Source organism: Thalia democratica, chromosome 5 (genome assembly GCF_965202585.1).
Source record: "Thalia democratica chromosome 5, ktThaDemo2.hap1.1, whole genome shotgun sequence".
In the NCBI taxonomy this organism is placed as follows: domain Eukaryota; kingdom Metazoa; phylum Chordata; class Thaliacea; order Salpida; family Salpidae; genus Thalia; species Thalia democratica.
In genome coordinates this window covers 57,890,517-57,962,605 of record NC_139169.1, presented here as the reverse complement: position 1 = coordinate 57,962,605, position 72,089 = coordinate 57,890,517, and the positions used below count along the sequence as shown (strand labels likewise).

The window sequence follows — 72,089 nt, the reverse complement described above, 5'->3', positions numbered from 1 at the left end:
ATTGTTACATTTTTAATTTTATTCCCCTATATTTAATTTTTAGTAATTTTAAAAATATTTTTAATGCTTTTAATTGTTTTTGATTATTTTTTATTTTTTATATTTGAATATTTTCTGAAATGTATGCGACTTTTTTCAACAGTATTAACTCCTAAGTGGTATTTTGTTGATATTGCGAAAGAATTACTAAAACTGGAACCATACAGAGAAGATTAGCATGGCCACTGCGGAAGGATGACACGCAAAATCGTGAAGCGCTCCTACTTTTTTGCTACAGTAGTTTAGTATATGTTAGTCTAATTAATACCTACAAACACTTTTCTTTAACTAATTTTTTTTTAATATATGGCTAAAATAAGTTTTCAAACATAGAAATTCAAGAAACTTTTTAAAATCTTTTATAAAAAACACTATTTTTCAAACACAAAATAAGTGTTTGGAGGCATTAGTGAGACCTACATACGCAATAAATTTTTTTCTCCAATGCATAAAAATTTTTCAGTAGTGGCCCTTTGAACATTTATTTAAGAATTTGAATTGTCGGAACTTTAACTGCCCGAAATTTAATTTTAAACTGTTGTTTTAATATATATTTTTTATAATACAAAAATCCTGGCAGGTTTGAGTTTTCTTTATAAGTGTTTTTATGCTAAACGATGATAAATAAAGAAGTCGTTTAAGTTTTGTGATATAGATAGTAAAGTTCAAGCAGAAAAATAAGTGATATTAAAAATTATAATTATTTGTTTTTTTGTTCATTAACAAAACTAAAATAAATATGTATTTGCAAAAAAAAGTTAATAAACGGTCATTAGTTTTATTTCAAATTTTAGCTTTTAAAAAGTTTACTAGATAATGAAAAGTAAACAATATGTACTAAACTTTTTTGAAAGAACTACTTGCTTTTAAAAAATTCTGATGTATTTACCTAATAGATTTTCTAACTAAAAGTATAAACATCGAAACATTTGTTTACTTTTGACTTTAATGTTTTTAAGAGATATTAAGTTTCAAGTTGTGGAAAATAAGTATTAGAAGTTGAAAATAAGCAATTTGATATTCTTTATTTAGATTTCAAAAAATCTTTAAAAATAAACATCAAAAATATTTTATTTATATAAAAGTTTTTATGTAAATAGAAATATTTACTTAAAATTAAAGATTTTTAATTAAACTTTGTTGATACATGGTTTAATAAATTCGATTAAAAAAGCTTACCTAATTAAACAGCAAAAAAAAAACTTCAATTTGGCCCAGGCACCAAAACTAGTTGAAGAAATTCACAACAAAGACAACCAGTAAGCTAAGAGAAGCGCCCAATTTGCTTGCAGCCCTGTAATGACAGTGCAAAATTCCTTGCATTGTCATTGTGTTAGAGAGTCAGATACGCTTCAATGCACGAGCCAATGAGAGTCATCTGATGTAATGTTGAAACTAAATACTGATGCAACGGGGCGTCAAGGCGTGACAGGCAGTTTATGTGTAAGCAGTCAGTTAGTTTTGGTGTGCAGCTGGAAGCAACAACACATATTGAACTATTTTGTAATTGTTTATTTTAAGTATTGTTTTGTTTTAAAAGTGAATATTTCAACTGGTATTTAATTGTTTAAATATTTAAGCCAAGTTTATATTTTACAGTTTCTTGTTTACTAAAAGTTTTATTTAATTTTTAGTTTATTGTTAAGTCTTTTGATAGATTTAAATAGCTTACAGCTTTTAAAGTGTTATAATAGTAATTTATAATTTTGTATATGCTTGTATTTCTTGTTGTGTTTTATATAAAAGATTCATCACTCAAAACTGTCTTGTCTGATTTATATAAAGTAGCATTAAATAGTGTATAGTTATTATGTCCAACTATAATAATATAAATGAGAAGTATGAACAAAAAGGTCAGGTTGACTATCTGCCCACAGTAAGTCACCCTGACCCAACTGAGGCTTTAGATGTTGGGCCACCAACATCGATAGCCCACAGCCCTCGTTTCCGCATCAGGCCATTAGATTCTATCGGCTTTAAATTTCAACCCCCGGTTTAGCAACAACTTGCCCATGCTCCACTGTTTAAAGAAAATAAGAAGAGTAGCAACACAGCCTTATGACTTAAAAATTTATGTTTTTGAAATGTATCCCCGAGTGCCCCTTAAGAAATGGAAAAAATACAATTTCATAAAAAATATCAACTACTTTTTATCGGATAAAATCTACTCTGATCCTGCTCTAATTATCCCTGCTCGACTTGCTTGTTTTCGAGTTGCCTCTGTTCGATTTCACCTGCTCGAGTTGCCTCTGCTCTAGTTGCTTCTGCTCGAGTTTCCCCTTCTCGAGTTACTCCTGCTCGAGTTGCCCCTACTCGAGTTGCCAATGCTCAAGTTACGCCTGCTCGAGTTGCCCCTGCTCAAGTTGTCTCTTCTTGAGTTTCCACTACTCAAGTTTCTTCTGCTCGTGTTGTTCCTGCTCGAGTTGTCCCTGCTTGAGTTGCTCCTGCTCGAGTTTAACTTGTCTTATTGTTCTTACGTTGTAGTTATTTTTTAACAACGATCATGATGTAATTCACATGGTGCTGACAGTTCATGCAGCTCCAGCATTCAGATTTACAACATGTTTTTGTACTGAAAACTTTAATACGTTTAAGATGCAGCTCAAGCAGATTAGGCTTGCAGCTCTAATTTTACAAACATTTTAAATATAAAATAAAAATTCGAAGTAAATTAATTTAGCAGGGAAATTAACGACGGTCATGTAAAAAGTTTATTATTACGCAATCATCGCATCTTCTGCCCGGTCCCTTCGATCCGGTCACCAGATCTTGATCTATTTTCAGCGCACAAACAACCGGAGCGCCGTAATCTGCGAATGACGGGCCCGAGCAATGTCCGATTTTGCACCCGTAAGAAAAATTCGAACCGTCTTAAATCAAATTGCTGTTATTTTTACTAAAACAACTATATATATTTTTGTTTGAAAAATTAATACAAACTGTTTAAATTAGTCTACAAAATTTGATAACTAAGAGTATACTAGCTTATTTTTTGAAAAACTTTTAAAACTCACATTGTCTTCTGCACTGACTGTTTCTGGATTGCTATAAAATTATTAAAGTTTTATATTTTAATATTTTTTTGTCCTAAATCAAATTGATTTGTTTACCTGTTTTTCTACCGTATTATCAATGTATATATATATATTATAAATCTATTATGCAACTCTAAAATCTATTAAAAAAATCCTATGTAGTTTCTCAAAATAAATCTCTAGAACTTAATTTAGAACTTCTATACTCGGACAAACTAAACTTTTTAAGTAAAGTATAAACATAACAAAAACTTCTATACTAAAATGATTTATGAAATTAATATTTAAACAGTAAAAACTTTATTTAATTAATATATAACAATGTATTAAAATTGATTTTTTTTTTGTTGAAAAATCAAAACTATTGTTATAGTATTGAAAGTGAACCACCAGTCTTCTTTCCACGTTATGAAAAAAAATATATTAAAATACTGATTTTTTTTTTAGTTGCCTAGATCTTTAGGATTAAATGTCGTTTTTAAGTACATTTCTAACAACTTAAAACAACTAGCTTTTTAAAGTTACAAATACTAGTGTTTAATTTTCTCCAATTACATAACATATTTTTTTATAAAAATCTTTTTATAGAGTAAAAAATAAAAAGGTTAAAAACAAACTTCTAATAAAGTCTTGAGAATAAAATTTTAGTATTAATATCAAATATTAATCATAAAACTACATAAGTTTTAGTCAGAAATATATAGAACAAAACACAGTTTTTTCTTCAGTGTTTAAAACAACAAAACTTATGTAAATTATCGAAAAAAAAAACAATACACACCAAATAGCTTCATCTTGACTAGAAATTTTCGTTTCTGATGTGCCATGGTTTTTTTCTACAGGGGACGGACTTTCGTGAGACTATAAAGAAGTTATTTAAGTTCTAGAAAAAATACTAAGGTGAAAAGCATATTATTTACAGTATATTGCTACGATAAAGTTTGTATGCGAAATTTAGCAACTTTAGCCTGACATGCCCTAATTTAGACAGAAATTTCTTAATCAATGTTTTAGTCTCCTATGTAGGCTTAATTTTAAAAATTGAATGGCATAGTCTACTAGTAAAGCTATAACAGCGAAGCTCATAAACAATAGGACTCTTAGGTATATTTTTTATTTTTCAACTTCAAATGTTTATTTATTTAGTTGGCGCATTACACTAAACAAAATATTGTTTAGAAAAGCTTACTCAACTGGCTTAAATCACCAAGATATTATAAGAACCAATGAAAAGAAATCAAACAACGGATTTGTGATGGAACATAAATAGCTTAAACAAAATAGTATTCATTCTATAGTGTATTTCGATCTCACTAAAATTAAGACTATAAAAACTAAATGCTTAATTAGATAAAATCAAAATTAAATATTCTATTTAAAAAAAAAACACTCTTAACTCTTTTTAAAGTTCAGAACTAACTTTAAAGCATTTAAACCAATATTGCCAAATAAGTGATTTAGCTTGATGCGTACGAACACTATTAAACCTGTTTGTATTTAATATTTTGTTTGACTTCAACATCCATCAAACCTCGAATAGATTGTAACTAATATAAGTCAACAAATTATATATGACAATAATCAATTTAAAAAAACTGCTATTTATATAATTTTAAGTAGACTATTATACTTTTCAAACAAAAGCAAAAAAATAAGAAATTACTAGTTTATATAACTAAGTATACATTAGTAAAGTTTTTGTAAGCAATGAAATATTTTTTTATAAAATAATAACATACAATGTTTTTATAAATATAATTTTTTGCATAGTTACGTATAGCTGTTTCAACAACCATTAACCTAAACTCCTAAACTAGTATCCAGATAACTCCTAAAATATAACTTTTAATATCTATTTTTACTACTAATTGAATGGTTTTTTCAATGGTAAAGAAACAATCAGAAACTTAGTATTTCTTAATAGTGAAAATAAATTAGCAATTGAAATGCATTCCAATTTGAAGAAATTAGTTTAAAATCATTAAATTATAACACAGGGTGGCAACACAGTGGGCTGGCAAGCTGCCATTTAACATTTTAAAGACTAGAAAGTTAAACCAAGTGTTTTGTTAAATTGTTTAGAGCTGGGTTTCTTTTTTTTTTAAATGAGTTTGGTTTAATTTTTATTTTAGTATATTAAAGGTTACGTAAGGTTAAACTTAGAATCTTTTTGCTGTTTTGAAGTTTAAAAATAACTTGAAAATTCCTAAAACTTTGTCTAAATTTAAGGTCTACAGCAACTGCTAAAAATACCTTAAAAGCTTTTATAGAAATACTTTTTTTTAGTTTTTTTTCTTTTCTTTGGCTTAGTGTTAATTTTTAAAAGTAAAAACTTTTCGAATATTTGAAAAAACTGCTATTCTTTCTGAAAAACCATTGGTGTTGTTAGGGCAGTGTAGAGTATTTTCAACATTTAAATATTTCAAATGCCTATTGCAGATATTTTTTAATTTTTTTATCAAATATGAAAAGAAATATACAATATATAAAAATTTACAAAAAAAATTACCGATAACCATATATCCATGGTTGCCACTGATCAAGCTAAGAAAAATTTCCTGACTTTTCCTGACTTTTTACCAAAATTTTCCTGACTTTTCTAAATAAAACTCTTAAATTAAACTTATTCTAAAATACATAATCTAACACTTGAAACTATATAAAGCTGTTCAATATGTTAATAGAAAATTTTTGCAGTTTTATAAAGGATATTTTACTAATTTATACCAGATGAAGGCATTGGAAATAAAATTTTAAAAATTTGTAAATTTCTAGGAAAATTTTAGAATTTATTTTTGACTTTAAAAGACTTTTAATTAATTTTTACCATTTGAAGGCTTTGGAAAAGGAATTTTGTAAATTTAAACTGAAAAAATCTGACATTTTATTTTATTTTATCAACTTTCCTGACTTTTCCTGACTTTTTTTCAAAACCCCCCATTTTTTCCTGACTTTTGTCATTTAAAAAAATTTTTCCTGACTTTTCCTGATTTCCTGACCGAGTGGCAACCCTGTATATCTATTTTTTAGTTTTATCCACGAAAAATACTTTGATGGCTATTTGCGTTTTTTTTTTTGTAAAATATATTTTTTAATTTTTCTTTTATTGTCTTACAATTCAGTATACAATAAACTACTGAAATAAATTGTAAACAAATATATATAAGTATTTCAGGTATTTTTCTGTAAATTTCTGCAAGCAATTTTTTTAGTATTGAAGCTATGGAGAATTTTGAGTCGTTTTTACACTGTAAAATGAAAAAACTGGTTGGATTTAAACTGGATATAATCTCTGAATTACTTTAAGAAGAAAAGTAACAAAACCAATTTTATTAAACTATGTTTCTACTTAGTTTGATTTTCTATTCAGAAAAAATATTTTTTATGGTCAATGGCCCTCCTTTTAAGCTAGGGGTGGGCAACGTACGGCCCGCGGGCCGGAACCGGCCCGCAGAGTGAAAATGACCGACCCCCGACCGTTTTTTAAACTTTGATGGGATCCGGCCCGCAAATGAAAATGACCGACCCGCGAGCAAATTTATAGGCCCGCAAAGGGTCAATATTACAAAATGTTTACAAAACTTTGTATCATGTTTTGACAAAACAAAACTTTAAGAATTTGACTTCAACAACATGCTAAAATATTACCTTATAAGTTTCTGTGTACTAATAAATACACCATTTTGTCCTAATATTTTGTGTTGTTCTAACTTCGTTGGAATATCTTTTTGTAAAATTACCCCAAGCAAAGTGTTTTTTTTTTAAGTACAATGTTTTACATACGTACCTTTGTCAATTATAATGTCAATTCTATTTATAGACATTATTTAAAAATATGACATGTCTTAATCTACATCTTAAATTGTCAAACTTAAGAAAGTTTTTTGAATTTGTAGAATTTAAAAAAGTGATCATCTGTATCCATAAACTTATATTCCGGCCGGACCAGAAACTTGTATTTACATTAGAACCCGACCGTATCTTTATCTCGACTTAAAATTAGTTTCCAGTAGAATTCGGATCTAAAAAGTCATTATTCGGCTTGATCCTGATACTGGATCCGGTAAATCACTAATTCAAAATGCTCCGGCCCGCAATAGACTAAATTTTTACGGATCCGGCCCGTTTATTGAAAAACGTTGCCCATGCCTATTTTAAGCCCATTTTGTTTATTTTTTAATTCTTTCAGTTTTTCTGATTGTCTTCAAAGGTTTAAAAACAAAACTTTTCTTGTTTATTGGTATTAAACAAAATTTAAGGTAAAAAATTAGTTTAAATTACTGAAAAAAACTGTAAATGTTGTATTTTAAACGTTTTTACAATAAATAAAATTCTAAATAATATACAGTTTTCTTTGTGTATTACTAAAACTTAAAATTTCAGGTTTTTTTAGGATTCAACGTTAAATAGTCACCCTGATAATATAAAGTCAGGTGTTTTAGTATGATACAAGTCACAAAGAGTCTTACATGGAGGGTCAAGGGTTAAAGATAACACTGATAGTAAAAAATAGGAAATTAAAAGGAAAAACTTAAAATAAATAAACAAACAAAATAAAGTTACAAACTTGCACTAATATGCCGTGCAAAAGTGTAAATTTGTGCAAAAGTGCTCATGTTTCAACAAGGTTTAAGTTAACTATACATATAGGACAACAAAAAAATATAAATAAATTATATATATATAAAATAAAAATGCTTAGAAAATTAATTTAAATAAGACTTTTTTAATAACTAGTAGGTGTTTTTTTAATTATCACTAGCCTTTTTTATTCATTAATTTTTACTTTTAAAACTTACAACATTTATGTTTTTTTATTTAGTTGATGAACATATTGACAAAAAAGAGTACCAGAAAAAACTTTGATTGACTTGCTTTAAATATTTAAAAATTTAATACTTTAGAATGTCTTAAAATAAGTTTAAATTAATATTTACAACATCGCATGTGTTGTAAGTTTCTCACGTTTAACTTTAAATTTATACTTGCAAAATTTACATTTTGTACAAATTTATAAGTATATGCAAAATTTATGAAAAAATACCTAACATTTTTATTCAGAATAAGCTTATTAAGTTATTTTATTACACAATAAAACAACATATTTGTTTTTTAAAAAAAAGTAAATTAAATCTGACCCTGTGTTCAAGAAACTTATGATTATACTGTTTTGAATACTTTTGTAATTCAGTAAAATGATCTTTTATGTAGTGCTTCCTTCTGAAAAAATTTATTGACTTAACTAGAAACTAAAAAGCTTCCAAAAACATAAATAAAATATATGGAATTAAAATCAATCAAAGCGCAAAAAATAAAACTAAAAACTAAGATTTGTTTGAGTTAAAAGAAATGCATTTAAACATTAGTTAATATTTTGTAAACTGAACTATATGAAAGCAAACTATCTTACAAATCAACTTTAAGTAAAACAAACTTGTTCTCAAATTCTGCGCCAACAAAGCCTTTTGAAAAACCATTTAGAGAAGTTCGAGTTGCATTACTAGTGTTGCTTGGACAAGTGTTCTTATTACTGGGCAGTACAGGCTTTTTATTTCTTTCTTCAGCTAAATAATTTCTAACATAGGCCCGGTGTTCGGCCATTAGAACATTGGTTCTATTTTTGTGTCTGATAAAGCATTTTTTTAACTATTTGGTCTTTTGTAGCTTCAATTTAATTTTCAATAAAGCCAGCAATTACAAACTAAATAAAATAAAATAAAAAATGGCTATTCCAAATTAAAAGTTTTGCTAACAAAGATCCTAGCAAAACAAGCTCACTTAAATATACAATATTTACAAATTTAAACAGTACTCTTTTTTTATTTAAGTCACACATGTTTCTGATAATGTTTCTGATAACACACAGAAACATGTATTAGTTAAATAAAAGAATACTATTTAAATTTGTTATTGTTAGATAAAAAAAATAAAACAACCAAAGTTCATAAAAATAGACTTCCTTAAATTTTATGATAAATCTTATTCTCTTACAAAATGTTTATAAAAACTCAAAACACTCAATATTTTTACCTTAGATTATAGCGTACTTTTAGAATCCTAATTATTATAATTGTATAAAGCACTTTAAAAGCATACCCAGTTGAAAATCCAGTAAGAGAAGTTGTTATTGGATTTTGTTCAGCTTTTTTGTTAGCCTCTTGACAAGTCGTTATCTTTGATGCTGATAATTTTTGTTTCAAAACCATTTTAAACAAGGCAGTTCTACTTACTAAAAAAGTTCATTTTTCTTAATTTACTGAAAATGAGAGCATATTGTTATGTTTTACTTTTCTAAGATTTAAAGAAGTTTATGGAAATTTTTTAACACATTCTACTAACAACATAATTTTTTGTAAATAAAAAAGTCTTTAAAACCTTCAATAATACTTAAAACATTTAAACTGAATAAAGTAGAATGGGATTTAAGGCCATAGGGGGGTCCACTTTGTTTTTTACAACTTGATCGTATTTTGTAGAATTTAATCTGAGCTATCAGACACTTTTAACCGCTTAAAAAAACTCAAAGTAACTTTTGAGATATAAGCGATCAAAGAAAGGGCATTCAATAGGTTCCTTATGGAAGGCGAAAACTAAAAATGCGAAAAAAGACTATTTCACTAAAAATCTATCTCCTCCTTCATTTTTTGAGTAATCTTTCTCAATTTTTTACAGAATGTGTATCATTAAATTTTAAAGAGATATATTGTAGGAATTTTTTTAATTTTGAGTAAAAAAAAAATTATTATCAAAAAACTACCCTTTTTTTTAGATTTTGTGGATAAAATTTTTATTTTTCAAAATTTCAAAAATTCCAACATTCAGATTCTTCAAAATATTAAAAGGAACATTTCCTGAAAATTTGAAGTCTCTAGGTCAAAAAATGAAGGAGGAGATAGGTTTTTAGTGAATTTTTAAATTTCCGAGAAAATTGACCCCAAAAATTTGCGGTCCATACGTTTGTATCGGAAACTTTTTACAAAAAATAAATATCTCAAAAGTTAAATTATATTTTTGAATTCTATAAAAACAGACTTGTAGTTTGTATTTAAAGCTTTCATATAAAATCCAAAGTTATTTTTTGTAAAAAAAAAAAGTCGGACCCCCCCCCTATGGCCTTAATTTTGTAAAAAGTTAGTTTTAATATTTTTATCAAAATTTAAACTTTAATATAGACCAAGAATGTATCAATTCATATTTTAGAGTTAAATTTAATGATTTTGCTCCAAGCATTTTTTATTGGAAAATAAAATTAGTTTTAAATTAAAAACTGGCAATTTTACCTCAAATTTTAACTAATTTTATGTTGTAACAACTTAAAGATTTAAGTAAATATATATAAAAAACTTTAAGAGTATGATCTACTGGACTATTATAAAAAGAAATATTAAATAAACATTTTCTAAAATTTTATTAAATCAGGGTTACCAAATTTTTTTGAGAAATGTCTTTCAGATTTTTATAAGTACACTGTTTTGAGTTTAAAGCCAAGTTTAAGGTAAAAAAAAGCTGTTTTAAGTTGTATAACAACATTAAAAAGATACTGTTAAGTTACTTAAATTGTGTTTTTTAACAAAATAAATTTTGATGATGACAACTTTTTTTTTATCTAAATGATAGATTTTTTGTGTCAAATTAAAATTTTACTAGTTAAAATATAAGAATTGTTCAAAATTCCAGGTTTTAAAGTGATTTTTGTTTAAAATTCTAGGATTTTTCAAAATTTCTCAAACTCCAGGTTTTCCCAGGATTTTTGGCTACCCTGTTAAATACAAAACAGGATGGGTGGACCAATAGCTGTAAAAGAATCTACTACATTATAAGTTTTTATTGGATTAGTTTTATAGGATTCTTTTTCATAATCTTTTAAGGTTTTCCAAAAAATCCAAAATCCTTGACAAAAATAAGTGCAAAAAATACTTTAATTTGTTGCTTTATTTTTGCTAAAAATAATTATGCACTAGTTTAACTTTATAAAAACTTTGAAAGAAATTTTTGAAGTTATGAAAAATTAGTCTAACAGCTATATAATATGTCTTTTTTAAATGATTTATTCACTTTTTTATACCTAGATTTAAAGATATCTAAATTTGCATTAAGTAATAACTTTCCAAATGTTTTTGTACTAACTGGCAAAGCTACAGTTATAGAGTATTTTTTTTTTAATTGGCTTGAACTTCTAATTGTTTAGAATCTTGGTTTACTAGCAACTAGTTTTCAAAGAAAAATTAAGGGAATAAAGTGTATAACATTTTTTACAACAATTTACATTGTCTTATATTTGAAAGCTTAGAGCAGGAGTTGGCAAACTGCGGCCCTTGAAGTGTAAATCTACAGCCCGCGGGCATGTTATTTATTTAAATGGAATGCGGCCAGCAAAATAAAAAGCTGCAGCTCTTGAGCATGTAAATGTGGCCCTTGAACATGTAAATTTGTCCAGTTAAACAAAAACTATATTTTAAATTAACTTTTTTGAAAAAAATTCAGTATTTTTATTAGTTTTGTTTTTAAGTTCCTGGATATTCTTAAGCTTAAATATGTGAAAAAAGACAGATAGTTCTAGCAGTTTTTCTTTAAAGTTTAGATTTTGCTTATCCTTTTAAACAACAACATCTTTGAGTGTATACAAAAGTTACTTGGATTGGAAAGTTTCTTAATTCAGTAAGTTGACAATGCAATAAGTAATTTTATTTAGTATAAAGGTTTTTATATGTACAAACACTGTGCAAACATTAAAGTGTTTTACTAACATACCAATTCTTTATAATTTGGGTCTTTGCCTTGAAATGTAATTATAAAAATGTTTCTTTTATAATTATTTTATCACTATATTGAAATCTGCAAAGAAAAATTTAAAGGAAATCAAAAAATATTTACTAAAACTTAAATATTTTTTCTAATTCGTAGATTATTTTGTTTAAATGGCAAAGTCATTCAATCTTGATATTTAAGCAATCAAAGTTAAGGGCATAGGGGGGTAAACACCCTTTTTTAGTTTTTGATCTTATTTTATATAGTTTTTACTAAGCTACAAGATGCTTTTTACAGATTTAAGAAATTCAAAATAATTTTTGAGATATAGCCGGTCAAAGTCGGAGCCAACAATAGGATCCTTATGGGAGGCGCAAACTAAAACGGCAAATAAATAGAAATCACTAAAAATCTATCTCCTCCTACGTTTTTTGAGATAACTACCTCAAATTTTTAGGAAATATTCCTTGCAGTATTTGAAAAATTCTGTCTGAACGGAATTTTAAAAAATTAAAAAATAAAAATTGTATAACAAAAAAACAAAAAAGAAAAACTGTTTTTTTTGTTTATTTTATATATAAATTTTTTATTATTTATTTTTTTTCAAAATTCCTTCCAACAGAATTTTCTAAACATATCAAGGAACATTTCCTGAAAGTTTGAGGTAGTTATCTCAAAAAACATAGGAGAAGATAGATTTTTAGTAAAATAGTCTATTTTTGCCGTTTTAGTATGCGCCTCCTATAAGAGACCTATTGTTGGCTCCGACTTTGACCGGCTATATCTCAAAAATTATTTTGAATTTCTTAAATCTGTAAAAAGCATCTTGTAGCTTAGTAAAAACTATATAAAATAAGATCAAAAACTAAAAAAGGGTGTTTACCCCCCTATGCCCTTAACTTTGATTGCTTAAATATCAAGATTTATTTAAAATTTCAACAGGCAGTTAAGAGCAACTGGTAGCTTTATTTATTATGTGAAAAATAAGACTATATAAAAAAAAAAGTACTTTACTCCTCTCCCCTATGACCATAAAAATTATTTACTTTTATATTTTTAGTAATTGTTGTTTCCTATCTCCATATGTGTAACACATGTAAATTAAGGCTATAGAGGGGTCCAACAATTTTTTAAACAAAAATTAACTTTGGCTTTTATATGAAAGCTTTAAGTAAAAACTACAAGCCAGTTTTTAAAAGAATTCAAAAATATCATTCAACTTTTGAGATATTTTATTTTTTGTAAAAAGTTTCCAAAACAAATGTATGGACCCCGCAAATTTATTGGAGTGAATTTTCTTGGAAATTTTTTAAATCAATAAAAATCTATCTCCTTCATTTTTTAAGCAATCTTCTTCAAATTTTCAGGAAATGTTCCTTATATTATAAGAAAAAAATGTTGTTACTTATGAATTTTAATGATTTGAAATATAAAAATTTAATAACAAAAGTTTAATAAAAAAGTTTTTTTTTTTTTTAAGTTTTTTTACTTAAAATTTTTTAAAGTCCAAAGTATTTTTTTTTTGTTTTTATATAAAGATTAGACTGTGAAAGTTTGAAGAAGGTTGCTAGAAAAATTTAGGAGGAGATAGACTTTAAATGAAATAGTATTTTTTTGCTGTTTTAGTTTTCCCTTCCCATAGGAAACCTATCATGTGTCTACTTTCACCTGTCCTATCTAAAAAAATAATTCGAATTTTTTAAAATGGTAAAAAGCAACATGAAGCTTTTTAAAAACTCTATATATTAAGATCAATTTGTAAAAAATATGGCTTAGGTATTGAACATGAAACTACTAGATTCAAATCACTGATTGTGTTTTTAAATCTAGTAGTTTCATGTTCAATACCTAAGTTAAAGTTTTCAATTTATTTAGTAATTCTAGTACATACAGTTTTCATGTTTAAGGCTCAAAAAAATATTTTATTTATTAAAGTATCTAAACTATTTGCATTGTTTTTTAATTGTATGCCACTATAATTTTTTTTTAGAATTAAAAGTTTAGATTTTCCTTTTTTTCCAGTTAACAGCTTATTCAGTATAAGTAGTTTTTTAAATTAAAGACTCAAATCCTCTGTGTGTTATAGTTTTAATTTTATTTAGTTTTTTACCTTCATGCTAGTAATGTTTTTAAAAGTTAAAAGTTTTACATTCAGTATAAGTAGGTTTCAATTTAAAGACTCAAAAGTTTCTCTGTATTTTATAGTATGTAAGTAGCTTGTTTTATTCCTTAATTTTTGAGCTGATAATGTTTTTTTTTAGTATACAGTTTTACATTTTGTTTTTTAAGAGCCTAAACCCATAGTGTTTATTCAACATTTTATACAAATTCTTGATTAACTTTCTACAGGGTTGCCACTCGTTTTTTCAAAAATTTTTCCAGGTTTTCCAAATTTCTTCCAGGTTTTTAAAAGTAAACATTTTTAGGTCTATTTTTAGTTTTAAGTTAATTTCTATAAAAGAAACTGTGTTAAGTAGTACAAACACATTTAAAAAATGTTGTTAAGTTACTTTAAATGTGTTTATTAATAAAAAAAAATTTGATGATGACAAAATTGATGACATTTTTTGTGTCAAATTGAAATTTTAGTACTAATAATGTTAAAATTATTAAAAATTCCAGGTTTTTTGATCAAAATTCCAGGTTTTTCCAGGTTATTTTTGCCTAAATTGTCGAATTCCAGGTTTTCCAGGTAAAGTGGCAACCCTGTTTCTAACTAACATAATTAACAATTTCTAATTTACCTGTTTTGTTTTGTTTTATAGTATCTTCCATTTTTTGTTTAACTTTTGTTTTTCAGATTTAAATTGTAACTTAATATTATTTAAATGTTGAAACTTAGCTTTGCAAATAAAAATCTTGAATAACTAATCTTGTATATTTGTCTCCTTATTTTTAAATAAGTTGAGAACAATTTTTGTTCAATTTAGAACCTCAAATATAAATCTATTAAAAATTTATAATTAAAATCTAAGAAATTCATTCACAATAACAAACTTTTAGCTTTTCAAAGAGTAAATTTAAATTATTTAAACCTAATGCCCTTGAAGTAGCTTTTTGAGCTAACATTAAATCTAAATTATAATTATAAATATGAGTATTAATTGAATTTGAAGCTATATAACCATTATCATACAAAAATTATCACTTTTATATTTTTATGCAGCAAAGGCATAACAACTTAAAGTGATGTGGCTTTATATTTATTAAAACAATTTAATCCAAAATTTGCATAATCTTAAATATTTTAAAAGCATCAACTTAGTCACTTAATATTTGAATTTTTACAACATAAAATATTGTTAGTACCACAACAAAACTCATAACTCAATACTTTTTATATGTAACAATCAACTAATTTAAAATATTGGTAAAAGTGATTTATATACTCTGAGTTGCCACTGTTTAAGGCAAAAAAAAATAGCTTAAGTGATCAAAAACAATATTTACAAAAACATGGTCTTCTGCACACAGTCTTTATACCAGGTAGGGCTCCTAATAATGGCCATTAAAACTCTCTGAACTAAACGTTGAAAGACATAAACCCAGTGGTATACACATAAACGGAATTAACTAAAACTCATTTGAAACATAGCATAAAAACTAGCCTGACTTTTATTTTTTAATTCAAAAATAAAAGTGAAAAATGTTAGTACTTACTCTTCCCTCTTCAACAAAGTTACAGGGTCGCCACTCATTTTTTCCAATTTTTTTTCAGGTTTTCCACATTTCTTCCAGGTTTTTAAAAGTACACATTTTTGGGTCTACAAATTTTTGGGTGGCAAATTGTGTTAAATAGTAAAAAAACATTGAAAATATACTGTAAAGCTATTTTAAATGTGTATTTATTAAAAAAAATTTGATGATGACAAAAAATTTTTGTCTATAGGATAGATTTTTAGAGTCAAGTTGAAGTTTTACAAACTAACATATTAAAATTGTTAAAAATTCCAGGTTTTTCCCGATTTTTTTCAAAATTTCTCAAATTCCAGGTTATTCCAGGTTTTTTTCCTAAATTGTCAAATTCCTGATTTTTCAAGGTTTTTTCAGGTTTCCAGGTGAGGTGGCAACCCTGTAATTATTTAAAGCCTGAGTAATCTTGAAATTTCAGTTGATAAAACATTAACAGTTAAGATTACATGATCAGCTTATACTTAAAGTGAAAATAAATATAATACCTTGAATTAAAAGTATTATTAGTTTTGAATATATTAAATTTAAAAACTATGCTGAAAAGGATGCAAGATGATTTTTCTTGAGCATTTGTTTTGTTTAAAGTTCTATGACATGAATGAACTATAAGTTATTATATGTAAATAAGCATGTGACAACAGTTAAAAGCTAATTTTTTAAATATTCAAGCCTACCAGAGTATGTATATTCAAAACATTATTGTATTTATGAAATCTTAATTATAAACTTAGGAACAAAACAAAATATAAATTCAATTACGAAATTAAACAAGAATAAGACTTAAATGTTTTTGACAAACATTCTTAAGTAATTAAAGTCTTATCAAAACGATTAAAAAAGATAATTTAAAAATTTCAAAAACAATAACAAAAAACGTATCGTTGAAATAAAAGAAATAAAACATCATCTGAATATCATAAAAATTCTTTAGGTATAAGTTTAACACAAGTAGAATATCGTTTTTGTTATCTAAAATATTTTTAGCGTACTAACTAAACTAACTAACATTAAATTTTTAACCCTAAACAATATGAGGAACTTTTTTTTGTTTTTGTTCAAAAAACCACTAGTATACAATAGGGCATAACTATATCTTAGGGTAGGTGTCAGAACAGAAAAGCACAGCGTCACTTTAGCACGGGGTGACACTTAAGCACGGAGTGTCACTTTAAAACTTTTATTAAAGTTGAAAGACAACTGATATTTTTCTATCAATTAGTTAATTTTTCTATAATAAGTAAGTCTAAAACTTTTTGAAAAGTAAAGGGTACACATTACACATAATCGAAAAGTTGCCAAAAAAAACAAGTCTTACTATGTAATGTCTTATTATGTAGTTGTGCATTAAAAAAATATTTAGAACAGAATGAAAAAGAATCACAATTTATGTTAAATTTTAAAATAGAACTAAAAGTTTATCCATAAAGTATTTATTTTGATAATAGAGGAATGAGGATGCCCATAGTTAGATAAAACAACACATAAATTATAAGTTACTCATAAAAAGTCTAAATATTTATTAGAACGACAAATTTATTAGAACTTTTTTTTTTATCAAAAAAATTTTCATTTAATTTTGGAAAAGTGAAGAAAAACAGTAGTTTGAATTAAATTACATAAAATCAGAAAATTAACCATAATCAACTAAAATAATACATTAATGTATTTTAAAAAACTGTTTTTAGAATTATATACAACCAATAATATAAACAAAACTACACACAAGTTTTAAATTACCGATAAAAAGTCCTAAAGTATTAAATAGAATAAAGTTTCCAAAACTACAATAAAATTTACCCATAAGAAATCAAGATCCGTATAAAGTGAAAAAAAATCTTCATTGCTTTTGGCAGACAAGACACAAAAAATTGCAAAACACAAAATATTAATAATTTAGAAAAACAAGTCCATGCAAGACTGAAACATTTTTCTGCTTTTTTTTTTCTCGTATTATGACGTCACAACAGTGTACGCATAAGTAGCACACTGCGGTGTTTGAGCTGGTAATAAACTGTTCGACTGTATAGTTAAACTAACCTGACGGGGGTCTTAACAGCGATCAGGCAGGCTGTTGACCCAGGGTGAGGTATCATCATTGCACACTGATGACAACTGACCTCTGCGATTACTCAAAATTGGGTAAGTCGGCCGTTTCATTTTTCACTTAGGGAAGATGCATTCGCGCTCTCCCCGAACAATCAGTATCATGTGCCCCGTATATATATTCTATTTATACTTATAGTTTTATTTTTAAGTTTCGTTTAAAATGCTAGACAAGTAAGAATGGAGCTATATATTTAGTTGTATAATAAACAACATTTTATACAGCTGTTTCGTATATGAAATATTTTTATCTTATTTTTGATACAGATTTATAAAACTGTTGTATTATATAATTAAATATATTCTGTTTATTTGTTGTTGTAAAATAAAAGTGTAAAATAAAATGTAGTTGTTAAAATTTCCAGTAATAAAGGTAAAATTTTTTATTTTACTGTTTCAATCTAAATATATTACAAAACACTAAAAAAAGTACTTTACTTATTTTTTTGTCACTATTTCAATTAAATATTTAAGAGTATTCTTGTATAGCAAGTTATAGACAGTACAGCTGAATATAAAAAATTATAATTACTCACATATCATCTTTTATTTTTGTAAATAGAAGAATTAGCAAACTTTTACGAAAAAACTTTAAAAGAAATTAATTTTTAGTATACAAGCTTATTCAAAACATTCAAGAATGGTAATACAAAAGCTTTTTAAATGTACAAAAAAAGTTGTTAAGTTATTAATTTTTTTTTTATTTTGTTAGTTGACAAAAAAGTGCGTATAGAATTCTAAATCAAAAATACAAAATTTGAAAGTTGTCGTCTATAAAGTAAAGCTAAAATTAAAAAATATAAAGTTTAACTAATATTAATAAATTGATAATTAATACCGTTTAAACATTTACAACTTATTTCATCAGTTAGTTTTCTCTTTTTCTCAATCACTCATATTGTGACGTCATAACAGCTCTCCTGCTAATCATGATTTCGTGGCTATTGGTTGGGTAGCAGCTGATGGCTGCAAGATTAAACTTACCTGACGGGAGTCTTAACAGCGATCAGGCAGGCTGTTGACTCAGAGTGAGGTTTCATCTTTGCACATTGATGAGACTGACCTCTGCGATTGTTCCAAATGTGAACAACTCGGCCGTACAATTTCTCCCACGGGGAACTTGCGTTCGCGCAGTCCCCTCTTATTAATAACCATTATTCAAATTATTTATTTATAAATCTTCACCTATTATTTGTTTTAACAGTTTTATTATGCCACTCTCGTGGTAATTGTCTCTTATTTACTTTCTTATTTTCTCTTAAGCGCAGTATAAATTAAAAAAATCGCGCGTAAAGGGGAATTTTAGTTTCTGCTGCGTTGCAGCAAACTTAAGTCAGTGCGGCTTTTCGCTGCACTTAAGTTGTTAATGGTTTCAATCTTGTTTGTCGAATTTCGATTTTAGAACACTTTTTGAATTTGACTTTTTGAGTCTTTTTAAAAGACGAAAATACTCGAATTAAAGAAGCTATAAACTAAACGTTTAAATCAAACTCAAAAAGTGTTCTAAACTCGAAATAAACTCGACAAACAAGATTGAAACCATTAACAACTTAAGTGCAGCGAAAAGCCGCACTGACTTAAGTTTGCTGCAACGCAGCAGAAACTAAAATTCCCCTTTACGCGCGATTTTTTTAATTTATACTGCGCTTAAGAGAAAATAAGAAAGTAAATAAGAGACAATTACCACGAGAGTGGCATAATAAAACTGTTAAAACAAATAATAGGTGAAGATTTATAAATAAATAATTTGAATAATGGTTATTAATAAGAGGGGACTGCGCGAACGCAAGTTCCCCGTGGGAGAAATTGTACGGCCGAGTTGTTCACATTTGGAACAATCGCAGAGGTCAGTCTCATCAATGTGCAAATATGAAACCTCACTCTGAGTCAACAGCCTGCCTGATCGCTGTTAAGACTCCCGTCAGGTAAGTTTAATCTTGCAGCCATCAGCTGCTACCCAACCAATAGCCACGAAATCATGATTAGCAGGAGAGCTGTTATGACGTCACAATATGAGTGATTGAGAAAAAGAGAAAACTAGCTGATGAAATAAGTTGTAAATGTTTAAACGGTATTAATTATCAATTTATTAATATTAGTTAAACTTTATATTTTTTAATTTTAGCTTTACTTTATAGACGACAACTTTCAAATTTTGTATTTTTGATTTAGAATTCTATACGCACTTTTTTGTCAACTAACAAAAAAAAAAAAATTAATAACTTAACAACTTTTTTTGTACATTTAAAAAGCTTTTGTATTACCATTCTTGAATGTTTTGAATAAGCTTGTATACTAAAAATTAATTTCTTTTAAAGTTTTTTTGTAAAAGTTTGCTAATTCTTCTATTTACAAAAATAAAAGATGATATGTGAGTAATTGTAATTTTTTACATTCAGCTGTACTGTCTATAACTTGCTATACAAGAATACTCTTAAATATTTAATTGAAATAGTAACAAAAAAATAAGTAAAGTACTTTTTTTGGTGTTTTGTAATATATTTAGATTGAAACAATAAAATAAAAATTTTTACCTTTATTACTGGAAATTTTAACAACTACATTTTATTTTACACTTTTATTTTACAACAACAAATAAACAGAATATATTTAATTATATAATAAACAAAAGTTTTATAAATCTGTATCAAAAATAAGATAAAAATATTTCATATACGAAACAGCTGTATAAAATGTTGTTTATTATACAACTAAATATATAGCTCCATTCTTACTTGTCTAGAATTTTAAACGAAACTTAAAAATAAAACTATAAGTATAAATAGAATATATATACGGGGCACATGATACTGATTGTTCGGGGAGAGCGCGAACGCATCTTCCCTAAGTGAAAAATGAAACGGCCGACTTACCCAATTTTGAGTAATCGCAGAGGTCAGTTGTCGTCAGTGTGCAATGATGATACCTCACCCTGGGTCAACAGCCTGCCTGATCGCTGTTAAGACCCCCGTCAGGTTAGTTTAACTATACAGTCGAACAGTTTATTACCATCTCAAACACCGCAGTGTGCTACTTATGCGTACACTGGTGTGACGTCATAATACGAGAAAAAAAAAGCAGAAAAATGTTTCAGTCTTGCATGGACTTGTTTTTCTAAATTATTAATATTTTGTGTTTTGCAATTTTTTGTGTCTTGTCTGCCAAAAGCAATGAAGATTTTTTTTTCACTTTATACGGATCTTGATTTCTTATAGGTAAGTTTTATTGTAGTTTTGAAAACTTTATTCTATTTAATACTTTAGGACTTTTTATCGGTAATTTAAAACTTGTGTGTAGTATTGTTCATATTATTGGTTGTATATAATTCTAAAAACAGTTTTTTAAAATACATTAATGTATTATTTTAGTTGTTTATGGTTAATTTTCTGCTTTTATGTAATTTAATTCAAACTACTTTTTTTCTTTACTTTTCCAAAATTAAATGAAAATTTTTTTGATAAAAAAAAAAGTTCTAATAAATTTGTCGTTCTAATAAATATTTAGACTTTTTATGAGTAACTTATAATTTATGTGTTGTTTTATCTAACTATGGGCATCCTCATTCCTCTATTATCAAAATAAATACTTTATGGATAAACTTTTAGTTCTATTTTAAAATTTAACATAAATGGTGATTCCTTTCATTCTGTTCTAAATATTTTTTTAATGCACAACTACATAATAAGACATTACATAGTGAGACTTGTTTTTTTTTTTGGCAACTTTTCGATTATGTGTAATGTGTACCCTTTACTTTTCAAAAAATTTATAGACTTACTTAATATAGAAAAATTAACTAGTTAAAAGAAAAACATCAGTTTTTTTTAACTTTAAAAAAAGTTTTAGTTTTATAGGAAATAAAAAATTATTGTAAAAGTTATAAATATCTTTTGTTGTTAGATGATACCCATTATAAGACTTTAGAAGTTTTGACTATAACAAATGTATAGTTTTGTTCAAATTTATAATTAAGCTTTACAGAGCTAAAATATAGAAATTTAATTTTTTTTCAAAAAAATCTATATAATGAAATATTATATACTACAATTTTATAGATTTTAAATTTAGATATTCAAAACCTATCATAACTTTTACAAGTGTGTAATATGTTTTAATTTAAAAAGCAGTCTAACATTTATTATTAAGTTTTTCATACTTGTTACACATAATCCAAATTTGTTTTAAATTTTTATTTTTTATTTTTGAATATACTTTTATTATGTGTTAAATAACTATTAAAGTAATGTAAAATATAATCAATATTTATTTTGTATTTTTGCTAAGTTTTTGAATTATCATAATATCAATTTAAACTTTTTGTTACTATTTCTAAGGTCTTTTTATTCAAATAGCTTTGTTTTGGTTTAGATATGAATAAAGTATAAAACTTGAAAGCTTTTGACATTATTACCTTTTGTTTCTTAAACCACGAAGTTTAAATATTTTAGTGTTTTATTTTAACACAAAATAAAAACAAATTAGCATTTCCGAGTATTAGCTTTAAGCAGATATATAATTATAATTTTTTCTGCTTAATTGTTTATGAGTTGTGTAACTTTTCAAGTGTTTTAATTTAAGTGCCTTTTCTTATGATCCTATGATATTATATATAGCTCGAAAAATATAAAAAAACTATAGATGTGAAGCTTAATGATCGAATTTTTTTTTTCATCAGGTTTGTTGACCATAATTAATATCATTGTGGTTTTTATTTCTTATTTGTTTTTATTTAGAATAACTGCGTATTTAATGAATTTTTCTAGAATCAAGACTATGAGTATCTTTTGCACTGAGTATATTATGTTTCTTGTTAAATTTGACTATATTTTCTAATGATAGAAACAGTTAACAATAGAAACAATAAATACATGCTTTTTAATCATTAAAAATTTTTGCGGTTTTACTAAATTTGTCCAATTTCAACATTGATTTTATCTTCTGTTCTTTTAGTTATACTAATATTTTTTTTGTTCTAAAGAAAGTCCTTTTGTTTCTTAAAAATGCCGTTGCAAACATTTTCTATTCGGCTCGATCTACTAGAATTTAGTTTTTCTCTTGCCGGACTTGTTAAGCAACAGTTTTAGCGGGACAAGTAATAAAATAATTATTTTAAAACCTAAAGAGAGCTATTTAAAAGCGAAATTGCAATAAAATAATCATCTAACAAATACTAATTTGTACTGAAACCGAAATTATACGCCCATTAAAAAGCTCTATTTTGTTTCCACAGGATTAAAAGTTTTAAAGCTAAAAATTAACGACACGTGCCCGCGAGCAGTACGTTTAAATGTAAAACAAACTTTATACAGTTCTTAGTTAAAATGGGAACTCCTATATGATTTCAGCTTTTCAAAGTATTTAATACGTCGTAATACAAACATTTTTTTGTAGTAGTTTGTAATGTTTACTATTGTTATTTTATAATACAAGTTTCTGAAAATAACGGTTATCACGACCACAATCAAGTTACATAGATTTCCATGATCTCAATTTTCTAAATTTTAGCAGATATATATTTTGGGTAGCTGTCTAAATTGCACGAGCGTATAAAAATGCACGAGGAAAAAAAAATGCATGAAGATACTTTTGCACGAAGGGTCATTTTTGCGCAAAGATACTTTTGCACGAGCAGAAGATTTTGCACGGAGACATTTTTCCACGTGTTAGATTTTTTTTTAATTTAGTTTTTTTTTCTATCACTGTTACCACTAACCCTTACCCTCGGTCGGTAAGTTTTTATAATAAAAAAATATTTATTTTATTTTAATTTTTTAATTTTCTTAATTTTTTCTTTTTTATATTAGTTTTTTTTTAATTTTTATTTTACTATCACTGTTACCCCTAACCCTTACCCTCGGTCAGTAACTTTTATTTATTTTTTATTAAATTATTTTATAGTTTTTTTTTCTGTTTATTTTTTTCTTTATTTTACTTACGTGCAAAAATGTAACTCCTTCAAAATTGACCCTTGGTGCAAAATCGTCTTCGTGCTGTGCAACTCTAGTGGTAATTGTCTCTTTTTTACTTTCTTCTTTTCTCTCAAGCGAGTATAAATTCAACAATCTCGCGTGATTTAGACTTCTTTTAGTTTCTACTTTAGCAAACTTAAGTCAGTGCAGCTTTTCGCTGCACTTAAGTTTTAATGGTTTCAATCTTGTTGTCGAGTTAGTTTCGACTTTAGAACACTTTTTGAGTTTGATTTAAACGTTTAGTTTTTTGTTTCTTTGATTCGAGTATTGTCGTCTTTTAAAAGAATGGATAATTTGATTTATTAGTGTAATGTTGTGCAGTATTTTATCATCTTTTCGTTTCTCAAATTCATTGTAAATATAATTATTATCACAGATTCGAACTAAGTTTAGATTAGTATGAGTAACTGATTTATTAAACCTTTAGTAAATAGTAAGTAAGTCATAATAGTTTATTTAAGTCAACTATAATTTAGGCGTTATCTTGGGGCATCTACTCTACAAGTTAGAGCGCACGTTGCGTTATAAACCAGGCCCATAATAGTGTATAAGTAGAAGCCAGGATAGCGACAGTGCAATTTTGTTCCCTCGTGCAATTTTGTGCCCTTGTGCAATTTTGGCGTTGTGCAAATTTGGCTTCGTGCAATTTTGTGCACTCGCGCATTTTTGTCTTCGTGCAATTTAGACCCGTTCCCATATATTTCATGTTTTATAATTGATCAACGTGTTTTCGCATTTACCTTCAACGCGAAAGATCCTAGGTCCCAGCCCAAGGGCAAGAACATTTTGTTTTACTTTTTGAGATTATTTTCGTAATTAATTGTGGTAAATGAATTAATTTATTTTTACCGCCTTGTATACTTAATGCTCTAAAACAATTAATTTACCATATGGTTGCTGAACTATGTTTAAATAACCAAATTTTACAAAAGCTTATATACATTTTGTAGAAATTTATTTGTTTTGTACTTAATTCTTTTTTAAGTTTTAAGATGGTTTTTAGTACTTACAACAAATATTTTCTAGTTGATCAAAAAGCACATTTAAGTAATCAACTAAAAATTTTTTAAAACAAATGGGTGTGACTTTTGTTAAATAGAGGGGACTGCGCGAACGCAAGTTCCCCGTGGGAGAAATTGTACGGCCGAGTTGTTCACATTTGGAACAATCGCAGAGGTCAGTCTCATCAATGTGCAATGATGAAACCTCACTCTGAGTCAACAGCCTGCCTGATCGCTGTTAAGACTCCCGTCAGGTAAGTTTAATTTTGCAGCCATCAGCTGCTATCCAACCAATAGACACGAAATCATGATTAGAAGGAGAACTGTTATGACGTCACAATAAAAGAAAGTTTACTACAAAAATAGAAGAGAATATTAAAGTTCGTTGTATAACTACACAATGCAACATGGTACGCATACTTTATTACATAAAACTTTTGAGGGGAGCGGGTCAAAATTGCACGAAGACAAAATTGCACGAGGTTACTAAATTGCACGCGGAGACTAAATTGCACGAGAACAAATTTGCACGAGTGCTCAAAACTGCACGAAGATACTTTTGCACGAAGACAAATTTGCACGAAAGGAACAAAAGTGAACGAAGACGATTTTGCACCAGGGGTCAATTTTGCACGAATTACATTTTTGCACGAGAGTAAAAATAAACAGAAAAAAAAAGTAAAAACAAAAACAGGAAAAAAATAAAAGATTAATTAACAAAAAAACAAAAAGAAAAAAAAAATACTTACCGAGGGTAAGGGTTACGGGTAACAGTGATAGTAAAAAAAAAGAAAAAAAACTAATTAAAATTATAAAAAAAATAATTAATTATATAATAACAATAATAATAGTAATTAAAAAAAAAGCTTCCGACCGGGGGTAAGGGTTAATAGTGATAGTAAAAAATAGACTAAAAAAATAAAATCAATATTGTTAGAAGATTTGGAAAATTTGACTCGTGCAAATCTTCGTGCAATTTTGTCCACTCATGCAATATTTTCCACTCATGCAACTTTGTACGCTCGTGCAAACTTGACAGCTACCCACTTTTAAGACTTTAACACTTTCCTATTTTTACAACTCATCTAGTATGTACTTAATCGTATAAAGCTTAAAAATTTTGAGTTGACTATACGCATAAATTAATTTATTTAAAACTTGAAATGATTTTGGAAAATTAACATTATTTCTATTAAAAAGTAAAAATACTACAGGCATAAATTCAAATACCTCGTACATACCATTTTTATAGGTCTAACTTAAAAAGTAATAATAGTCAAAAACACCAATAAATTATTTTGCCTTAAGATTTGTGCGGGAGGCGCGCGAACGCAGCCAACCCACTGTCAGAAATTGTACGACCGAATTGCTCAATTTTGAACAATCGCAAGGGTCAATTATATCGATGTGCAATGATAAAACCTCGCCCTGGACTAACTGCCTGCCTGATCACAGTTAAGCCATCGTCAAGTAAGTTTTACGTTATCAGCATCGACCTCTATATATTTAACTCACTGTGTTTTATCAGCTGCGTGTTAAGTAAAGTGACGTCATAATAAGGTAGAGCGGTAAAACGAGAGAAAAGTATTTTATAAAGTAGTCTGTATTGAAAAGAATTATTAAATTAATAAAAACACGTCACCCCAACTTATTTATTTCAATTTCAGAATCTGAACTTCTTAGATATTTCGATTTGTTTTATTCAAAAGCTAAAAATACAAGCTAGTATTGATAGATATGTTTTAACATTTAAGCTTTTTTCTATAAAATTTTTTTAAAGGAAAATTTTACAAAACATAAAACTATATTATTTGAAATTTTTTACAAAAGTTATATTGCTTTTTGGAAATGTTTGGTTAATAAAGTCTAGTTTTGAAAATTTTATTGTGTTTTATAGTTTTTTTTCATTTGTTTATTATTTTGTTTAAAAGATTTTTTATTTTTTTAGATAGCTAGTAACGTGAAAATAACTCTTTAAAGATATTTTTTAAAACAAAAAATACTAAAATTTTTATATGAGGTGTGAATAAAGAAAATTAAATATAGTTTTTTTTCTCACAAATTTCAAATTTAACGCATTACTAAAAATCTAAAACGAATCTTAAGTTTTGTCTAAGTTATTTTATATACCAAAAAAACACCTTACTTAACTTTTTTTGGACTTTGATTATAAATGTACTTAAAATTTTATGCTTTAAGGTGACTTTTATAAATTTTAGTAATAATTCAAGAATGAGACTTTTTTGAAAATTTAATAAATTTAGCTCTTGTATTTGCATCAAAAATATTTAAATTATTTATTGATGTAATTGGTTACAACAGTGTAGCTAACAAAACTATCTAATTACTTCTAACCTTTTTAAAACTAAACAATAATATTTATCTCGTGAAGATTGTTACATTTTTAATTTTATTCCCCTATATTTAATTTTTAGTAATTTTAAAAATATTTTTAATGCTTTTAATTGTTTTTGATTATTTTTTATTTTTTATATTTGAATATTTTCTGAAATGTATGCGACTTTTTTCAACAGTATTAACTCCTAAGTGGTATTTTGTTGATATTGCGAAAGAATTACTAAAACTGGAACCATACAGAGAAGATTAGCATGGCCACTGCGGAAGGATGACACGCAAAATCGTGAAGCGCTCCTACTTTTTTGCTACAGTAGTTTAGTATATGTTAGTCTAATTAATACCTACAAACACTTTTCTTTAACTAATTTTTTTTTAATATATGGCTAAAATAAGTTTTCAAACATAGAAATTCAAGAAACTTTTTAAAATCTTTTATAAAAAACACTATTTTTCAAACACAAAATAAGTGTTTGGAGGCATTAGTGAGACCTACATACGCAATAAATTTTTTTCTCCAATGCATAAAAATTTTTCAGTAGTGGCCCTTTGAACATTTATTTAAGAATTTGAATTGTCGGAACTTTAACTGCCCGAAATTTAATTTTAAACTGTTGTTTTAATATATATTTTTTATAATACAAAAATCCTGGCAGGTTTGAGTTTTCTTTATAAGTGTTTTTATGCTAAACGATGATAAATAAAGAAGTCGTTTAAGTTTTGTGATATAGATAGTAAAGTTCAAGCAGAAAAATAAGTGATATTAAAAATTATAATTATTTGTTTTTTTGTTCATTAACAAAACTAAAATAAATATGTATTTGCAAAAAAAAGTTAATAAACGGTCATTAGTTTTATTTCAAATTTTAGCTTTTAAAAAGTTTACTAGATAATGAAAAGTAAACAATATGTACTAAACTTTTTTGAAAGAACTACTTGCTTTTAAAAAATTCTGATGTATTTACCTAATAGATTTTCTAACTAAAAGTATAAACATCGAAACATTTGTTTACTTTTGACTTTAATGTTTTTAAGAGATATTAAGTTTCAAGTTGTGGAAAATAAGTATTAGAAGTTGAAAATAAGCAATTTGATATTCTTTATTTAGATTTCAAAAAATCTTTAAAAATAAACATCAAAAATATTTTATTTATATAAAAGTTTTTATGTAAATAGAAATATTTACTTAAAATTAAAGATTTTTAATTAAACTTTGTTGATACATGGTTTAATAAATTCGATTAAAAAAGCTTACCTAATTAAACAGCAAAAAAAAAACTTCAATTTGGCCCAGGCACCAAAACTAGTTGAAGAAATTCACAACAAAGACAACCAGTAAGCTAAGAGAAGCGCCCAATTTGCTTGCAGCCCTGTAATGACAGTGCAAAATTCCTTGCATTGTCATTGTGTTAGAGAGTCAGATACGCTTCAATGCACGAGCCAATGAGAGTCATCTGATGTAATGTTGAAACTAAATACTGATGCAACGGGGCGTCAAGGCGTGACAGGCAGTTTATGTGTAAGCAGTCAGTTAGTTTTGGTGTGCAGCTGGAAGCAACAACACATATTGAACTATTTTGTAATTGTTTATTTTAAGTATTGTTTTGTTTTAAAAGTGAATATTTCAACTGGTATTTAATTGTTTAAATATTTAAGCCAAGTTTATATTTTACAGTTTCTTGTTTACTAAAAGTTTTATTTAATTTTTAGTTTATTGTTAAGTCTTTTGATAGATTTAAATAGCTTACAGCTTTTAAAGTGTTATAATAGTAATTTATAATTTTGTATATGCTTGTATTTCTTGTTGTGTTTTATATAAAAGATTCATCACTCAAAACTGTCTTGTCTGATTTATATAAAGTAGCATTAAATAGTGTATAGTTATTATGTCCAACTATAATAATATAAATGAGAAGTATGAACAAAAAGGTCAGGTTGACTATCTGCCCACAGTAAGTCACCCTGACCCAACTGAGGCTTTAGATGTTGGGCCACCAACATCGATAGCCCACAGCCCTCGTTTCCGCATCAGGCCATTAGATTCTATCGGCTTTAAATTTCAACCCCCGGTTTAGCAACAACTTGCCCATGCTCCACTGTTTAAAGAAAATAAGAAGAGTAGCAACACAGCCTTATGACTTAAAAATTTATGTTTTTGAAATGTATCCCCGAGTGCCCCTTAAGAAATGGAAAAAATACAATTTCATAAAAAATATCAACTACTTTTTATCGGATAAAATCTACTCTGATCCTGCTCTAATTATCCCTGCTCGACTTGCTTGTTTTCGAGTTGCCTCTGTTCGATTTCACCTGCTCGAGTTGCCTCTGCTCTAGTTGCTTCTGCTCGAGTTTCCCCTTCTCGAGTTACTCCTGCTCGAGTTGCCCCTACTCGAGTTGCCAATGCTCAAGTTACGCCTGCTCGAGTTGCCCCTGCTCAAGTTGTCTCTTCTTGAGTTTCCACTACTCAAGTTTCTTCTGCTCGTGTTGTTCCTGCTCGAGTTGTCCCTGCTTGAGTTGCTCCTGCTCGAGTTTAACTTGTCTTATTGTTCTTACGTTGTAGTTATTTTTTAACAACGATCATGATGTAATTCACATGGTGCTGACAGTTCATGCAGCTCCAGCATTCAGATTTACAACATGTTTTTGTACTGAAAACTTTAATACGTTTAAGATGCAGCTCAAGCAGATTAGGCTTGCAGCTCTAATTTTACAAACATTTTAAATATAAAATAAAAATTCGAAGTAAATTAATTTAGCAGGGAAATTAACGACGGTCATGTAAAAAGTTTATTATTACGCAATCATCGCATCTTCTGCCCGGTCCCTTCGATCCGGTCACCAGATCTTGATCTATTTTCAGCGCACAAACAACCGGAGCGCCGTAATCTGCGAATGACGGGCCCGAGCAATGTCCGATTTTGCACCCGTAAGAAAAATTCGAACCGTCTTCATTTACGAAGTCAAAAAACTCCTGCCTCGCAACTTTTGTCGCCTCTCCCAATTGGAACTGTTTCCGTCATAGTCCACTTTGTTGTACGCCTAGCCTTGAACAACGCAATTCATATCCCAATACTCCAAAACACTTCGGTTTTCAGATGCTTTGCCGGCCCGACACTCGCTAATGGCTCAAGTGGTTTTGCTACTAAACTAATTAGAACTACATCAAGCCCTTCGTGCCAAAAAATATCCTCATTTTTTGGTAGTAGTAAATGATTGCACATTTTTGAGTCTAAAATGTATAGTTTTTTTTGCACAAGTTGTTATAATCATTCTTTCATACGTGCAGCCATATTTAAGCCCACTTTTCACAAATTTATATCCCTTTTTTACAAGGTGAGCTGCAATCAGCACCCATTTTGTGTTTATGATGGTTCCACCCAACCAAAAGTTTCCACATGTTTAACACCACGGTCCACGTAGCTGTAATCCCCATCTATTTTCACCAAGTAGTTCAGCAGGCCCTCCTCTGCCACTGTTCCTCTTACGACCGGAACTTAATCGTCTTCTATTCCGGTCATGTCTTTTATCCACTTTGCAATGAAGCGGACGTTTGCTCCGAGGCTGTAATCATTTGGAGTGCCCGCCCAAGCGGGATTTTTGCATCCTTTGCTGTTAATAGCAAACAGGTAAGTAATTTCGGGTAAATTATCATTAAGAAGGTTGATGCATGCCTGCCTCGCAATGTGCGGCTGCTCGCCATTAAAGGCAAGATTGCCATTTTCATCGACTTCCAACTCGCGCCGGCTTGCAGAAGCATCGCAGGCTCAACTGTGGGCGACGGCTATTGTATAGCTTATCACAATTATTTTATATAAATACCTTTTGTTACTGTTTTATTTATCACAAATTTAAACAAGAAAGATGTTTTTTTAACATCAACAATTAAAGTGATAAATTATGGCAGATTATTTTACTAAAAGATGTAAGTACTTGCACCAACTTAAAATAGCTAATGCTTGGATATTTTAAGTTAGTTTTATTATGTTCTACATGTTCATAAAGACGTTTTAAAGTTGTTTAAACTTAGTATTTAAACAAAACTTTATTCATTACATATTATTATTTTGCAAATCAATAAAATATAACTCTAACAGTAGCACAGTTTCATATAATTCAGCGTGGTCATATAATTGATTGATGTTAAGTTTTAAGATTTATAAAGCATTGATGTTTTCAGATAAATTCTAAGAAAATACATGAATTCTAATAGTTGTAAAACACTGAACTTAAATACTACTTTGAAACTAAAGTTAAATAAAACAGATGATTTCTTATTATCTTTAAATAAAGCTACAAACATAACTGATTAACACGTTTAGGTTTGTTAAATATGAGTAAAATTTCAAAAAATAATTGTCAAGTTATGTCAACTAAAAAGGATATGTACGAAACTGATGTGAGGGAAAATGGTCTTGGAGGTGTTTACCAAAAGTTAAGCAGTGTTGATAAAAGTAGAAACACTAGTTTTGTTAATTTTTGTATGCAGTTTAGCTTAAAAACCTATCAGAAAGAAAATTTACAGTTTCTAAGTTTTAAAGCAGTAATTTTAACTGCATTTTGAGCTTTAATTCACATACTTATTTGATTTATTACAAATAAAACACTTTTATTTATAAAGCAATGCGAAACTAATACCTTCAAATCATTAGGCTAATTTTAGTCAAAGTTTATAAAATTATATTTAAAATAAAATATCTACTCAAAGTACACTAATTTTTTTAGTTTTTAGTTAATAACTTTTTAGTTTTATCGTCACTAATTGAAAATCTTTAACTAGTTAAAAAAATGAAGTCAAGTTAAGTTTGGCTTTTCATAAACTTTCATAAATTTTAAACATATAAAATAAAATCTAAAATACAAAAAATTTAGGAAACTCAGTCATAAACGAAACAATTTCGGTTGTGAAATCAAGCAAAGTTTACTTATGCAAATCATCAAAGAAAAAATACACGTCAAAAATTCCGTTTAACAGGTGGTAAATGTTTTCAATTTCCCCGCTCTTCACAATTTAGCGTGCGGTGCATAAAACGTTGGTTCACCACTGTGGCCGAAAGTCAAAACTTATTGCAAATTTATTTTTCACTCGTCGCAAAAATGCTCAAAAGCGCTGAACTTTACGTTATTTCTGAAATCAAAGTGTTGGATGCGGTGGGCGCTTGACTGAACGACGATTTTGAAAAACGCACTGATTTCGCACCAAAACTGCTGCTACGGATCGCTTACCGCTGATGCCCCATCACACTTTGAAGCGGCTCCTCGAAAAAAGTCTGCGCTGTACAAAACTAAAGAGTGTATGGCGATATTTTAGCAACCGTTAATGACGAGTTTCAAACATGAAAGTAGGTATTGCGGCCAGAGATCGTTTGACATTGTAGTAGTGAGAGGTTACGACGAAACCGACCGTGACACCGAAGTTTGCGCGTTCGACGGCAAGATCTTGGTTATCGGGGGCAGCATCTACTGGGGAAACGAGTTGGTGGTGCTCGCCACGTGCCCGCAGCTCAACGCGAGAAACAACCGCTTCGACCGGAAAGTGGCTCGAACGGAGGTGGGCAGGGAGAGGGCGGCGTGCGCGCCTTACAACGGAAGAATGGCTTTATGCGGCCTTTGAAAACGACGATCATGAGCACCGCCGAGTCGTACGACGTTATTATTAAAATAGTCTTCCTTCATTAGATAACAGTAAACCACTTGCGTATTATAGGTATGTAGCTAATGTTTTTTGCTATTTTCCCATCTAGAAATGATGTCAATAACTTTTATACTTAGCTAAAAACATGTATAAAAGCATATTTTTTACCGCTAAAGAAGAAATTTCTAGAAAATTTTATTTCATAGACACTAAAATTCTTAGAAACAGCAACAACATCTTTTCTACTTCCGCCTAACAAAAAAAAGTCCATATTACATTTCCTAGAGTTAGTTTTCCCCCACATAACAAAAGTTGAAGAACATTCTATGCATAACAAGTAGATCCATTAAACTTTGAATGGCCGAATGCTTGGATTTAGAACTTGACAAACTTTACAAAAAAAGTTTTCATTAGATTACCCCGAAACATTTATTATGGAGGCAATTAAGGCAACTTAGTCCAAAATGAACCGTTTACCCTCCTTCGACCTACATTTTTGTCAAATCTACCTCCGCCTTGCTTAAATGGGTGAAAACTCAATTATTTTCTTTAAGCAAGCTTCATCAGCTATAAAATCTACCTCAATAGCGTTTCGCTACGTGTTGTGTACAACACCAACCGCCCGCTTAACGGAATGGTGAAAGATGCCACACCTACACCTAGATGCCACACCTAGATGATTTAAGTGATGTAGTATACGTTTTTAAATGTCATCGTGAAAATGACAACGTAGGTTGAACATCTCAACGTTTCCACGTCAGGCGAATGCAGCATGTCACGAAAAACCTAAAACGGTTTATTTTTAATGGCGACGTTAAACCCTAAGGTGAACATTCATCCATCCATGAACACCTCCTCAATAATCCTAGTTGTGCTGAAAACTACCTGGATAGTAGATTCAAATTATACCCAGAGTGAGAAACTCTTACCATCTCTAAGTTCTAGAATCATTGTTCATCAAAACTCGCGAGACGAAAATTTGTAAACAACAAGATTTCTACAAGTTAAAACTATATAAATAGCGTGTTTTTAGTATTCTTATTGTTGTTGTTTTATGTAATGTTTTACATTTTAGTATAGTTTCAAGTAAAATTTCTACAGTTATAAATGTTTTCATTGTAACAATGCTATCTTAAAGATAACTTCAAATCAGTAAAATATAACTTAATTCTTATTTAAACGTTTACACAGATTTTTACATTTGGCTATTTATGAAGTAATTATTTTAGCTAGATATTTAGAAATCGGTCTAAATAACTTTAATTTATACCATACTTTTATCAGTTTTTAGCAACTTAAATTTAGCGATGTTCTTAATGAAATTAATAAATAAACTTCAGAAGTATTAAAAACAAGTGATTTTTGTATAAATTTTTAAATAAAAAAAATACCAAAACAAAACTTTTTTACCATAGTTAGACGCAAACTTTCAACAGTACATTGCTTTTATAACGTCAAATTAAAGCGAGTATATTAATATTTTTTTAGAATGTTTATAATATGTAAAAAAATGTTACTAGTTTTATCTTTCTTTTTGAGTTGTAGTTTTTCAGTACTAAAAGAAACCTTACTTATTTATGAATTAGAAGTTGAAATTTATGTACATGTTTATTCTATGTTTAGGTGTACTTTATCTTTTCTTACAAACCTAAAAAATTGATTTTATACGTAACTATTAATACTTAAAATATCTAAAATCAACACATTTTCGTCAGAAAGCATACTTTCCAAAAAAAAGCTAATGAAAAATAAAGCTTAAAATTAATTTCATTGTAAATTGTATATTTTTTTGCTCTTCATCATAAACTCTCAAATGTCTAGTTTAAGTTTAAATAAGAATATTATACAACCTAAAATTTTCGTTCACCCCAAAACAAATTTTGTGCACACTGGTGTGCACCCTGTTACTACTATGTTTACTACTGTGGTATATATATTCTTCCATTTGTTTATATAACATTAAACTAATATAAAATAAAAGATAAAAATATCAATGTTTTTATATCTATCTTGATCTTGAATCTTAAACGCACTGTTAATAACATAATTAAACTTTTCTCGTGATTGTCTAAAAATTTTAAAAACAAGTTTCATTTAAAAGAGTTGCTAAATATTTTTTAAACTTTCTAAAGAGTTTATTAAACATATTACTTCAGTAATTTTTTTCAAATTTAAGTTTTATCTAAAAATACGTAATATAAATATTTTTAACAATACCAATATTTTTGTTAATTAAATGCATAAAGTATATATAAAAAGTCAATAAAAAAATTCTTTTAAAACTTAAAACTGGCACAAAATTGTTTACAAATAAAAAAAATTACAACAATCATTATCAGTAAGTTACAACCGTTATATTTAAGAAAAAGATTTCAAAGTTGTAAACATTAAAAAATAACTTAAGTACGGTGTAAGTCAAGATACAAAAAGTAGTATGTAAAAAAAGCACAACGAAAAAAAAGCTATGTTTTACTTTTTTTGATATCTAAAGAAAATCTTACATACAAAAACGTTGAAAATTGTAAAGTTCAACTTTGAAAGTTTTTTTGTGAAAAAACTTCTATGACGTACTAAGTGCGAAAAACATAGCTTTGGAAATTTTGATTACTTTAAACTTTTTCCTTTCATGTAATGCTTTTCTTTTTCAATTCAGTTAACTAAAATTATAAAAGGTTCAGTAAAAAATTGAAATTTACAACAAATGAAAAAAAAAGACATTGGTTTACCAAGTAATAAACATCATTTTAAAATAAATTTTTAACTAATAACTAACTTTTTACGTTTTGAATAAAAACTATGCATTTAATAGAAAACAAAACAGTTTCTTCATTAATGACGTTTATTTTACTTCATACTGTAAGTTTTTTGCATTGAAAATACTCCCACTTGAAACAAAGCCACGAAAACAAGTAACGTGGGTTTAAATAAATAACTTAAAAGTTTAGAGTAAACCACAAAAACTTTTGTAAGAAACGCTGATAAACAATAAAGATCTAAAAATAGATCTCTCATACATGTGTTTAAAAACTTCCACGTAATTTTAAAAAGAAAATTACATTTAAATATTCAAGTACCAAAACAATATCTTACATCTGAATGTCCATCAATATCTTACATTTTTCTTTATATAATATTTTTTTACTTTATGTTGAATAAGTCAAAACTTTAATACTTAAACTTTTATTTTTAAAAATAGCTTTTTTTTTGTTTTTTTTTTAAGTAAAATATAATTTGCAAAATATTTATTATGTGAAAATTTTTTTTTGTTTTTTAAACATTTTTAGTGTTGCGGTGCTCTAAAATTGCTCAGGTATCGTTCATAAAAAAAAACTAAGAATATACCAAACAATCATTTTAATCAAGTCATAAATTACATATATATAGTTTTTAACGAACATTGTCACTGTTTGAGAAAATATAACTTACCTCTTTTCTGAGCTCAATGATTTTTTCTTTTCTGAATTCGCCAACAAATCTTTCCTATAATTAATTACATTACAAAGTCAAAAACTAAAAACGCCTTATTATTATAAAATGTATCATAATTGACTAAAAACATTTTATAGCATTATTTTTTTTCATGTCTTATAAAAACTATCGTAAGACAAATTACGTGTTGCAGAGTTTCTATGATGGCTTCTTTTTCGTATTTGTAATCATGTGAGACTGCTACATACAAAAACAGCATTTTTCCCATTTCTTTTGCCAGATGCCATTTACGCTTCAAAAAAACATAGCTATTAGAAAAAAAGTTATATAACTCTTACACCAATTCAATTACCAATGTACAAAATTTTTACTTCAAACAACAGTGTTTTAAGTGTAAACTTTTTATCTAAAACATATTTAGCTTAACATTTAGAATTTCATTTTTGTTATACAAACAAACCCATGTGTAAAGTTCATCACTTATGCGGTTTAAAAATTCAGCGTTCCAATTTCTGTTCTAAATTTTTACATTATAGCACATATTTTATATTTAAAACAAAAACAAATTCAAAAAAGTTTTATAATAAAGAATAAAAGTTTTAACTTTTACATTAAACCAACAAGTTTTTCAAAAAAAAATTAAAAAACAAAATCTTACATGATATTTTTCCAAAAATTCAGAATTGTAGGTATAAGCCGCCTGTTGAATTTATTACAAAAAAAACTTGTATTTGATAAACACCTTAATACACATTTTCTTAATTTTGTTAAATTAAATTTCTTTTAAACTAGTTTTATCAGTTTTAAAAATCTTCTGAAGTACAAGTTTTATTGTAAATTTAATGCAATAACAAACAAAATAATGTTATATATCACGACAAAGATTCAATAAAGTCAAAAATTAATGGTTACAACTTATATTTATTGATCTTTTTTAGTGTTATTAGTATTTAAAAACCCAAATTAAACACAAGCTATATTTGAATGAAAGTTAGTAATAAGGTTTGTTTTGAAAACTTTTTTAGACTACTGTATTTGTGATTTAATTGCTTTGTAAGTATTTTAAAAAATATACTGTGTTTTCTCCATCGGTTTGTATTTCTTCATGTTTTGTTTGTTTGTTCGTTAGATCATCTGTTTTCAGAACAACTTCATCAACTTTGTTCGAACGGGCATTCTCTGGTTTTTCTTTGGCAGTTGCATTTATTTGTGTTTCTTCATCTTTTATATGTGTAATGTGTCTTACACACATCTAACACAAAAATAAAACTTTTGTCAATATAACATCACGTATATGAATGAAAACTTGCAATTAAACTGAACTGAAAATTATGATTAAACCGTTTATTAATTAGTACGGTATTGTAAGAGTAAGTAATATTTACTACAAAATTGATTAAATTCTAATATTTCGGAAATTTTAAGGGTTAAGTAATTTTTCTCTTCGTCGAGCTTCAAAAACTTTTTTGCGGGGCGAAATTGATGAAAATATGTTTACAAGCCAAGAGACTTTAAAAATTAACTATTAAAACTAAAAAAATATTCAGACGAAAAGTTTTAATGAAATGGTCAGTAGTATACTGAAAAATAAAACTGTGAACATGAAAGTAAAAAAGCTTAGTGATATTAAATGTAACCGTTTTTTTATAGCTAAAAAGTACCGCGCGGCCGTAGTTTATCAACCCGTATTTTAATCACTATACATGTATATTTACGATAGTTTTTTTATAGTAAACCATATTAACCTTATTAGTTATAACATTTCAAAGTAGAAGTAGTCATACATTTTTTTAAGAAACAAATTTTTATAAGCTTATTTTTTAATAGAAAACTTAGTACATCTACTACAGATTAAATATGCATTATAAACACAATACCAAAAGCGTACTTACCAGGAAGTTCGAACCATAAAAGTGGAAACTCAACTGGAAGATTACTGTACTTAACAAAATTGTTAAAAAAAACTTTAAGTATTTATTAATCGCAAACGTAAAAACTATTGTTTCACTTTTGTTTGTGTAAAAAATAATGAACTTAAGCGTTTCTTTAAGAACTGCAGACACTTCAATTTTGAAAAAAACTGTTTTGTAAATGCAAAGCACAAACCTTTTTTTGTAGGCAACTACAATAACAAGCCCTGTAGTTAAAACCATCAAAATCAAAAAGGACAACAGAACTACAACACTTGAGCTTGAACATGTATTTTTGTTCTTTTTGCACAGTGGGTACCCCCTGACGTTATCCAGAGAGTTATACAGTTTAGGTGTCGTTTTTAAAGAGTTAACATAAAAGAAGCTAGTTAAGTTGCGTATGGTGGATATTTTTACACCAAAAACTTTATTGTTTGCAAAAGTGTTTCTGCAGTCGTTTAAAAAAGCTTTCAAAGTTTCTCCTTGTAAAGCCTTCTCATCTGCGATCGTTGCATGGTTTTTTTGACAACTTAAAACATCCTCTACGAAAAAGCTATTAACTTGGGGAATAACGAAGTAGTTTTCGTTATCAATCGAAAAACTTTCACAGTTATTTTCCTTCGACTCTAAAAAACATACAAAGTAATTTGTTAGATATTATAATCGTAAATCAAATTATTTTTGGTTTAAATTTAAGCTGTTGATTAATGATGATTACTATATTCTAAACCAGAGTTTGAAAATAAAATCCATAACTTCCCACTTGGCAAAAATCTTAAAAGTAACCGCCACCTTTTGTTAAATATTGACCTCAAATAGTCTACTTCTCATTTATTATTTCTTCCCTAACTTTAGATCGCGTCCTAAAAGTTAAAACCGTTCCTTAAGGGACGATGTCGCCCAATCTGGTCTAAACCAGATTGTCAACTTTTGTCTTCCAAGTCACGTTTCAACCATATTTTTTTACGTTAACCAACAGAGCTTGTATTATTCAGTTGAATTATACAAAAACTAAAATAAACACTGAAAGCACGTGAACATATTAAATTTATTTTGCTACACGTTTTAACAATCGTGAAAAACTGTAAAATATAAAGAGATACAAAAATTATATAATTTATTTAGCATAATACTTACATATAAAGTTATACGAAATAAGGCTATTTTAGAGTATAAGAAATACCTCAACTTGCAAGCCACATGTTAGAAACCCCTGGTCTAATTATTAATGTAAATTAACGCAATTTAACAACTTTATATTAAGCACTTTATTTCTAGTTATTTCACAGCTTTACTGATTTTATTTTCTAAATTAAACAAAGTAAATAAAGTGTATTTGTTAGTTGTATTTATATAAATAAAGTTTTGACAACCTGAAGTAGAAATGATCAAAGAAAGCATAAGAAATACATTTGAAAATATTTTATCAAAAGAAAACATCTGGAATTAGCACACCTTGTTTACTTGAAGTAATTGTTTGTATAGCTGCTATTGATAACCAAGAATAGAGTATTTTCTACTTTTTTCTAACAAAAATAAATTTTGTTAGACTTTGGTTTAGTAATTTGACAATTTTTCAAGCAGTAACATAAAACTGTACGAAACTAAAAGATAAAAACATGTTTATCAAAGTTAAGGTGTTGAAAGAATGTTTAAAACGTTGTGGCTAAGAAGTATTTATTTTAAAAAAATCGAGAAGCTTACAAGTTTTCAAGAATACTGTTTTTTACTCAATGATGTACTTGGAATAGTATTTTTTACTTCCTAAGTAAAATTCTAACTTTAAAAATTAATACAACAACTATCTTTTAAAGTTTACAAACCAAGCTAAACTTACTCAAAGTATATTTACTTCAAAATTAAAATTAGTTTTATAAGTTAGTAATAAACAATAAAGAAATTTTTTTTTTTCATATAAGGCTAAAACATTACATTCAGTTTAACAAAAAGATCTTTCATTCTACCTTTTAATTGTTTTGCGTTTAAGTTTTCTATTGTAAAAACACTTTATTACAAGAACGCTACACCTTTATTTTTGCTACATATACTAAATTAGTAGCACTAAAATGGACTTTACTAACAAGTAAGAATAAACTTTAACATAGATGTTTGTTATTCAAAAGTGTATTCTTTGTTACATAAAGTTTTTGTTTGTACTAAAAATAGTTTAAGTTACACTTAACTTTGTTTTTGGTACCAGCTTGAAAACTATAAAATAACAAAGTAAAAGTTTATAGAATGGTGATTGTTTTTTATTTATTGAAGCCTTAAGCTTAGTAAATTCATTAAGCAAGTAGGTTTGTTTAAATAATGTTGAAATTTTGACTAAACAAAAATAGCATTATTTATGGTTTCTGAATCGAATGAAGTTTTTGTTTATATATCAGACAACTGTTAAAATATTAAAAGTTTAAAATGAAACTTTTAAACCGTGAACTAAATAGTTAAAAAAAACAAATGTTTGAAGCATATGTCTGCATATTAAAAATAATGATTTTACTTAACTTTCTATAGCTCTTTTAAAGCGCTTTTTAGTACGGTGAATAATTCTTATTACTTATATCAATATTAATGATGAAATATAGTATCACTAAATAAACAAAACTTTAAAAAAACTATCTTAAAATTAATTGTTATAAAGTTGTTATTTTAACTATGTTTCTAGCTAGAAATATACTATCTACAGAAAATGAATCTAGTTTTAAAATTAGAAAAAGAAATGAAAACTGTTTGTGTTAACTACATAGTTTTTAATTTTTAACTTTCGTTTACCATTGAATTTTAGTCGAACAATTAAACTTCAAAAAACGAAAGCACAACAACACTTGTACAGAATTAAATGATATTTATTTTAGTATTGTTAAGATTGTTTTATAATTTTAAAGTTTACTGCGTATATCGTGTAGTTAAACGTATTAGATTTGCAATAGATTTTTAAAAGTTCTACTTTAAAAATAAATTTTACCTAAAAAGGCATATTATACTACAAACAAATAATTCAAAGAAACTAAATGCAAAAAAAAATCTATTTTTTTATATTTTAAACTTAAAGATATCTTTAAAAATAAATTGAAATGTTTAAAAAAGATCCATAAAAATGTATTTAAACAAACTAAATTAATTAAAAATTAGTCTTTTTTAAACTTAAATCTTTGAAATCTATTGTGGGAAAACAATAAAAAAGTCTGTATATCTAAAAAGAATTAAACTATAGTTTCATAATAGCTGTTTGCTGTAAAAATAACTAACAAAGTATTTTATGGCAAGCTTTTATACGTAAAATTCAGACATTCATTTAAAAAAATTTGGACTATAAACTTTGAAAACAACCATAAATTTAAAATCGTTAATGTAACAACAAAGTTGAAATTTTTACAATTTTTGAGCCGTATCAATTGAGTGTTAAAAAAAACTACGTATTTTATTTTTAAGAATGTCTACTTATACATTTTTATTGACCTACTAAAAATTTTAAAAATATTTTATTACAATTTATGCATTTTATAATACTTATGGTAGTTTTGTTTTTAAAAACATATAATTTTAAAAGAAACTTACAATATAACTTTAATATGATTATTTTAATTTTTATTGTATTGTTTTAAAAACAGTATACTATTAGCAATGTTTTTTTAATAATTTGAGTCGTAAAACTTTTTTATATAGAACATTTTTTAGTTTTATTAGTTTGATTGTCATATATTAATGTGAATTTATAAATTTAGACTAAAAACTTCTTTTAAACTTAACCGGTTTTTTTGCAAAAAACTTTAGTTTAATCATAAGTAACAACAGTATCAAACAAAATTTAATATAAAAAGACATTACAGTTTTAATAACAAATAATAATAATATTATTATTTATTTTAAGTTTTCTATAACTTTAAAAATAAAGTTTTTATAAACAGTAACATTTTTAGTAAAATATATATTTTGTACTTTACTTATTTATACTATTTATTTAAGATTTTATTCAACTGATAATATCGTTTGATTTGGTTCAAGCGAGTGAAACATTGTTTTGTTAGTAAAATTTAGATTTGTGAAAATATATAATTTAAAAAAAAAAACTAGACGAGCAAAATAAAAAAAAGTACTTTTTGTTATGCATGTTTAACATAAAACTATTAAAAGCGTTCAACAAGTAACTTAAACAGTTGTACAATAGTATTAAATTCTAACTAAGCTTTAAAGATTTTGTATAACACAAACTAAAAAACAAATAACACTTTATTTTACGATGAAACTACATTTAATATTCTAAAACATTAACTAGTACTCATTTACTTTTTCGCTTTAAACACATTTAAAAATAGCTTTTAAGTAATTTGTAAGCTCAGTTATTTGTTTAGAAACAAACTAAGTTATAAGTTCAAAACCGATTTAATACTAATAGCTTGTTTAAAATGATAAGTGTATACCAGGGGTCGGCAAACTGCGGCCCGAGGGTTAAATGCGGCCCGCGAAGGATAATTCTGCGGCCCGCGAGCACGTTGTTTTTTTGGATGGAATGTGGCCCGCAAAGAAAAATTTTGCGGCCCGCGAGCATGTAAATGTGGCCCGCTGAGCACAAATATATTTTAGTTAAACTTGTAAGATTAATTAAGTTTAAGTGCCTGTATAACATTTTAATAAAATAAAAGACTTTACTATTTTAGCTTAGAAATGTGAAAAAGACAGATTAGCATTCCACAAGGTTTTTTTTTCTCAATTTCATAATTACTTTCTTCTTACAACAGAAAATTATTTTCTGAAAAAACTAGTAAGATAGTTATTTAAGACCTATTTAGTAAATAAACTAAATGCAAATGTTTTTCGTTTTGTACAAAATTAATGCACAGTAGTTGACTAAAATGTCACTTCTTTACCGTTTTGTTTTTTTTTACACGCTTTTATATGCCTAAGTTTTTATTACAGATGTTTTATTACTAAATGCTATATTTTGGGGTGCACAAAAACATTTAAAATAACATAGTAATAAGAAATAAGTTTAATTTTATTCAGGTTTTGACACTTTTAATTTTTTAGAAGTTTTCTTTGCATTTTAAATTAATTCTTTTCACACCAATGAACAAAGATGCTCATATTTTAAAAGACTTTTTATTTAATACTTAACGAGATCAAATTTAGTTTATACATAATTTCCTAAATTATTGTTTCTACATGTAGTATCTAAGTGTTTAAAGACACATTTAAAAACAATACGTATGACATAAATTTAAAAAGTTTTTGTTAGGTAAAATGTTAGGTTTTTGTTAGATTTTGATTTAAACAAAATGTTTTTTTTGGGAAAATAATTTAATTTTTATGCGTTGCATACTACTATAAACAGTTGCTGTATTTTGGAACTATCCATTTAGTACAAACTAGATTGAGAAATGGAAATTTATTAAGTTTACAAATTTTTAATCATAATAGTTCAAATTCCATCAAATAAACAAATAAAAATTGCCACACACTTAGATTATGACTATTTAAAGACTTCAAACCTCAGGTCAATTCAGTCATTTTTCAGTTTTTGGCTTGAGTTGCTTTTTGTATACTAAAACATCAGGCTAGTTTTTGGTCACTCAGGCTAGCATTTTTGCTTTAAAGATAGGTAAATTAACTATATGATGTATGTTTTGTTCAATGCACATTGTTGGTGTGAATTAAAATATATCTTAAATTTTAAGTCTTGCAGCTGATATAATTTGAATTATTATTTATATTATTTGTATACACATAAGTGTGAACAATTAGTGTTGCCAAAAAATTCCGGAAAAGCTTGGAGTTTGACAATTTACACTTAAAAAATCTGAAAAAGCCTTGAACTTGAGAATTTTCGAAAGAACCTAGAATTTTAAATAATTTTTATATGTAAAGTAATGGAATTTCGATTAGACACAAAAAGTCTACCATATTAATATTGTTTATTAAAAAACACATTTAAAGTAGCATAACAGTTTCTTTTAAATTTTTCGTTAATATTTAAGACATTTATTTTTACCTTTGACTTAATTTTATACTAAAATAAAAGCAACAAATTGTACTTTTAAAACTTTTATATTGGTGTATTGCACCTTTGCTTTAAAAGTGTCTTTACACATTGCTTTGCCTTGTATTGAAACTAAACCTAGAAACACTTCTAAAATGTCAGAATTAATAAAATCACCTGTAATAAAAATTCTAAATTGAGCAATATCTGTTGTGTCAGTTCTCTCATCTTAAGAGATTGATTTAAGTCCTATTTTGTTTTATGCGGCTTAATAATCTTCAGACATTTCCTAAACATGACTTTTTGTTAATATTGAAAAATCAACAAAAATATGTTATTAACTTCAACACAAATTATCTAAATCAATTTTCAATTCTAAAAGGAATCTTTTTTTAGTAATTACTTTTGCTACTTTATAACTTGTTTGAACAGTTTTTTCTAATCATTATGTAGTTACTAAAAATAGTTATGTGCGTTGTTAAAACTGACTTAAGCGATTTTTTTTTTCGTTTCTCGCAATAACTCCAAACTAACGTATTATAGTTGTTATAGATCGTCTTATAACTCACATATACTCTTTTTAATTGCAATGTTTTTATTGCAGATAAAGAATTGCTATAATGCTCAATAGAAAATAGGTTTTTGTAATTCATTAATAGCTTAATAACTTTTTATATAATTGTTAAAAGTGTTTAAAATCTAAATTGTCCTTTCAATCTGAATTAGGTTATTTTTTTTTAATTATTAAAATTAATTCACTGTTAATAAACATCGATATTACTTTGTTTTGTGAACTTTATTTTAAACAGTGTTGACAAACAGGATAGTTTAAAAAAGTTTCGAAACTCAGACTAGGTTAAACCTGTTCAAGAAATTTCTTTAAAACTCAAATGTATCTGAAACTTTTATTTCAAATACTTTAAATAAATCTTCGACTTCTCAGAATAGTTTTTATGACTTTAGTGTAGTTAACTAATTGTAATTTTTTATGTCTATTTACATATTGTGCTTTTTTATAATAATGATATTTTAGTTATGTATTTAAGCTTGATTAACAGAAAGTTTTTAGCTATTTTAACTTTCAATAAACTTTTAATATAATTCAGATACTTTTGGTTTTAAAGTGGCAACCGTGTACTAGCAAAATATTTTATGAAAATATTCAAACATTAATTATGTTAAAAAATAGATTTAGCTTATCTACTTAGGTATTAACTTTATGTTATTAACTAGTTACTGAATTTTTAAAAGAATGCAAACTATTTAAGACGCAAAAATTATTTTCAAGAAATTAATATTTTTTAAAATATGAAAATGTGGTTCATAATATAAAAAATGTCTAAAAGTGACCCATAAATGTTTTTCAAGCTCGGTTTTTAATAGAGAGTTAAGTTGTAAGTAAAGTAATAAAATAACTTATCAAGTTTAACTCATTATGTGTTTAAGAAAGAACATATTTTATTAAGACTTAAGTATCTTAAACAATGTAAATTCTATTCTAGTATATATTTATATATCAAATAGTCACACTATGTGTAGCTAAAAGTCATTTAAAGTAATAAAGTGAACAAAAGTAAAACTATCTCTAGTGTGACCAAAACTAAAGCCAAAAAGTTATTGAAATGTAACTAAAACTAAAACTGTGGCCCGCAAATTTTTTGAATACTTGAAATTTGGCCCGCAAGCACCAACTGCCTGCCGACCCCTGGTGTATAAGAATAACTTCTAAATAAGTTTTTAGTTCTTATCAAACTAGTTGCTCGATTACTTTATTTAAGTTGAAAAATTTATAAAGTTTAAATAAAATCACCTTAGTTTAGAACAGTTTTTTAGACAAAATAAACAAATTAATAGTCGAAAAAATGGTTTAAGGACTTGAAGTGTAGAAAGAACTACACAATACTTATTGTTTTAACTGTTTTGAGTTTTATTTAAACAATAACGAAGATTTTTAACTTTTAAGTCTTGTTCTTTTATAAACTTAACATAGATATTAGTTTAAAAAATAAAATAAAAACATTAAGGAAAAATAAAACCGAACAAAGAAAAATTATTTAAAAAAACTGAAAAAAATTTAACATGAAAAAATAAAAGAAACTTGAATTGTAGAGTGTTATATTATTGCTTAGAATAATAAACTTAGTCGTGGATTACCGTTAAAAAATGCAAAAAACAGATAAAACTGAAAAAGTGTAAAAGCACACTATTTTTCACATATGTTTTATATTTTCTCAGTTTTTCTTTTGTTTTTTATAGCTTTTTTATAATGCTAATCAACTAGCCCAACTTTCAACCCTTTGGATATCAAAAGTAAGTTAGTCATACTAAATTTAATACACAACAATAAATCTCTGTACAGAAAAAAAGAAACAGTTTAGCTCTTGTGTTCTTTAGCGTACTTGCCTTTCTTTAACAAGTTTTCTCTCTAAAAATTCAACTCTACTTTTTAAAGAACCGACGTTTATCTTCAAAGATTTGCATTTGCTTTTTAATGTTCTGATAACAAACAAAAGAAAGCAAACCGAAGCTAAAACACAAAAACCTACTATTTGCCATAAAATAATTGATTTATTCACGTTTTCACTAACAGCAAAAACAGCTTCACTTTTAACATACTCGTTAGCACCAGAGTCTACTTTGTTCACTGCGCAGTCACTTTCTTTTTTAGCCGGGTCCAGACAAATGAACCTGAAGTCCCAATCAACGCAGTCTTGCAGACGCGCGAGTACAGATATGGAGCCTTCGATGCCTCCCAGGGGAGTGTACAGCGTGGAAAAGCAAGTGCCTTTCTGTTTGGTGATCCAGTACATTTTGCTGTGCAGCGTTTCGTTCCACGCCGCCCCGTTCGAGAAGACCCTGTACACTTCGTTTCCGCAAAAAATGTTGTTCAGGCCCACGTGGTAGCTCGCGATCTGGTCGTTGGGTTTCTCGAAAATTCCGCACCTTTGATCGGCGACCTTTTGCAGCGCCTCGTGGTCTTCGGCGTTGGTGATTGGCGCTAATATCTGGCCGAGGCCGCGGCAAAATTTTTCCGCCTGGCAACTTGTTACTTCCTGCGCGTGAAAGGTAAAAGTACCGGTTTTTGTCGTGACGCTGGTAGGGCACGTCTTGTCTACTTGCACAACCATTTTTACTTAAATATTGTCTGTGTTTCAAACATTTTAAAATCGTAGTTTAAGTGTTGTTTGACTTATACAGTTTGACTTTGTTAAACATTAAATAATTTCTTTACTAGTTTTTAATTTGAATAGTAATAATCAAATATAACAAGCTGACACCACAAACAATTATCGAAAATTGTAGTTAATAATAACTACAAAAAGCATTATAAAAAGATCATTTAAAAGCTTTTGTTGTATTAAGTGGTGAGAGTTTAAACGGTTTTAGGTTATTTTTCTTTAAAGCATTAATAAAAAATTACAAAACTGTTTTGTTCATTGTAAAAATACATGCAAACTGTATCAACATAAAACTTTGAAGATAATTTGGATACTTTATAAAATATCAAAAACCGTTTTTTCAAATAATTCTTTTCAGTAAGTTTTGCGATCTATAAAATAGTTTTAAGTAAGTAAATAATATTTTTTTAAATATTTTTTTATATAATAGTAGCTATATAACACAAGTTGATCAAAATATTGTCCTGGTTTAATGTATATAAGTATAACAAAAGTGTTTTTATACAAATAAGTATATATATGTACTAAAATTTTATTTACATAAACACATTTGTGATGTTATTCTAAAAGAACAAAAATATAACATTAAAGTATAATTAATCAACACTTATTTAGAAGTAATATTTTCAAAACTAAAGTTTTATTTATTAGCAAATTCAAAAACAATAAAAAATCACAATTTTATTTTAAAATATTGAAAAACAAGCTTTAATTAGATTTCGAATCTTAATCTTTTTATAAAGTATTATTTTAAAAAAATAATGAATTTTAAAAACATAATCAAAAATTAAAACTGTTAATATAAAGCACTATAATAAAAAAATTGAAAAATATGTACTTATTTATCTAAACGTAAAATACTTTTTACTAAATAAATTAGTTAGTTTGTTATATTTATTAATTTCTTAGATTGTTTGTACTTACAAATACGTGTTTATAATAAATCATCTTACTCATAAAAATGTAATTCTGCATGACCTTTTAGTTTACGTTAATTTTTTGCAGACTCCGTAGAGCTGTTTAAATTTTATGAGCAGTTAAAACTGTAAATAAATAAAGTATTTGCGTTCAAAAACTCTTGTATTATAGCAGAAGGTAAAAATTTGCTCGGTTAGTAGAATTTTATACGGTTTTTTTAATTTCTCATTATATTTATTAAGTGATTTATTACGTATATTTTTACAAAACAAATTGTGCTAAACAGTTTTTGAAGTACGAACTTTTATTTTGAACTTTGTGTTTTAACTCCTTTTTTTGATTAAAACAAAGTTTAATAAAAAATTTTGAGTACAAACAATACTCATTTTTTAAATATTATATTGAAAAAAGCTAAAAAACTCGAGCTTTTAAACATTTTTAATACAATTAAGTTGATTAACATTATCAGATACATTAGTTGTAGTAATTATAAAAGAATACATAACTGTTGCACTGAAGTTACAACTTTTATTTATAAAAAAAAATTTGTAAACAACTTGCAAAATCTTCAGTTTCATTTATAAGCTAAACAAAAGCCTTTTAAAAATTGAGTATATTGTTGTTTTACAAATTCTACTTGAAATCTTTAAAAATTTGAATTCTACAAATGCAATGCTGTTTAAAAAAAAAGAAAGTTAATGTCATTTTATCAAAAATATCAAGTTATGTTTTGTTTTAAAAACAAAATATTTTATGTTAATATTAAAGTAGTATATTAGCAAAGAACTATAATATTTTATACTTTGTCTTTAGTTTTTACAAGCATTGTATATTCTACAAGCTTCTTTTTAGACTTTTCATAGTAAAGCCGTTTAAAAACTTATTTTAAAGTTTTATTTGGTGTTTTAATTTATTTCAGACTTTTTTAGAAAGTAAGTAATATTGAAAATTCCATATATAACTTAATTTGAAAGCTAGATTGTTCAAAAATTATATACTATATTTTTTGTAAATTTTCAAACTTATCGTTTTTAATTTAGAAAACTAAAATTAGCATTATTTAATTTAGAAATTACGCTTATATTAAGTAAATATTTATCTAGTACAAAATAATTTATCTATTAATTTAACATACTTATATATGTTAAAAATTAAGAATTATGATATTTTCAACTAAAAAAACTGTAGAACAATTTTTTTTTGATCAAAAACTGTTTTGTTTTCATTTGTGATACACTTAGTATTATATAAAATCTGAAAGAAACTTGGAAATAAGTTTGTAAGTCGTTTATTATTATTTTAAATTTTACATAGTTGCTAGGTGTAATATAAACTTTAATCGCATTTATAACCTTAAAAAAAATTATACATAATAATTTGTACTTTATAGTTTCTTAAATATAAATGTATTTAACACTTACCATGATTTGTTTTAAGCTTTATAACTTATCAAACTTTTAATATATCAAAAACAAATAGTAGAAAACCTTTTACACAAAAGTATATTTTTTTGGCTCCTTATAAAATAGAAATGATATTTAGATATTAGATATTTTTGATTGGATACTTGAAATTATTTTTATGTTTATTAGTATTGTTAAAACAAACATAAGCGCTTACAAAAAAAAAACTACAAAGGCTGTTTTTAAGGAATTGATGAAGTTTGACTAATAAATGTTGCTTATTCTACAACATTTTTTTATTTAACAAATAATCAGTGTTAAATAGTAAATTTAAAATTTATACTTAAATGATTATTGAAGAATTCTTTGTTGAAAACATTCTGCTACATACAAAAAAAAAAGTTTTATGCAATGTAACTTTTCTTTTATTGAAAAAGTCTATTTGCTGTATATATTTTTGCTGAAGCTTTAAAAAAAAATACAAAACAATGTTATTATGCTATTGGTTTGTAAAACTTTTAGAAGTTAGTCAGTTGCTTAAAAATATTTAAGTAAAGCACATAAAAACGTTGATGTTTTAGTTTTAGATCAAGTATAATATATATAGAACTTTAAACTGGAAAACAGTGAAATATTGTTAGAAAAAAAATTGAATATGACAAACATTTTGTTTATAATTTAAGTATTTAAAATAACCAGTACTAAAGTTTTTTATACATGAAATCTTTTAAAAGACTTTTATAGATATCCAACTTAAAAAGGTGTTTGTACGAAATGCTAAACAATAAATTAATTTTAACTTAAATTATTTAATTTTATATTTAACATATTCAGTTTCTTTTATTTATAATAATAGATGGCAATATTTTATTAAGTTGTTAGTTAATGTTTTTCAACAACAAATTTTTTTTACAAGTTTTAAACAGTTATACATACACCCGTATGGCATAAAAATGTTTTTCTGATAAAAATTAAAACAATCTTTCTATAAATTTTGTAATTATTAAAGCTTTAAATTTTCATATTTAAATTATAACATTTTTTAAAATAATTTTAGCGATTAATAAATAGAAGTTGATCATTTAAGGTATCTATTTTCGTAAACATGCTTTTAAAATTTAATTTTCTTATGTGTCTTACTAATCCTAAAAAAAATTAACCAAAAGGTCAATTAAAGTTTTCACTTTTATTTATTGCAAAGAATTTTTGAAAAACAAACTTTTGTTTTATCAATGAAATAAAACAGATCATGCCTATTCTAATTTATTTATGTATGATACTTTTTAAATAATAAAATATTTTTTACCTATGTACCATACTTGCTGGAATCAGTTTTAATTCAAGGTGTCAAATATAAAAAATACTACTTGTGCAAAAAAAACAAAAAACTGTGAATTTCTATAGCTTGCTAGCTAATGATATAATCGCTAGAAAGATACGAAACTAAAATTTCTCTACCAACAGTTGCATTCAAAAATATTTTATTCCACTTAAGCACGATCAAAAGCCGTATTAGTCTTATTAGTATTTGAAAAAAGTAAAAAACTTTTTAATACCTGTTAAACAAGTAGATTTTTAGTTAAATTTATAACTTAAAAGTAAAAAGTTAAATGTTAACCGTAAAAGAAAATTATAATTGTTTTGTCCTTCCTTTTAGAACCTTCATTTGTTTAAATTGATTGTTTGAATGTAAAGCGTCATTTTTTTATATATTAATTTTAATTAATTTGTGCACATTTCTACAGTAATGACATTTTAAACTTTTTTTAAATAAGAAATTCAACATTCATTCTAAAATTAATAAAATTGTTTTTCTTTTAAGTCTTAATTTCAAATTAATAAATAAAGTTTAAATGTCATTTTAATAAACTTTCATAGTTTAACCGTAAGTAAAGATATTTTATTATTAAACCAGGCTTGTAGTATAAAAGCATCTTAAAAAAACCTAATAGTTTTTAAGATATGTTCTAAACTTAAAGAAAATATTACAATATCACACTACAGTAAAACCGTAGATGAACACTTAAAAAAACATGATGAGTTTTTATTTTATAAAATTGCCTGTATATACTACTAATGTTTATAATTCCTTCATTTAATTAGACTTTTAAACAGATTTTAAATATTTAGGGTGTCCGCTGGTTTTTGAGAAATTTACGATGACAAAAATGTTTATCTATATGATAAATTTTACGTGTCAAATCCAAATTTCACTACTTAGCATGTAATTTTTCTTTTAAAGTTCAAGGTTTTTTCGAAATTTATTAAACTCCAGGTTTATTAGCCTAAACTGTCAAATTCCAGGTTATTCAAGCATTACAGGTTTAGTGGCCACCCTGAATATTTTGAGGTTTAATTTTCATAACAGAGTTTTAGTCAAAAATAAAATCATCAGTTGGTAATAAAATCTTAATCAAAAATAATTTTATTTGAATACCATTCATAATATTTATTATCAGCTGACGATCTATTTTTTGAATGAAACATCATTAAAAAAAAAAGTTTTGGAAGTTAAAAACGTCTTGTATAAAACCCGAAAATACGTCAAAATGTTTTTAGTTGTATGTAGTTTGTTTACTTCTATTTTATGTGCTTTGAACTACAAAATTTTAAACTTAAAAAAGATGAGTAGTCTTGTTGAGAAACAATTTTTGTATTGTACTAGTTTATTCTTTTGTAAAAAATTTCTACTTAATCCTTTCCCAGTGGGCTTTTACTTATATAAAATTTATAGTAAAATTTCAAACGTTTAAATATTTAAGCTAATTATTTGTTAATAAAAATCCTATAAGAAGCAAGTTCGCTGGAGCTTGTGGTAAAAAAAAAACTTTCACACTAATGTTTCTTAATTAGTAAGTACACATATTCACCTTCTTACCTACTTTATCTTCTATTTTTTTTTTGCAGTACTTCAGGGACGTAGCTAGCTTAAAAAAGTTACGAATCTGCAAAAAAAAATCAAGAATAACGTGTGATGACGTCATAACGGGAATAGAGTAGTTTTAATTAACTTTAATTTTATATGAAAGTGTGCAGTTTTGTTAAAAGTTTAAAAATAAGTTGAATGTTGAAGTACAATGAATAACTGAATACAAGGCAATTTGTACTGCTCTTGACCACCTATAATTCTTTATGTGTTAAAACTTTTATAAACCTATAAAACCTTTAATTTAAAATAAAACTATTAAATAACAATTTAACTTTGGTAGTATTACTGATAGGCCTAAAATATATAAGTTTGAAAACAGTTTACCAAATTCAGAAAAAAATTGCAAAAGTTGTTACTTTTATTAGATAAAAATCATAAATTTTGGAGTTTAATAAAAAAACAAAAGAGATACAAAATAAAAAAGTTCACAACATTAGATAAAATTCAGATATACAACTACTTTATTTTGTCGAAAATAATTAATAAAGAAAGGAAGAGTACATGTTTTTGTAAAAGTTATTACTAGCTTTGGTAGCATAAAGATTTAAGCTGTAAAAAAGAATAAAACATTTTTTACTAAGAAAAAATTTGTTTAATAAAAGCTTTAAAAAAGTAATCAAACTTTTTTTTACAAAACAAACTTGTTAAATAAAACAACTTAGTTAAATAACCACAAACTTTGAATAATAAACATCAATAGTTTTCAGATACAATGTGAAACATATAAATAAATTCAAACATAAAGATTTTTAAACATAAAATATATTAAAAATTTTTTTTTAACTTGTTATGAATTAATAAAATAACTATACACTTGTTAAAATAAATAGTATTAACTTATCCTTTTAATCTTAGATTAAAAAGGTTATATTAAACTTATTTTAAAACAACAGATACAATACATATTCTTGGTACGTTTAAAGAAAAAAAATTTACAGTAATATTTAAAAACAAGTTGAAACAAACTTTATGTTTTACATAGTTGTCTAAAAACATCATTCAAAGAGCTTTTTCTTGAAGTACTTATCTGGAACTCTTTGTAACAAACTAAACTTCAGATTGATTGACTTTAATAGTAGCTTTGAGTGTCAATGGTACCAAGTGGTGGTTTTACTTTCTAAAGATATTTGCATAATTTTAACCTTAGAAAACTTAACTTTTAAACTTAGTTTTAAAAATCTGTAAAACAACTAAATTTGTTAAAATCCACACATAGTGTACCAAGTTTACAGTAGTAATACAAATAAAACTCAAAAACTATTTTTCAAAATGTAAAGCTAACTAGAAAATACAAAAGTACCAGGGGCGTAGCGTGGGGAGGGACGCTGGCGCATGCGTGCCACCCAAAAAAAATAAGTAAAAACAAAATGCAATATCTTTATTCTTTATTGTTTTTTATTTGCTTAATTTGCCTTTTTTTAACTATGTTTTTCTACTATTCGAAAAGTAAAACGAAATTTCGAATACCAATTAGTGACAAGTTAGGGAAATTACCCAGTAAACTGATTCGGTGCGTAATTGCAATTGCGCACCGATGTTGATGAAAAACTCCATAAGGAAAAATTTTATAACTTCATTAACTTCATAAGAATTTAGACTCAAACAGTACGCAACTAGTTAGTGCACCGCAGTAGTATAACCTTATGGCAGATTGTTTTACAAGGACAAATGCTAACATATTGTTAAGAAACCATAAAGCTAAACCTGTTTTATAGTGATAATGATTCAAGAATAAACAAACTGTAGTAAAAATAGCAATAAACAATTGCTAATAAAATAAAAATAAATTGATAATAAGAATAAAAAATACTAACAACATAATTTAAAAGAAAAATAACAAAAAACAGAAAAAAATAAAAAAATAAGTTAAAACAAATAATAAACAAACAGTTCATACTGTGATTACAGTTTTAATCTCACTATAAAAAAAAAAATTGTTTAAATTAACTAAACTTAAAATTTTTTTTAAGTAGTTTTTTTTTTATTAAGTAACAAACACATCAAACTTTGTTATTTTATCAGCAATAAAGTTTATAAATTAATCAATTTTTGTAGCAAGTTATTTTAAAATTTCTTTAGTCACATCATGAATAAATTTGTAGCAACTTGTAAAACAGAATTTTTTACAATCAATTTTTAGTCTAAAAGACATAATTGAATAATTTTAAATTTTGTTTTAAATCAAATTTTAAATGATATTTAAAAAAATTTATTTCTACCAAATGTTTGTAGTATTTAAAAAATGCTATTCCCTAAAGATCTTAGAAAAACTGAATTTAAGATAAGTGAAAAGTTATATTTGTTGTGAATTTTTAAAAGCATTGAAAAAGTTAACCTTAAAAATTTATCTTTCAAACATTTTGTTTTGTATCAGAAACATTTAGTAAAATCTTTCCACACACTCAGGATAACTCAAGATTTTATGAAGTTTTGGAAAACTTTAGTATGACTCAGTAAAAATCATGATAACTCAGAATGTTTTAAGTATTTTAAGCTCAGGCTGACTAAGGATAGACTTGTTTTTTTTAACTCAGGGTAGATTTAGTGGTTTTAAAAGCTTTGTTATAAAGCTTAGTTTCTATTAGTTTGTAACAATAAAAAAAATCTGTAAAAGAATTTAAAATGCTTATGATGACACGTGACATTTTTTAACTAACTCAGGACAGTTATTTTGACTCAAAGAGTGGCAAGGCAATCCTGATATCTTCAAAGTTATTTTTTTTTTTGTAAAATATGTTTTATAATACTAAAGAAAAAGTAAACATAAGTAATATTGTATGGAATGTTGCTAGTATAAAGATATGTCAGGTAGGAAAATTATCTAAAGTTCCAAAGCTTGAATTGAAAAATAGCAGACCAACACCAGATATTGCTATTACTCAAGACTGCAGTTCAAGTGGTTTGAAATTTTTTATTTTAATTTTGTTTATATTTAAAATTTTCTTCATTTATTAAGATTTATTTTTACAGTTTTATATTGTAATATAGGTAAAAATGTAGAAGTTAAAAAAAAACTAGCTCCTTAGATTTCTCCTACAAAAAATTTAAAACTTTCAATTTTAATACTAAAGATTTAACATTTTTATATAAAAGATAAAGATAGTATATTAAAATCTGCAACAAACTAAAAGTATGAGTTATTTTGAGTTTAATTTTAATACAATTCTTTTTGTTGATATAAAACAGATATTGAACATTATTTAGAAATTGCACAGAGAAAAATGCTTTGAGGTATTAATTGTTATACTTAGTTGACTATTTATTTGTAGTTTAAGGCCATAGGGGGCTTAAGCCATGTTTTTTAGAAGTTGATCTTATTTGAAAGATTTTTTTAAGCTTTAAGATGCTTTTTATTGTTTTAAAAAATTCGAATTATTTTTTGAGATATGACCAGTCAAAGTCGGGCCGCATAAAAGGTTACCTATTGGAAGGAAAAACTAAAACAGTGAAAAAAGGCTTGTTTGTTTCAAATCTATCTCCTCCTTCATTTTTCAAGCAATCTTCTTCAAACTTTAACAGTTTAATCTTTATACAATAACAGAAAAATATTAGTTGTAAATTTTAAAATTTGTAGTAAAAACATAATTTTTTTGAAAGAAAAAGACTTTTTTTTATAAAATTTTTATTTATTTTAATTATCTAAATTCATCAGTAACATTTTTTTTTCTTGTAATTTAAGAAACATTTTCTAAAATTTGAAGAAGATTGCTTGAAAAATGAAGTAGGAGATAGATTTTTAGTAATTTTTTAAATTTCCGAGAAAATTGACCCCGAAAAATTTGCGGCCCAAAAGTCTTAATTTAGGTGATTTTTTGAAAAAAAATTTGCGCACCCCCTGACCAACATACCACGCTACGCCACTGGTAAAGATTACACAAATAAAACATCAAAACATTACTTGACTAAAGTATAACCACTCAACACTTTTTTGTATTAAATAAAAAATACAACTTTCTATTTATTTAAATTCCAATTTTATACACAAACTTACGTTGACTAGTATTGTTTTTGACAGTACAGTCAGATGCATTAAACGCATTAAACGTCTGTTAAGAAAGTCTTTTGATATAAGATTGAACTAAGAACTGTAAATTGGACCCATAAAATATTATCATATATTTGTCTATAACCGTGGTCAGCAGCATTTAAATTTTAACAAGTTAGGTTTACTTAAACAAGTTTTTCACGATCCGTAATTGTTAGAAAAAATTCCCTGCGATTCGTTGTATTTTAAAACAAGTTATATACACTAAAAAATTTATTATAGTGAAACGAAACTTTATATTCAAAAAAACGTTATTCAAAGTAAAGTGATATGCAACCTTATAAATATGTTTTATTAATAGCTTTTAGTTATTTTATACAGATTTTTTTCAAGTTAAATTTAGTTGTAAATCATAGTTTTACTAGACCCTGTCTGTATAGAAAACAGTTTGTTATAATTTTGTTTTCTAATTTCGTTAATAAATAAACTATCGTAGTTTGGTTTTTCTAAGATTTTTATAGAGAACAAATTAAACACATAAGTGTTTTTGAGATAAAAGTAGTAGTTTTAATTAATTTAACTTATCCACCATTACTTAGCTTGCAAAAACGTTTGTGTAGTATTTACTACACGTTTACTTTGTAGATATAGTTATGTTATGCCCTATCGTACTAGTGGTTTATTGAACAAAAACGAAAAAAAAATTCCTCATATCGTTCAGGGTTAAAAACTTAACGTAGTTTAGTTAGTACGCTACAAATATTTTAGATAACAAAAACGAAGTTCTATTTGTGTTAAACTTTCACCTAAAGAGTTTTTTTTTTAAATTGAGATGATATTTTATTTCTTTTATTTTAACGATACATTTTTGTTGTTGTTTTTGAATTTTTAAATTATTTTTTAAATTCTTTTTATAAGACTTTGATTACTTAAGAATGTTTATCAAAAATATTTAAGTCTTATTCTTGTTTAGTTTCTTAATTAAATTTATATTTTGTCTTGTGCCTAAGTTTATAATTAAGATTTCATAAATATAATAATGTTTTGAATATACATACTCTGGAAGGCTTGAATATTTAAAAAAATTAGCTTTTAACTGTTGTCACATGCTTATTTACATATAATAACATATAGTCCATTCATGTCATGGAACTTTAAACAAAACAAATGCTCAAGAAAAATCATCTTGCATTTTTTTCAGCATAGTTTTTAAATTTAATATATTCAAAACTAATAATACTTTTAATTCAAGGTATTGTACAGTAACTTCGTACGACCCGATGTTTGGAACAGCCGTCCCCAAGATTGCGAAGTGGATCGGCGACTTAACCGGTGAAAAAGACGGTTTGACCGACGTTATGATTTTTTAAGTAACCGAAGATAATTACTTGAGTGCAAATACCTATATAGGAGGACCTTTAGCTGTTGGATAATTGGTCGCGCGTTTTATTTGGTACCGTTAAAAGCGCAGCAATAAAATGCATAAAATTTTGTATAAAATAAAACAATTTTAAGTATCTTTATTCTGAAGTAAAGAAAAATAATAACAGATTTTTTAAACATTCTGATATACTTTACAAATTTATTTTACAGACTTATCTAAAGAACTATTCTAAAATTAACTTTTAAATATCACTTTTAAAGTTTTGTTATTAGTATTTCTAAAAAATGCGAACAACATGTTTTTTAGTTTTAGAAAAAAAAAAAATAAAATTTACATTTTTATCTATTTAGTATTTAATTTTTTTTTAATTCAATGTCGTTCTTACTATATCAAAAACACCACAGATGTTTTTGTGTCAAAACTTTATTCCGTTTAACGGCGTTACACTGCTCTCAAATAAATTTAAGAACAGATCCACTGAGTCTCAAAAAAGCTCTAAGAAAAAAATTCTATTCTTAGAGCTTTTTTGAGACTACGTAGATCTGTTCTTAAATTTATTTATCTTATGATTTAAATATTGTATAAGAGTGTATATACTTTTGTAATTTGTATAACCTTTTTTTATTAATTTTATAATATAAATTATTCTATTTATATCAAAATTTCTCACTCATATTTATTTGTACTTGAAAGTTACTAAATTTTGTACAATATATCCTTTAAAAATGTGGCTGCCTACAGTTTTATTTTTTTAAATTATAAATATAACTTACATTTAATTTGACCTGTACCTGATAATACCTGTTTACCCTTGTTATTCGTTTTATTTGTTATTAAATCCTTTTTTCAAGATAAAAATTGTTAACTTTGTGACAAGCTGTACTAAAAATTACAACAGACATTGTGAACATTTACAATTTACGGTTTTTTTTTTTACCTAACGTATAAAAGTTTAAGTATATACTTTTAAGTACAAGTTGCCATCAAATTGTCTTTTTTTAATTAAATTGTTTGTTTAAAAAATAGATAAGTTATCGTTCTAATTTTCAAATATGTTGCTATTTAACAAAAATTAAACAACTTTTACGTGAAAAGGTTTTAAATGATAAATTTTAAAGTCGATATAAAAGATGTCGAGCTCTTATTTTTATTTAAAATTTTTAAAAGTTTTAGTTTATTCAAAATAGTGGTTTATAAAATTTTCTCAATAAGTTTAGTTTTTAATAGAGTTTTGCAAAGATTTGTTTCTAAAGATTTTTTTGTTGATGGTATTGCAGTTCAGTTTAGTGCCTTATTAAAATTAAATTATAAGAAAAGTATATAACTTTACTTTATCTTAAAGTTTATATGAAAGTTTAATTGTTTAAATTAATTTTTTATTTTTTAAACACTTGATCAGGTCTGACAAAAATACTTTTTATGGTAGTTGAAACCTGGTATACTATTTCGAAAAATTACAACTAAATTAAGAAATATTCTTAGGTACTTTTAATACATGATTTATTTTAACTTGTTTTGAACTACCGGTTACTAATATAATTCTACCATTTTAAAACTTGCTACTAGAGAATTATTTATTTATAATTTTAATGGTATTTCATATTTTAAAGTAATTTTCTACATGCTTGTTTTAAAAATGGATAGTTGTGAAGGACTAAGTTTCAAAAGCTTATAAAATTAATAAAAAAATTTTTTTTGTTTACTTTGTTTAGTATAACATAGTTTTTTTAAATTACAACTAGCTTTATATTTAAACATAAAAATATTTAGTCTGTGTATAATATAGGGGCATATTTTGACTGGTTTCTTATTTCCTGTGAACCCCCTAAAAAAAAGAAAATAAAAAATAAAAAAAGATTCTTAGAATATCACATAAAACGTTGTTTATTGACTTTGTTTTGGTTATTTTATAAACTTTGAATAATGAATGTTGAATTTATAACACTGAAAGATTATAAGTTTCCTTAACAAAAAATATTCGTTTTCGCCTAGCTGAATTAGATTAAAAATTAAATTTTAATTGTGACGTGATGATAGGTAAAAGTTTTAAATAAGCATTTTTTTTTCTGGGAAACTTTTAACTAAAATGCTCTTTGTTCCCATTATAAATTGTTACTTAGTGTACTTTTGATTAAGTATTGTTTTTCAACTAGTAAGTACAATTTAACTTAAAAAATGTCCAACATAATCACTAAAGTTTTATTTTACTTAGTTGTTTGAATAAAATAATGTTGTGTGAAGCTATTAACCCTTAAAAAGTTTAATTCAAAAAGTTTTCAAAATCATCTCTAGACCTTCATACCACCTGGAAATTTATTCTTTTTTCATTGAATAGTATTTTAATATTTTTATTTAAGTTGTTTTATTTTTGTATATCTGTTGGCCACAAAGTTGATTCTTGATTTTTTGAAATTTTCAACCAAGAGATATTTTAAAACCATAATTAGAATCCCTGCACAATCAGGCAAACATTTAATTATTATTTAAATATATTTTAATTTAATTGTATAAGTCTAACCATTTTTTAGTAAAATTTTAATTTTTATTTAAGTTGTTTTATTTTTGTATATCTGTTGGCCACAAATTTGATTCTTGATTTTTGAAATTTTTATCATGAGAGATTTCAAAACCATAATCAGAATCCCTGCACCATCAGGCAAACATTTAATTACAATTTAAAGGTATTTTAATTTAATTGTATAAGTCTAAACATTTTTTAAAGTAAAATTTCAATTTTTATTTAAGTTGTTTTATTTTTGTACATGTTAATGTATATTTAGTGAAATTTCAATTTATTTAGACTAAATTAATTGAAAAAAATACTTTTACTATAATAGATATATAAATGTAAAAAATTAAAAATTTAAAAGAAAATTTGTAAGAGCTTAATCTATACTAACATTTAAATCTAAATTGAAATTATCTTTTTAAAAATTTATTCTAGTTTTAATTATTTTATAATATCGTTACCTCATAAAAAGATTATTTTTTTATATAGTAAGTTAGTTATGTCTGTAACAGTTGAAGAAAAAAAAAAGATATACAATTTGTAAGTTCATAATTTTTTTCTGGTTCTTTTAGTTTAAATTTATCTAAATGTAATACATTATAATAAATAAACAAATATAATATTTGTCTATTACTACCTATATGTTTTTTATATTTTTAATCAAAAAAAAGCATTTTAAACACAGATTTTTTCGGCTTAATTTTGCGTAGTACGCATAATGCGTACTTAATTGGCAGTGCATACCTAAGAAATGCGTACTTAAGCGGCTAATTAAGAACAAAAATAAATAGTGAACCCCCTCTGAAAAATGTCTAGACGCTCCCTTCCCTATTTTTGTTAGTGTACACCAAGCTCGTAGCTTGGTACGTTTCTGCAAATCTGCAAAAATGTATACTTATGTGCAAAAAACTTGCTTTTATTTCAACTTGAAAAGACTTTACTTTCTTAGCTTTTAGTCTTTATTTATACTTAGCTATGCACTCCTGAAAAATAAATTTGACATATATGTATTCTTTAGCATTTTTAGTGTCGTAAAAATTAAACGAACTAAATACATCTAAATTGTATACATTTAGCGCGTTAAAGATTTTATTTGTCATAAAGCTGCATTGCAAAATTGATTCTAATGGAAGCTGTAGCTTTTATTTCAAAAATCTATATCATACAATTTTATCTTACAATTTTTTTTTTAATTTAATGTTGTTTCTATTGACTACGTTAAATGTTTGATTTTGTAAACAATATAAATGTTTTTAAGTTAAGTTGTGATTTTCTTATACTTATTTTCAATTAAAGTTTAATGGGTTTACACAAGTGGCATTACATAAAGAGTCATAGTGGGTGTGGAGCAAAATAAATTGCCTTGCATACAGTTATCACCCATACTTCAACATTCAATTTTTGAAGTATTAACATAACTGCATAGTTTAGTTATCATGCGTCATTTCAGATGATTTGATTTTTGCAGATTCGTAACTTTTTTGAGCTAGCTACGTCCCTGGTGTACACTAATCAGTTGACTTAAAATTAAAAACTATTATAATTTATGAATTTGTTTGTTTACAGTTAGATTTAAATTATAACAAGAAAGGGAAACCCCGAAAAGCAATAACAAGCTTTAAAAAATGTAGCAAAGCCTTAGATAAATATTACAAAAAGTCAGTTATGGTAAGAAAGGAAAATGTGAATGCTCACAACTAAGGTCAATGGATTGGTGTGAGGAAAGACCTTTCGGTCATCGATTCATTGATGTCTCTCTGGCAAAAATTTTGTAGACTATTTAATTAACTAGTAAATAGTTACTCTACTTAACTTATAACAAAAATATTCAGTTTTTTTTTTTTTTTATTTTTTTTTTATGGTAAAAAAACATCAGTCTAAATATATATATAAATTGGTATATATAAATGATCTTCAAAACAACACCAGTCTAAATGTGCTAAATTTTGCAGACGATACATTATTATATACCACATTTAAAAAAGACAATTACAAAACAGACACTGCATACCTTAATTCAGAACTAGATAATGTATCAAAATGGTTAAAGGATAATAGGCTTAAACTAAATACTGATAAAACAAGGTACATGCTATTTCACTCTGGTAAAACAAAAGTTTGGAAAAACACAAGTTTACAAATAAAAATAGGTAATACATCCATATTAAAGGTAGAAAATTATAAGTATCTTGGTTTTACAATAGATAGTAACCTCAATTGGTCTGACCATATTGAAGCAGTAAAAACAAAGCTATTGAAAACAATAGGTATTTTATACAAAACAAGGTACTTTTTAAATCAAAAATCCTTATACTACATCTTTAATTCTCTTCTAATGAGTCATGTAAGATATGGTTTGTTGTGTTGGGGTAGGGCAAGTAAAACTAAAATTAATGAAATTGATAAACTCATTAATAGAGCATTAAGATGCATTCATTCCAAAGGTTGGAATGAAAGTGTTAAAAGTATAAAAATAGATAAGAAAATATTAGATGTTAAAAATATGTTTAAGTATGAGGTAGGAGTTTTTATGCACAAATTTAAAAAAGATACTTTACCAGTTAACTTTAAGCCTTACTTTACAAACGTTAATAAAATGCATAATCATCTAACAAGATTTGCCGAAACAAACTATTTTTTTCCCAGAGTAAATAGTCTCTTTGGTCTTAAAACATTATCCTACCTTGGTTCTAAACTATGGGAAGAATTGCCTAGAAACTTGGTAGATCAGAGCTATCTTGGAGCATTTCAATATGGAATGAGAGAAAACTTACTTAAAAGACAATCAGAAAAATATCAAGCTTAATCTTTACCAACAGTTAAACTTATATCTTAGTATTGGTGTTTGTCTTAATCTTTTTTTTTTGGGCTGATTGCTGTTGGTCTTATAAACTGGGTGAAGGTAGAGCTGGATTGGTATAGGTTGGTTTTATTATTTTTATTATTTTATTTATTATATATACTTTTTTAATTTGTTTCTTGTACATAAAATTTGATAGTATTGTTTTGTCCTCATTGACAGAGTGATTTAACGAGTAGATGTATTATTTTACTTTTATAACTCTATTTTGTAGTTTTTTGTTCACTATATATTAATTGTCAATTTGTTTCAGAAGATTGAGATTTTAAATTTAGAAGTAAAAACTTCATATTTTTTAGACATTCTGGTTATTTAATTTTATTTGTTAAAAATTAGTTTTAGGTTTACAAACAATTTATTTAACTCAATTAAATACTTTTATTATTACTTTATTATTTTGTTTTTAAATTTAGCTGTTTATTGTTAGAAGTGATTTTATTTTAAGTAGTTTAAACAAATTCTATCAATTATTAGTGCTAGATTTTATTGTTTAAAACTGAATTGTTTACAAATCTATAAAACAGTTAGACCAAGTTTTTTTTTTTTTTTTTTTTTTTTGTTCTATTTTTATTTATCTACAAACACATATACTAGAAATTTAAAGACACTTTTTTAAAATACATGGCGCTCTTTCAGTTTTATGACATTACTGAATATTTTATATATACTGACATCACTAACTGTCCCCATTTATTCAATTTTGAGATATCTGTTGCATTTTTTGTGGTTGCTCTTGTAGAAAGGGCAACAAGAAAAATGTGAATGTACATGATCATAAAAATAGAAATCTAGGGGAGGAGACGGTGTGGAGCCCATGGTAGACTATGGTTTCCATGGTCAATATTGGCAGTAATGGGTTAAAAAAGGGTGCTTACCATTTTTGAACTTAAAAGAAAAAAAAAAAAAATTTGTATATACAGTTACTTATTAAGTTTTTGTTTTAATTCTTTCATTATTGTTTTAAAGTTAGCTCAAAGAATAGTTACAAGTAAATGGTGTGCAGCTCGATGACCAAAAGGTCTTTCTCCACACCAATCCATCGACCTTTGTTGTGAGCGTTCACATTTTTCTTTCTTTCTTTCTTTCAGTCTCAAACTCTACCCCTTGCAACGATAAACGTTTTCTGGGGAAAAGTGTGTGTGTTACATCATATGTAATTTTACCTGCCCCATTAATATTTAACTTTAACTATCCAAAAATAAAATAGACAAAAAACTATCTTTTAAACAAATAAGAAGCCCTTGGTGACACGCCATTTGGAGAACACTCACAAGGCTAAAATCTCAACACTAAAAACCACAAAGTGTGGGAAAATCATGAAGCTCAAATCCCCAAGTAAGTGTTCACCGGCGCTACAACAAAAAAAATCACACCAACAATCCAATCATGTGATCACTCACCGCCACCAAAGTGAACTCACAATCAGCTGTTGAGCAAATGCATAAAACTAGTATTATAATGAATACATTAGCATTAAATAACTATCTTAAAGCTTGATAATTAACTAATTTACTGAAATGGTTTTCAGAAAAAAAAAATCTAAAAATTAAGCTAAATTAGAAAAAAAATAAAAATAAATAAATAAAAATTAAACAAAAACTATTAAGAAAAATGTAGTTTCTGAAACTTGTATTGGTGGAATAAATTTTAGTCTAATAAAAGTAAGAAAAAAAAAAATATATTTATGCAATAATAATTAATATATACAGCTAACAAATAAATATAACAAAAATATAATAAAAACTGGATAGTAGCAAAAAAAAAGCAATCAGCACAACCATACAATATATTTCCCGATCAACAGACCAAAACCAGCCAATCATGATCAGAGTAGACACAAACAAAATTGACCATACATATAATAAGAGAAACAGATAAAAATAACAACCAAAAGCAATTAATCAAAATCTGCATGCAACACAAAATATTCAACCACAGCACTCTAAACCTACTCAGTATACTGGCTCAACAAGAATTTTTTGTAACTATATTTAAACTGATCTTTTTTTAGGTTTTTAAAAATTTCTGGAACACTAGACCACAACTTAGGGCCCAAATACTTTAAGAAGTTTAGGCCAAGTTGTGTTCTAGGTCTTTCAATAACAAAGTTATTATTTTTTGAATGTCTTGTATAGTGTGTATGAACCATACTTACTGGAGTAAAACAACTGTGGTCAACCTCAAATCCTCTCAAAGTATTCAGCATCAACTTACAAAATTATTAATTAACAAAATCTTAATTAAGATCAAACATTTAAGAATAAGTAATTTCGTTTTTGCTTACACCTAAACTGATATAAATCAGTATGTATGTGTTTTTTGTAAAAACTGTTTGTATTAGAAGTCAAATGGTATTAGCTTATGTTTCGAGGAAGCTACTACATGTGTTGTTTTAATATAAAGTTAAAACAATTGTAAATTCCAAAAGACATAAGTTATAACTAAAATAAAACAATTAATTAAAGTTAATATTGAACAACATATCTACAAAGATTTAGATATTTATCTAAAATACATTTTATAAAAGAATTCAAATAGTATTACATTATATTTTGAAACAGTAATTGCATATATTTGTAAAAAGTAAATTTCAAATGTATAAATAAGAGCTTAAACTAAATAATTTTATTATAGTACAATGTTAAACATACCTGAAAATTTTAAGTTTTTTATTTGAAACAAAATAGTGTTAGATTACAATTTAGTAGCCTGGATAAATAAAGCCCAAATAAATACAGTTCTTCCTCGCTTATCCGGTTCCTTACTAATCTGGCTAGTTTCAGAAGGGAAATAGATTTAATTAATTTAGCTAAAACTCAAAACCAATAAAAACAAATTGTTTATGATGTGATTTGTTTTCAATGAATTGAATGTAAATTTTGTTAAAGTTTTGTTTTATTTATTTATTCTTTTTAATAGTTTTTTTCTCTGTAAAAAATTAAAATAAATTAAATTAGCAGAAAATTTAGTGTGCATTTATTATATGCATTGCATAATACAAAATATTTTTCAAACACAAACAATGTTTTGTCCTTATCCTGCTCAAAGCTAGTCCTACCATAAGTACAAAAAAAATTGTCTAACATAGCCAGGTTGGATAAGCAACAAAGCACTTTACCAATTTATGCTGTATATTGAACTTTACTATCTTTTATCTAAATTTTTATACTAGAAATGTAAAACCTTAACATGATAGTGTTTCATTATTTCACTTTTGAAAATACTTGCATGGGAATTAGAGTTTTAAGATATTTTCTATTTTGTAGTTACTCTTGTTGATATTTTAAGCTTTTGAGTGTTTTCCAAATATGTGCATTGTTGTAGCAAACAGTTAAATTGAAAAATGCTTAAAGTTCTGAAGAAAAGTGTTCTGTTTTAAAGTTATTTTTTCAAAATGTTTCAAAGACTTCTGTGCAGTTTACTTTCTATAATTCTAAGTTAGCCTAAAGTTAATAAACAAATAACTATATTCTACTTACAGATCTGTTTTCCTTCTCATAATATCATTTTACTGTTTGTATTAGTATTTTTTTAAGCTTTATTTGTTTAAGTTGTAAGCTAAAAAATACAATTTTTTATGTTATAACAACTATTTAAGACAAGATACCATAATAATCTTAACTTATGGTACCTATTTTTTTAATATGATGTCAATATTTTTTATTTATTTAAAACTTACAAGACAAGTAAAAAATTTAAAAAAAATTAGCAGTAATACAAATTTATTGCTTTTATTTACTCATATTCTGTTAAACTAATAGGCTAATTCTAAAGCTACAAATGTTTTCTCCTGACAAAATTCTCAAAGAGTTTACCTTAAACAATGGTACTTTGGAATCCCTTCTGAAAAAAATGGAGAAAGAGCTTGAGAATGGCTTGGATAAAGCATTGAACACTAATGCTGAAATAAAACAACTCCCAACCTATGTTACTGCAACACCAAATGGATCAGGTTTTACTTAAACCCTTAACTTACTAATTAATAAGTTAAATGTTAAACTATAAAGTTTTTTTTTTCTAAGTTAGTTTAATAAATCCCAATTATTAGAAAAAAAGTTAGGTATTAAACTTTTTTTTAATATAAATACAAATTTACTCAGTTATAGAATAATTTTTACTACTTAAGTTTTAAAAAGTATGTAAACCTTGAAAACTAACAAAAATTAAAACAGTTGAAACATTTTAAGCAGTGTAAAACTTTTTGTTAAAGTACTTCTAATATAATTCAAATTATTTTCTATTTTTTTGTAGAAAGAGGAAATTTTTTAGCCCTTGATCTGGGAGGCACTAATTTTAGAATTTTGCTAGTCAATCTAGATGAAGACAAAGACCATCCGATCAAAATAGACCAACAAAGTTATTTTGTACCTAAGTCTATGATGACTGGAAATGGTACTGATGTAAGTAATATTAGAAATTAAAATTGAACTTAATTTAAACCTTTGTATTATCTAAGTTGGCTATTATGCAAATTTGATTGAAATTGTAAAGTGTAGTAAATTTTATAAATAAGTTGCAAAAAGTAGGTATTAGTTTTAAAAAAATGTTGAAAGCTCCTAATTATTTTTTTTTGTATTCAGGTTTGAAAAACAGTCAAACTTTTTCAGACAAATTTAAATTTTAATAAAAAATCAGGCCAACTTATTAGGCTAGTTTTTTTTTTCTTGAGGAACTCAGGATAGGATGTTTAAACAGGGTTGTTACAAACTCATGATACTCAGGATAATTGAGATTAGTTTAAACTTTTTTGAAAAATTAAGCTGACTCATGCTTTTTTTGCAAACTCAGGCAAGTTTAGATATTTTTTCCTAAATATCAGGCTACAATTTTAAACTTTAATTTTTTTTTTCTGAATTTTGTATTTATTAATTTGTTTTGTTAATAGTTTGATATTTTAAAATATTTAAACTTGATAAATCGTTTGTTTTTCACTTTTAGCTCATATGAATTATTGTTTTGTATTTTTTCATAAACTCAGGCTATACTTAGGCTTATAAACCATAGGCCAACCTAGACTAGCTTGATGTAACTTAATATAGTTTTTTGGTCACTCAAGCTGGCTTTTTTGTCTCATCGAGTAACAACCTTGTTAAAAGATTTTTTTAATTCAGTATATATCTTTATTTATCAAATAAAATACTGTTAATTTTTATTCAATATTTTTTGAAATTAACTTGGGCTTAAACAATTTTTTTTTGTTTTGATAATTTTAATTCTCCACTAGAATTTTCCCTCTTTTGACTATATTTGCTCTTAAATGGTATTTAAATTTTTATATGATTGATGAATTCAACATTTATAATGATAGGATAAACAATTTTAGTTTGAAACCCTTTAGCCTATGAAATTCTTGTTTATTTATTCGCAAATTATTTTCTTTAAGTTTAATTGTATATGTACTTTTTTTTTCAATCAACAATTAATGTTTTTTATAATTATTTTTTAAACCTGACTAGTAAGTACTGCTGTATAAGAAAAATTTACTCCTAGTTCAGAATACTCACTTTAAAAAAATTAAAAGTTTGTTTTTAAAGTTGTTTCAGTTTAACAGAGTATATTGTACAGTTTTTCAAAAACATAAGTTATTGAAGCATAAATTTACAGACATGTTCTTAGTAACTTTTTAGTTAATTTTAACTAATAAAACTTTAAATTTTTTTTAATTTAACTAAACAGTACAAAAGGCATAAATAATATTTTTTCAAACAAACACAGACTGACTCAGGTTAGCTTATAGTTACTCAGGCTAGTTTTTTTGTTTCAAAAAGTTTGCTTGTTAAAAATTTTTAAAATAAGTTTTTTTAATTTGAAAAAAGTAATTTTTATTTAGTTTGAAAACAATTTTTACTACTTAAAACTAAAATGAATCTTTAAAACATAAATACTTTTGTTTGTATGCAAGATAGATATAGCCATTTATTTATCTACTTTTTATTAAACTAATGTTTAAGTAAATAAATCTGTGAAGTGTTTATATTTTTTAATAATTTAGGTTTTCTATTAAAAAAGTTAGTGGTGTAATTAAAATTAGTTTTATGCAATAAATACTCTTACACAAGATTTTACTGTCAACAGCTGTTTGATTACCTTGCAAACAATTTGTTTGACTTTCTAAAGTCACGTGACATGATGTGCATGCTTCTTCCAATCGGCTTCACATTTTCCTTTCCCACCGTGAACCTCAGCATGACAAAGGTTTGTTTACAAAAATATAAAGTCTTTTAATTGATTTAAGTTTATGCCAAAGGCAATTTTGTGTATTTTGTTATTACTGGGTTATAATTAATTATAATGATGGCTTATAAATTACATTATAGTATTACTAAAGTAAAATTATATAAGCACAAATAAACTATCTTGCTCTAAATATGATTATAAATCTTCTAAGATTTGTTTCTAATTAGTTATTCCTACATAATTACTTATTTGAAAACTAAAACAAATATTTTCGATCTGGTTTTGTTTGAGAAAATTTCAAGATTTTGCATTAAAAACTAAAAGCTATACCCAATCAAAAAATTAAATTCCTTTTTATAGAGGCAGCTGTTATCTTTCAAAAACATTATGCGAACTTTAATGCACAGTCTACACACCAGATCATTACTATTGGCTATAGGCTGTGCTTGTTTTATCACGTTCAAAGTAATTTAAAAGGCGCTTTAAGCTACAGACATACTTATGCAAGGTATTAATTTTTTTTTGTTAAACAGGTGAAAGATCATAATTGTTACTAAAATAAATGGGTTGTATAGAGACAAAGGTCTTACAGTATTGTTACCATTAAAGTAGAGAAAGGATAAAAGCAAACTCATGCTTTCTTCAAATCTTTAAGCTTACAAGTCACTGTAAAATTACCATTGATGAAAACAAGTTTCTTAGTTATGTAGCTTATTAAAAATGTTATTTCAAACATTCTTTACAATAAACAATGTGAAAGTTTTATGTACAAGAATAATCTTTCTTTTAAAAAGCATAACAAATAAAATGGAACTATATAAGGCGAGACGTTTCCTAAAAAATATAGTACCGGAAAAAATCTTTTAAGTAAAAATAGTTAAATCAACAATTAAAAGTTGTATTAAATAAAAATACCTTATAATAAAAATTTAGGATAAAAAAAAAATTACATTACACAAAAAAAAACAGAACTTGGTACAATACAAAAGCAAACATTGTAAGAAAGTTTATAATTTATTAAAACCAAATTTATTCAAAACAACCAATCAGTTGAATTTAAAGAAATGTCGTATGAGAATTAGTTATTTGTTTACTGCAAATTAAAAAGTAATGATAAAAGCATATAACCAAAAAATCTAAACAAAAATAAATGAGTGTCAGTATGATTGTGATGGTAGCTGTAAATATTAAAAAGAAGAAGTAACTGTCATTTAGTGAACATTGTCTAAAATTTTTCAGTTGACTCTGAATATAAAACAAAGTTTTACATTGGCTTATGTTTAACTTAATTCAGATTCATAATTTTCAACTACTAAAAATAATATAAATGTGGCATATTTATAAGTGATACTGACCTTTCAAAGTATGTTTGCTTTTGACAAAACGAGCAAAGCTTATGCTGAAAGTTTATAACGTGGTGTGTTGACAATGTTAAATATGTGTTGACTACCTTAAAGAAGTAATAGTAACACAACAAAAAATCATTACAAATTATCTTAACTATAACTATATATATATATAATTATAACTATAATTAAATAAGTAGTTTTATTTAAAATTACTTGTTTAAGTTTTGTAGTTTAAAAAACATTTAAGTTTCAGTACATGTCTTGTGTATATTATAAGTTGCATCATAAAAGTTTTTTCATTTATTTTAGTTTGTTAAGCTCTGTGCTGTGTGTTTTAATTTTGTTTCAAAACTCAGTTACTAACGAAGAAAAAAAGTTAAAATCGAGTCCATTTGTTTTGTTTGCATTTAATGTATAAACTTTATTAAGTTCTTGCAAAGAGGGGTCAGTTTCCAATTGATAAATTGATATGAAAAAAATTCTATAATGTAAATAAATAAGTTACTAATAAAAGAAAATTACGCACTATAATTTGGTTTTTAAAAGTCTCAAGCAGTTTTCTAGACTGTTCTTTAAAGTACTTATAAACTTAAACTTTGATTATGAACAAACTGTAAGTTTCCAGGAAGAATAACACAACTATATAAATTGTTTTTTCTAGAAATTAATTATTTTTTAGAAATGAATTATTTTTTAAGTCATTTATAAATGATGAAGTTTTTTATTAACTAAAACATAAAAAAGGGCTAATAATTTCAAAATACAAAACATCTTGAAGCTTTGTTTTTTGTTGGCATATTTTTACTTTGCTAACTTTTAATTTTGACTTTACTTAAAACTACGTTAAGAGAATTTCTTAACGGGTAAAGCTGCCCTTTAAAGTTTTACTCTTATTAGTTTTATTTAAAGCAGAAAATTGTTTGTTAATTGGAAAATTAATTAAAAAAATTTCTAAACAAACTACATTTTTTAAACCCTAAACTAAAACAGACAGTATTGACGAGCTGGTCAAAGGGATACACTGCGACAGGGGTGGTAGGTGAAGACATCGGTAAGTTGCTGAATGAAGCTATCAACAGAAGGTTCAGGTTTCGATGTCAGGTTGTGTTTTAATTGGCTACGCACAAAATTTTAACCAATCTTTTTGTTCACAAAGTTTTTCTTTTGTCAAAAACTTCTTTGTTATGCTTCATAATTTTTTAATTTTTTTAGTGCACAAACTTGGTTTTGCAGTGTACACCAGGGAAAAACAGTTGATTATATCAGTAAGTTACAGAAGCAGTTTTTAAAGAGCTTTTTCTTACAGAACTTTGATCTGCGAATAATGAGCACAGTTGTCAACGACACAGTTGGTACAATGCAGGCTTCTGCTCACACAAATAACAATACAAGCATGGGCATGATTGTAGGTTAGATTACATGAAAATTTGTCATATTTTAATAATTTTTTTAAATCTATTCTGGCTGTAAAATGCTTTTTTCTGTTTGAAATACTGGTCTTATAA

General features: G+C 26.1%; 1 protein-coding gene and 8 non-coding genes across 9 annotated transcripts in view; 5 read left to right on the top strand and 4 right to left on the bottom strand.

Annotated features, from left to right (window-relative positions):
• The first annotated feature begins 161 nt into the window (after window positions 1–161).
• On the top strand, window positions 162–269 carry LOC145837320 (U6 spliceosomal RNA). The gene has a single exon (XR_014369958.1). It is a non-coding gene; the product is annotated as a U6 spliceosomal RNA (small nuclear RNA).
• A 17,275-nt stretch (window positions 270–17,544) lies between these two features.
• LOC145837368 (U1 spliceosomal RNA) lies at window positions 17,545–17,709 on the top strand. Its single transcript, XR_014370002.1, has one exon. It is a non-coding gene; the product is annotated as a U1 spliceosomal RNA (small nuclear RNA).
• An 885-nt stretch (window positions 17,710–18,594) lies between these two features.
• On the top strand, window positions 18,595–18,758 carry LOC145837329 (U1 spliceosomal RNA). Its single transcript, XR_014369965.1, has one exon. It is a non-coding gene; the product is annotated as a U1 spliceosomal RNA (small nuclear RNA).
• Window positions 18,759–19,387: 629 nt separating this feature from the next.
• LOC145837341 (U1 spliceosomal RNA) lies at window positions 19,388–19,551 on the bottom strand. The gene has a single exon (XR_014369976.1). It is a non-coding gene; the product is annotated as a U1 spliceosomal RNA (small nuclear RNA).
• An 885-nt stretch (window positions 19,552–20,436) lies between these two features.
• Window positions 20,437–20,601, bottom strand: LOC145837360 (U1 spliceosomal RNA). The gene has a single exon (XR_014369994.1). It is a non-coding gene; the product is annotated as a U1 spliceosomal RNA (small nuclear RNA).
• Window positions 20,602–24,686: 4,085 nt separating this feature from the next.
• LOC145837349 (U1 spliceosomal RNA) lies at window positions 24,687–24,850 on the bottom strand. The gene has a single exon (XR_014369984.1). It is a non-coding gene; the product is annotated as a U1 spliceosomal RNA (small nuclear RNA).
• Window positions 24,851–25,902: 1,052 nt separating this feature from the next.
• LOC145837345 (U1 spliceosomal RNA) lies at window positions 25,903–26,066 on the bottom strand. The gene has a single exon (XR_014369980.1). It is a non-coding gene; the product is annotated as a U1 spliceosomal RNA (small nuclear RNA).
• Window positions 26,067–27,141: 1,075 nt separating this feature from the next.
• LOC145837319 (U6 spliceosomal RNA) lies at window positions 27,142–27,249 on the top strand. Its single transcript, XR_014369957.1, has one exon. It is a non-coding gene; the product is annotated as a U6 spliceosomal RNA (small nuclear RNA).
• Window positions 27,250–62,849: 35,600 nt separating this feature from the next.
• LOC145835483 (hexokinase-4-like) overlaps window positions 62,850–72,089 on the top strand; it is a 19,035-nt gene continuing 9,795 nt past the window's right edge. Inside the window, exons 1-6 of the mRNA XM_082943096.1 lie at window positions 62,850–63,120; window positions 66,820–67,010; window positions 67,310–67,458; window positions 69,134–69,253; window positions 71,575–71,685; window positions 71,891–71,993. Coding sequence (XP_082799222.1) covers window positions 66,839–67,010; window positions 67,310–67,458; window positions 69,134–69,253; window positions 71,575–71,685; window positions 71,891–71,993 — 655 coding nt within the window. The 5' untranslated portion in view covers window positions 62,850–63,120; window positions 66,820–66,838. The remainder of the gene's footprint in view (window positions 63,121–66,819; window positions 67,011–67,309; window positions 67,459–69,133; window positions 69,254–71,574; window positions 71,686–71,890; window positions 71,994–72,089) is intronic.